This window comes from Microchirus variegatus, assembly GCF_963457635.1.
Source record: "Microchirus variegatus genome assembly, chromosome: 16".
Classification (NCBI taxonomy): Eukaryota; Metazoa; Chordata; class Actinopteri; order Pleuronectiformes; family Soleidae; genus Microchirus; species Microchirus variegatus.
Genome location: NC_139817.1, coordinates 24,057,294 through 24,127,311, shown reverse-complemented (window position 1 = coordinate 24,127,311; position 70,018 = coordinate 24,057,294). Strand labels below are relative to the sequence as shown.

Genomic DNA, 70,018 nt, shown 5'->3' with positions numbered 1-70,018 from the left:
TTTTTTTCAGGGTCAGCGGAGTTGTAGGAAGCAAGGAAACTAAAGTAGAAATAAGTAGAAAAAGCAGTCGTTTTTGAACGCGATCCGACATTTGGTGGACGTGGAAGTTTGTTACAATGTCACTTGCTATGACAAGGTGGTTGGACGCCACCAAACTTGCCACGGGGTTTGTTTCCATAGTGACTCACTAAACCCCCCCCCCCACAGCTGAAGAATGGATCTGTCACAGGAGAGAAAAAGAGGGGAGATAACAATGCACGTCATTTACAATTGCTCCTTGGATCCCAGAAATCAAAACGGCATAAACACCTCGCAAATCTCCTGCTCTGATATTGAACTCCACCACTGTGTCAGACCCTGGTTTTTTTAACCCGAGTTCGTCCTCTCATGGCTGCCAGTTGGATGGTTCCGTGGCGTTGGCTATGTGTGTGTGTGGGGGGGGGGGGGTTAGGAGAGGAGGTCCGTGACAGCCTCTCAAAGTGTGTGTTTGACGTAGAGAGGGCTCAGTGATCAACCACAGGGGTTGGATGGTGAGTAGAGTGGGCCTTTTTAGTCGACTTCCCCTCCTCCCTCCACCCTCCCTCCTCCCTCATGCAGACAGGTTACCCTGTTAGAAAGGGGAGAGAAAAGTTCTCCAGTGGCAACAGAAAGAATGTACCATGCTGTGAGCGACTGAAGCGCTCCAGCCCCGGGGAATTAACGGAGCTTTGCACAGCCCGAGAGGCTAAAGAGCAAATACAGTGCTGCGGAGGAATTTATTGGTGCTTATTGTGTGCGCGAGGACAGATGCAGTCCGGTTCTGACCAGTATAGCGAAGCAGGTTTTTTTTTTTGGCTGTGATTTCTGTAACTGCCCCCCCCCCCCCCCCCCCTCTGGGTGCCCTCCCAGTTTCCTGCTATCTGTAAAAGTTAGTGAGGGCCGATGCAAAACTGCACCTTTGTGGGACAAAGTTTCCATTCAGCTGCGGCTGAAATGTGCAGAGTGGTGAGTGTGTGTCCACTGCTCCTTGCCCGGCAGTGATCAGGCATATTTGTGGTCCTCGTTAACCCTTTCCTCGCTGATCTGGGAGGAAAGATGGGATTGGGCGGGAGGGGGGGAAGGTTAACCCCATGTGTGATTAGTGTGGCTGTCCTAACTAATAGGATTGGCGTCAACAAGTCTGAGAGTTGTTCCAAAAGAGATGGCGAGCTTTTGTCCAATCAGCATTTTACGTGGAGTGTGTGTGCGTGCGTGTGTGTGTGTGTGTGTGCGCGGGCTGTGCCAACTGTTGCCTGACGTGGACGTAGCCGCTCAAAGTGGATTGCCCTGATTTCGTAAAACCTCTCTTGGAATTACGTTCAGCTCCTTCCCCCGTGAGCTTCTCTTCGAACCGACTGTGTGTGAGGGATAACGCGTCGCTTCAAGCATGTTGTAGTAGTTCGTTAGCATTTGTGGAATTAACAACAATTTCTGCTGGATGCAAAATGGCGCTCACTTACTGTAACCAGTGTGTGTGTGTGTTTCCGGCCACGTCACACCTGTGCAAGTTGCATGTTGGGTAGAAATGTAGTCGTGATGTCACAGATCTTTAAAACCTTTCTGCCCCAATAACATTGTTGGCTATAGATGGGGTTGTGTGTGTGTGTGTGCGTGTGTGTGTGTGTGTTCTTGTACTTGCGGCATACTGAGGACCAGTGAGGGTTTTTAACCAACAAAGTGAGGTAATTTTTACGAAGTGGGGACATTTTGGCCGGTCCTCACTTTGTTTTCTTAGGAATCACTTCCTTAGGTTGTAAACAATCTATACTCTACATATAATCTATAATCTATACTAATTTTTTTTACGTTTTTTAACATTGGTCCTCAATTTGGTACAAAAACCCGGTACCACCTGCAGACATTTTTTGGTACTGCACCCAGTAGTTTTTTATAGATGTACAAGAATGTGTGTGTGTGTGTGTGTGTGTGTGTGTGTGTGTGTGTGTGTGTGTGACTTTAATTGAATAACATCGTAACATGATTTTCTTCACTATCATATGCATTAAAGGTTTAATACACTCTATCGATATGATGTTTACACCCTGTTTTGCCTCAGATTTGTCAAAATGTTTCTCTTCTCTGTTCTCTGTCGTTAAAGAAGTTTAAAACGACAAACTTGAACGCGTCACCTGATTTCATCACTGCTTTGTTGAGATTCTTTTCTTTTCCAACAAGCCGACTTTCGTTTAAACAGCAACTATGACCTGTTTAATGTCCACAGTTTCCTCCCCACTGATGTGCTGTGTGCCGCCATGTGTTTGATTTTGTGTGTGTGTGTGTGTGTGTGTTTTTGAATGTGCACAGGAAGTGTTGGACATCAGGAGGGTTGGTGACCGGAGGTGACTATCAGAGTAGTCTAGCCACCATAGACACTAAACAGTAGACATCTGCATCTGCTCCTCCAGTCTTAGCCTCTTAGTCTTCTCACTCTGCTAGACGTCTGTTAGAAGAAAAGAAAACGAGAGACGGAGGCAGAACTTGCGGCGGCATCTGACGCTGAACACCGCAAACACCCCTCCTCTGGTAAACACATGTGGTTTACCGCCGAGGCCGTAGCTCTCTCTACTGTAGTTGAACTCTACCGTCTCACGGTTACGGACTAATCTCAGCGCTGTACTGTCTCACCATCTGTCAGCGTGTCTGCAGTACAGTGTGGAGTAGTCTAGTTGTTCTCTAGCTCTATTAGATCAGTATAGACTAATATAGAGGTCTCAAATTCCAGTTTTACAGCCTGTCTATGATTGCATCCTTCACGGCATGGTGTGGCTCTCTCTCTCCTTACAATCTTAACCTTGGTGACGTCCACTGGGGCGTTATTGTGTTTGTGTGGTTTCTGTCGCTCTTGTCGCGTCAAAGGGACACTGTGTAGTGTTTATGGGTTTATATGACCCAAAATCCACTTTTTTATATAGTTTTTATATAGCGTTCGCACCGTTCCGTCTGTCCGTCATTCCGTCCGTCCGGACTAAAATGAATACCTTCTTGTGCGCGTACGTCCTTCACATTTTGCAGGATTGTTAAGTGGGTGAATATCTCCAGGCGTTTTTTTCGTTTTGTCCAAAAACCTTTTTTTTTATTTTTCGTGAATTTTTACGCGTTTTTTTTGCGGGGGAAATGTGAGAAATGTGTAAACGGCACTTTACGAGCTTGTCAACGCGATAACTCGACAAATATTCAACATATTGATGTCAAACTGGCACTGTCAATGCCTCTTACAAGTATCTCGGACAAGTTCGAAGATGGGTGACCTTGACCTACTTTTCAAGGTCACAGCTGCACTTGTAACTTGGAAAATAGCCAAAAACCGGCACTTTTCAAGCTTGCCAACGCGATAACTTGACAAATATTTATTGTATTGCTGCCAAACTGGCACTGTGGATGCCTCTTACAAGTATCTTGAACAAGTTCGAAGCTGCTCCTCTGCTCACCCCCTCCCTTCCCTGAGCGCTACGGTGTCCTCAGCCAGTCAAATGTCGTCCTCGTCGTCTTTCTCCGTGTCAGCAGATGAGGTTCGTGAGGCGAGGGAGAGGGCGGAGCTACCGCGGCCGTAGCAGACGAAGCGGAGAGAGTGGAGGCGGGACTTCCGCTACAAGTAAAGCGACGCTTGTTTTGTTCTCTCGCGTTTGTCCTAACAGGCTCCCGTAGAAACATGGCGTCGTGGCAATGCAGTAGCGGCCCGCGACCATGTTATTTTACATAAACCACTACGAAAATGGAACAAAAACTATTATACAGCGACTAGACAATGCAGGAGCACATAATATGTATAAAAAAGTGGATTTAGGGTCATATAAACCCATAAATACTACACAGTGTCCCATTAAGCTTGAGCAGCTGCAGGGCAGAGGACCGATCACCTGACGTCATCACATCTTCCCAAACGCTGAGGGAGGCAAACACAGACAAACACACAAAATCGGGTGGATCTGCTGTCAGTGTGGTAGTGATTGACAGCTCCCTCTCCTCCGTCCATCCTTGCTTTATCACTCTCTCTCTCTGTGTTGGACACACACTTGTCCTCTCTCTCTCTCTCTCTCTCTTGCTCTCTCTCTGCACCGAGGTGAGCTGTGTTTGTGATTGTAGTGCCTGTGTGAGATTCCAGGAGATCACATGTCACATGGTAGTGACGAGAGAGAGAGGCAGGGGTTCACTGGACATTCCCGGGCATTCCACCTGAGCTCACACACACACACACACACATTTACTGTACGACAGCTGTAATATAATCATGTGAGCGCGCTTAGTAGTAGAACAATAACAATAAAAATATTGGAATAATATATATATATTTATTGATCCAAATTCAAAATTTTCCCAGAATAATTTTAAATTATCCGGCAGTTATTTACAATTTACTGCCGTGTTAAAATAGTTTTAGTGTTTTGTCATTTGAACTTAATTGTAATTAGCAAACACTGCAGTTGTGCACGGATTGTGCGTGCTACATTTTAACATTTGAATAAGTCTAAAATAGGGCTGGGCGATTTGGGTTCAAGCAGCTCACCCCGATCACGATAAACCAGCGATAAGTTCGAAGTTGCTAAATGAACGTCTTCGCCTAATTTGCATAATTCAAAAACAACTTTTAATTTGTTTTCCTTTTTTTTTGAATTATCGAATGCATCGATAACGGCAAAATGACGTAGATTATCGTAAATTTTCGATACGTCGCCCAGCCCTAGTACAAAACATATTTAACGTAACATTTTGTTTGAGTGAAATTACCGTAATAACCACGCGTCGGCTTTGTCGTGCAGCTTTTTTTCCGACAGCGCACACCACCGCGTGATTTACGGTAACGCAAAGTGCGCTTTTGCGCAAACGCGTCGCCTGAGATGCGCTTAAATACGCGTTAAAGGCGTTAAAAACAATCACCACTGACCGACGTAAACAGGACAAATAAAAGAGCACATCCACGGTGTTTGGAGCGCCAGAAATCTGAAGTGTTTTTTTTTATGTGTTATAGTAATAAACAAACAGTAAATAAATGAGTCAGGATGGAGAAAGAATGACTTGTGAAACCGATAACTCTGTGTGATGTGTCGTCTGAAATTCACCCACAGTAGATTCTGGCACTGATCTTTTAATTCGAAGGTTTATTATTGGTGTAAAATGGAGGTGAAATTATGTTAATTTGGCAGAAAAATAATAATCTGGTGCCGGGTCAGCTCTACAAAATAACAAATGTTATAATAATATCTTAAAAATAAGATCAGGGACTGTATCTGACCTGATCTTAAAGAATTCTTCAGTGAAATACACTGTGACACACAGTCCTACATCACTGATCACACACACACACACACACACACATCCCAGTGTTTTGATTTAGCTTTAAACCGTGTTGTGGTTCATCAGCAGAGGAAAGTGTGTGTTTGATAGACTTTGGTTGAGGTGTGATGATGATGATGATGATGGTGGAAACACGGCGTTTACACCTTTTTACATTACACCTTTTTACCGATGATGATGATGATGATGATGATGAAAAGCTGACAGGTTGCCGATTTCTCTGCGCCGCGACACGACGCTAACCGGTCCTCTGCTCTTCTTCTGTCCTCCTCTCTGTCCTGTAGATCGATCCAAAGGTTGCATTCCCTCGCAGAGCTCAGCCCAAGGTGAGTGGATCTGTCTCCGTGTGTTCATGTGTGTGTGTGTGTGTGTGTGTGTGTGTGTGTGTGTGTGTGTGTGTGTGCTTCAGTGGCTTATGTGGGCTAATGCCTTGTTAATCTGATGAACATGAGCAGCGCTGACATCACTGGACTGTTACGCGATGGACAAAACAACTACAAACGTACAAACACAAAGTGTCGAAAAAACTTTCTCTTCTCCCTGAAAGAGCCGGAGAAGCACCAGTGAATCCCGCTCGTGTCACGATAACTAACAATTACGTCAATATAACAGATCTGTAAACACGGCGGCGTCTGGTTCTCCAGCAGCAGCAGCAGCAGCTCCACTCCAGAAGCTTTGGAGAATTTCAATTTCCTCTATAATGAAATGCTTAAATTCATATTTAAGTTCAAATCTATATTTAACTGCTTGCATTAATTGGTAAAAAAAAAGTAGCCAAATACGTATAAATATTTAAATACTTTGTGAGAGCAGAGCACAGCTTTTAAAGTCACGGTTTTAAAGTCTACTTCACTGTATTAAAGGGACATTTCTAATGTTTCTAATGATGCACTTTAGGACACTTTCCCACAGAGCTGCTGTTTGTGATGTGACACCTCTCTTTAAAAAAAAAAAAATCATAAATAAATCAATTTTCAACTCTTTATTTTCCATTAAACCTCCCGTCCTGACTTTATTCGTGTGCAGTTCTAACATCACAATGACAAAGTTTAAGCCCAAAACTTGTCTAGCTTTAAAGCTTTAAAGAATGAGCTGTTGTTGCTGCTGTTGTTATAATTCTTATTCTTATTATGTTCAGAATCATTTAATCGAGTTATCGTTTGGTCCATAAAATGAAATAAAATGAGTTCTTTGTTATCTGGAGCAAAGAACCAGAAAATATTCACATTTAAGAAGCTGAAACAGTCTTGTTTTAATCATGAAAAAGATTAAAATAGTTATATATCGAATATTTATGAAACTAAATATGAAACTTTGTGATGACACACTAATGTTTGACAAGATAGAGCTCAAACAATGACTCTATTATGAATCGATTTCTAAATTAAAATGGATTGTTTGGGCTTCTTAACTGTGAATATTGTCTTGTTTCTTTTGCTCCACCTCACAAAGAAATCTTTAAAAGTGAATCGTTTTAGTTTGTGGACAAAAAAACAAGACAATTGAGAACATGGTTTCCGAGGTTTTTCTGACATTTTTTGGACCACAGCCGAGCACTGTGCTGTTAAAAGCTGCTTCTCTCTCTCCGTTTTTTTTGTTTTGTTCCTGTTTTGTTTTTTTCTTCAACTTGCCACAAAGAGCTTTGACAGAAAGTGGGAGAAAGTGGAACCAAAAATAATTACAGGTGTCTTTTGCTGCAGCCAGAGCTGGCTTTGTGTCCAGGAAGTAATGTTCAGCAAACTCTTAAAAAAAAAGAACACATGTGGATCATGTGTTTCTATCATAATTATGCTTTTTTTAATGGATTTAACTATAATATAATAACTATAATTTTATTTCACATACATTACTCATTTTTATATGAATCACATCCACGTTTGATAAAGTTTTGGCTTCATTCTGCTCACTGATGATGGTTTAAGTCCTAAACATATATTTATATTTTTTTTCATTATGTTACAACTCAATATTTGGGACTTTTGCTTGATTTTTTACTGTTTAAAAAAAACACTTTAATTGAATTTCAAACACATGACGCATTATACTGTATCTGATGCAAAAAACACATACAAAAACAGTAAAAAACAGTGGATATAAAGTGCAAACAACAATATAAAACAGTGCAAAACAGTGCAAAATACATACAAAAGGGTCCACATTTTAAAGAATTACATTTTTCTGATCCCTATCGAGGCTTTTTCTCCCCCTGAGTTCTGATAAAACTTGTTTATATACTGTATTATTGTTTGTTTTATGACCATCGCACACCGAGTTTTCCATAATTTTGACCCTAAAATGCAGATGACCAACTGCATGTCCTGTCCTTATCTTTCTGGTTTATTTTTTTTAGTAAATTATTGTTGTATGATGTCCATACATGTTTTATTGATAGCAGAAAGTCTGTAAGAAGAGTATAATGGTGAACATGACCACAAATTGCAGTTCTAATTTAAAGAAATGACATAATTCTGTACATTTATTTCAAAAAAAAAAAATCACTTTTGTGCGATAGCAAAAATAACAATACACATTTGTTTATAAGTGTAATCTTAACCTAACATTTCTGGATCAATATATAGAAGAAAAAACGTTGGTATATATTCGCTGGTTACTGAGAGCAGAGTTTGTTAATCTTGTTTTTCTTCACAGTTGGTGACTCGAACCAAGAAGATCTTTGTAGGAGGCCTGTCGGTGAACACAACCATCGAGGATGTCAAGCAGTACTTTGACCAGTTTGGGAAGGTGAGTGTTGTTTAAGAGAGTGTTAAAGACGTCGGCGGTGTCAGACTGTGGCCAACGGTGTTCCTGAAGAGAAGCAGAACGCGGCCCGGCGAAGGGATTACTGTCGCCGCTCTCGTGCGTTCGCGTACGTCGGCGCTGAAACTAATCAGCGGCTTAGAGACGCGTTTTTCCGCCGCGTCTCACCCGCAGAAAACTTCACTCTGAGTCGAGCGGCCGCCTGGAAGTGAAGGAGTTACTGGTGGTGGTGGTGGTGAGGGAGGGAGGGGGGAGGATGGAGAGAAAGGGCTTTTAGAGGAGGGTAGGAAGGGAAAAATAACGAGGCTCTGAGAGGCTCTGAGAGAGAGCAGCAGGCAAAGTTGGGGGGGGGGGTGGGTGGAGAAGGGAGAAAAGTTTTGTGGTGATGGTGAGGAAGGAGGAGGGATTATCAGAATCTGAATTAATCTGATGTAACAGCTGCTCCCACCCACAACCCCCTCCTGGTCCGTTACCGTGGTGACCCGGCTCGCCCATTGTCCCCGAGTATTTCTGTGGGTAAGGGGTTTTGTTCTGAAGGAGGTGGTGTTGGGGGTGTTAGCATGTTAGAGTGTGTGTGTGTGTGTGTGTGTGTGTGTGTGTTGGGTGGGGGTTAACGCAGGAGTTTAGTAATTACCCCCCCCAAAAAAAAGATTTGAATCAAGCTCAAACTACCGTCTCTACTCGGACACACACACACCCCCCCCCCCCCCCCCGTCTAATGAGCTTGTGTTTGGTTTATTTTCGAAACTTGTTTTCACATAAAGTTGAATTTAAAAGAAAGTTTGTTTGAGAGAATAGTCGATGGGCTGTGACAAAGGATCTGACGAGGGCGGGAGGGCCTGATTGAGACCGAGAGGGAAGTGGGGCAAAGATAGGGTGTGTGTGTGTGTGTGTGTGTGTGGTGGCGGGCGGGGGAGTGTGTAAAAGAGCCATTATTCCTCCATACAAAGCAAGACAAATATTCTTTTTAAGTTTGTTCAAAAGTTTTCTGCACGCTGAAAGTTTGCGGATCGCTCACGCTTCTCAAATTCCATGATGTGTGTGTGAACAAACGGCAACACAAACTTTTTTTGTGACGATTAAACTTCAGGCGGACCAGCGCGACAAACTTTTCAGAGTGAGACTCGCGCGCGACGCCACGTTTTTTTTTTCCTGACCGCGCCAAAGGTTCGGCCTCCAGCTTCGCCGCGCGCTCCCTCCTCAATCATAGCGGCGAGATGAAATTTTGCCGAGAGAGATGTCGAGGGGATGGACGGCGAAATGTGGGGCTCCAGCCATCCATGGAAGTTCCTGATTAGACTGCCTCACTGGACCTTTTGTGTCCCGTCCTGGGCGAGGACAAAGGAGCGCGGAGAGGGATGGGTTAGGGGATAACGGGGAAGATGAGAGGTGGGGAGGGAAAAAAGAAAAAAGAGAGAATAAGAGGGAATATTGTCCAGAATCACACCGTTAAAATGTCCCCACTGTTTGAAATGATGTGGAATCGACTCCGTTTAGAGGCTTTAACGGGGAACTGTTGTGAAGTTTCTGTGTATTTGTTAAATCCGTGTCGTATATTTTGTGTAGATCAGAGTCTCTTGACCTCTGCTGCGTTGGTCGTCTACGTGGATAATGCGGAGATGCAACAAACACGTACAAAAACAGTAAAAGACAGTGTATATAAAGTGCAAACAACAATATAAAACAGTGCAAAACAGTGCAAAATACATACAGAGGGTCCACATTTTAAAGAATTACATTTTCTCCTCCTGAGTTCTGATAAAACTTGTTTATATACTGTATTATTGTTTGTTTTATGACCATCGCACACCGAGGTTTTCCATAATTTTGAGCCTACAATGCAGATGATCAACTGCATGTTTTTTATCTATAAGTGAGTAAATTATTGTTTTATAGTTGATGTCCGCGTTAAGACCATTGTTTTTTAAGCTTTTCCCAGACTTCCTTTCTATTAAAAAGTACCGTAGTGTCTCATCATCGCTGCAGTTAAACACATTGTTGGACATTGTTTCGTGTGTTGCTTGCTACGCAGATAAAAGTGTGTGAAAAGTAAAGTAAAGAGCGACGGGGTCGAGCGTGTCGCAGTTGTTAAGGCAAATGTCAGACTGGAAGGAGGCAGCAGTGACTTGAGAGGCATCGGAGTAACAGGTCCGCTTTCACACTGACACTCCGCACTCACCTTTGACCTTTCTGTAGGCAAACTGCCCTGGGGGGGGCGGGCGGGGGGGGGGTTTTCCCACATACACACACACACACACACACACTGAGTGCGACCATGTGTGTGTGACAATTTGACAGTGAGAAACTACTCGATGGACCACGTCCAGCAAACTTATTATAGCGCAGATAATTTTACCGAATGTTTATTTGGACCCGTGTTTGCAGACTGGAGCATAAACATGTGAGCTTGTGGGGATGTGGGGGGGGGCAGGGTGTGGGGGGGGGGGTCAACTTTGACATCAGAGACTCATGAGCGCTCGTGTGTGTGTGTGTGTGTGTGTGTGTGTGTGCGTAGAATAGACACCTGTGTCTTTGCTCTGTAAAGAGAGGCCGGGCTGGAGGGAGAGGTCAAAGGGAGAAGAGGAGGAGGAATTACGGCCGACTGTGCCAACAAACAAAGCCTGGAGGCCTCTTTGTTCTCCCTCTCCCTTTGTCTCTCCTCTTTCTCCTCCCTTTTCCACTTTGACCCAATCCCCTTCTCTTCTCTTTCCCCCCCTTCTTCTTCTTCCTCAACTCTTACAGAACTCTCTGTGCTCTATTTTCACCGTATCTCCACCTGTCGCCGTATCTATCAGCTCTCTCCACTCTCTCTATTCGAGTCTCCACCTGCCCACGGGGTTCACCTCCTCGCTCGCGACCGGGACTGTTTCTCTGTGTGTGTGTTTCTCTATTTGTGGCCGTCTTTGTCTCTCTAACCACTATTCATAAGGCATATTTGATGTCGGCTCGAGCTCCTTTTATAAGGGCTTTTTCGTACAGTTGCCATGGGAATGTCAAACTTTGGAGGGGAGGAAAGGGGGGGCGGATTGTGTGATCTCTGTGAAAAGGATTGTGACCAGGGCAACTTTCCATGCCCCCCCCCCCCATTATGTCCTCATGCCACGTACAGTATTGGTTTATATTTTCCCGTCTTTGCTCCTTCAGTCTCATCTTTGTAACCTGTCGCTTGTCTCCCCTCCCTCTCTTTCCCCTCTCCCCCCTCCTCTCTGTCCATCTGTTGCTGAGCCTCCCTACAGAACTTGAGAAGGGCTGAGGTCAGGCAATATGCTGTGTGAGCAAGAGCGAAGGGAGAGAGAGAGAGCTACGAAAAAAAAATAAACGCCGTTATTTTGTCTCCCTTTCAGGTCGACGATGCCATGCTCATGTTTGACAAGACCACCAACAGACACAGAGGTGAGACCCATTCTTTCCACTCGTGCCCAACGTATCTCCGTCTTCATCGGGTTTGACACTGGTCCTCCTCCACTTCTTTCCTGGATGTCTATCGATTATAGTCACCCCCACACACATCCCCCCCGCCCCCCGCCACAGGCCTCCTTCCTGTGGGCTGAGCTGGAGGAGACGAACAGGGCTAGTCTAATTAGCCAGTCCGTTAATCGGGATCAGGATAAAACCTCCTTAAGCACCTCCTCCCCAACTGAGGACTGATCGATTATGACAGCCCACCAGATTTGTCCGGGCCTTCTGGTCAGGAAGGGAGGGAGGGAGGCAAGGATGTTAAGAGAGAGGGGGGGGGGGGTTGTGTTAAGCGGCTATTCCAGCACTGATTACTGGAGACTATTAGCTGTACTTGTGCACAGAGAGGCCTACTGTGTAAATCCACCATACTGTGTGTCATTGTTTTACAATTCAACTTCTCCCGACCAGGGTTCGGATTTGTGACGTTCGAGAACGAGGACGTGGTGGAGAAAGTCTGCGAGATCCACTTCCACGAGATCAACAACAAAATGGTGAGTGTGACGACGCTCTGATTCTGTCACTTTTCATTTCCCAGAATTAAAAAAAACAAAAAACTGATGTGTCAATTGTCTGGAAACAGGTGGAGTGTAAGAAGGCTCAGCCCAAGGAGGTGATGTCCCCCACAGGCTCAGCCAGGGGGCGCTCTCGGGTGATGCCCTATGGGATGGACGCCTTCATGCTGGGCATTGGTATGCTGGGTAAGTTGGTATTGATCAGACGAGGAAGGTTTAGGCTTTAGGGTTGAGGCCCCTGGTGCTCTGAAGGTCACATGACGCCCTCATGGTTGAGAGAAGAAATGTGGATTGAGGCAACAGCAACGGTTGCGCTAGTAAAGTGAGCAAAAAAAAGGCAGAAAACGTGAATTCTACTCCTAAAAAAACCTGGTCGTTCTTGTCCCCACCCTTCTGTGTGCTGCTGGTGTATACACACAAACCCTACCTCTGTCGGGTCTGATAGTTTTGCTTGACAGAGCCGGTTACATTTACTGTAGCAGTTGTGATAATAATGTTATTATCACATATTTAGAAAAGTGCATCCAAGACATACTTATTAGTAAAACTAATTGGCACTTTCTCCCAGAAAACTGTTGATATTTTCTCTTTTTTACATTACACATAGATTACTACTATTATTAGTTGTGTAACTTTTTCTGAGATTTTTCTTTACTGTATTCACAGTAGTGAGGATGCAAACTAACACCAATGCTACCACCTAGTGTTTAGTGTGAGAATTACACTTTTTTTTTTTTTTAAACCACTTAGTACAGTGGAGCTAAGGACGACTTTACATGAGACTGCATGTAAAGAAATGACAGTGATAGATTAGCTGTGTGGTTAAGGTTAAACATGATTTTGTCTGTGAGGTCAGCTCTCCTGGTGTCAGGGTGTGGACAAAGAAAAAAATCTGTGCTGTCATAGCCGAGAGTGAAACACGAGACAAAGACCGTAATCTGCCCAGTCCTGTCCTAGTGAAGAAATCCAGACCTCAGGTGTAGAATATCATCCACCTGCATGTCACACACCGTGGCAGGCATTACTCACACACACACACACACACACACACACACACACACACACACACACACACACACACCTGTTACTCAGTTTACCTTTTAACACTGCACAGATTCTGCTTCCTTATATCTCTTAAAGAGCCCATATTATACCCTATAACCCCAAGTTAAACTGGTTCCTGGTGCCCTAATGAATATGTCTGTGTCATGCTTTAGTCAAAATATCATAAGGATGAAGCACAATAACAGTTCAATAACTCTGCCAAAACAGCCCTTTTCAGAATGCTCGGTTTTGTGCCTGGTCATTTACATGTGAATGAGACCCAGGTAATCACACACCCACTGCTTCCAGGAGAGTGTCGATCCACAGCCATACTGTCACCACTTATCACCTATTGTCATGCACCGTCGTCACAACCCGCGCTCCATATACCCCATAGTAATGTCCGTTTACCCGTTGTTACTGCGTTTCACCGTAATGCATAGAGTGACCACGATTTTGGCTTCTCGCGATCATAAAAACATTAGAATCGAAGAAAAACGATTAATGCGCCGCACGGCACGGCGTGTATGTAAATTCCTATGCTAGAAAAACACCTTGAATGCACCAGTGTTACTGCAGCTGCAAGTGACGTGTGTGGATCAATAATAATGAGGAGAGAACGTGGAAACACGACAGAAAGGAAGCCTTTGGTTGAGAAGAAATGTAGGACAACATCTACATCTTTCTGCAGTGCTTTCAAACGCGTGCTCTTCATGTTATTGATCCACACGTCACTCGCTAACTGCAGCGGCACGTAGCTGATGCGTTCAAGGTGTTTTTCTAGCATAGGAATTTACATACACGATCAACAACAAAAGGCTTGTGAAGCTTGTGAACATTTTTTTCATAAATAAAATATATCCACTGGACACACAAGTCCTCTGAGGCTGGAAGTTTGTGTAAAACACTGTGCTCCGCTGTGCAGCCACTCTTCCTCCCTCGCCTGCACTCTCGTATTTCACAGAGCTCTGAAGTACTCTGCCTGGCGGGGTGCCAAAATTCACGGTGAAATGCTCGCTATGTCGTCATTCCGCGGGAGGTTTAAACATCGCGTGTTTTATCGCCTATACTTACACTAAGTGGAACCACTTAAACATGACTGAGTCTTGTTTTTTCACATTTTGGGGACTGGTATGGCCCAAATATAAGTACTAAAATGATTAAAAAGTTGATTTTGCACAATATGGGCCCTTAAACTCTAACTTTGTTTGTTTTTGTTTCCACAGGTTATCCTGGCTTCCAGACGGCCACATACACCAGCCGGAGCTACGCCGGCATCACTCCCGGATACACCTACCAGTTCCCAGGTAATCACAGCACATTTTCTGTTTCTGTCTGAGAAAAGATGAAAGTCCAGTATGTAAGACTCTGTCACAGTATCTGATCATGTTGAGACTGCGGATTGGGAACGACAGTGACAGTATTTTGTCTGTACTGTTGTTGTTGGTGAGTTCAGTTTGTTATATGAACATTATTCCTGAGTCTCTGTGACATATTAGGAGGATTTTTATCATTTATTACATAATGCACCTTTAAATGTAGCCTGTTATTAGAAGCTGTCCACCAAAGAAGTGAAATCAGTGTCTGTTTTTAAATTGTTGATTAAAAATAACTGTGTGTTGTTTTTAACACCACTCTTTTGGCTTTAAAACATCCTCCTCCTCCTCCTCCTCCTCCGTCCTTGCGTTCCTTGAACCCCGTGTTTCCTCACCTGAACGCTCGGTGTCGCCCTCCTCGGGCAAAACAGTGGTGGTGTGTATCTCAACAGCGCTCTGATGTTTCTGTTTTAGAGTTCCACTTAGAGAGGACTCCCCTTCTGACTTCACCCCACCCCCCTGAGCTCACAGGTCAGTCAGTTCCTCCTCTGGACTTTACCATCAGCATGTGGTCACTCTGCTAGACCTGCTCATCTTTGTCAGGGCAATGTTTTTGAAATGTTCTCAGACATTAATGCTTTTCTTTTCTTCTTTTAGCCATTCCTCTCACAGCATATGGACCAATGGCAGCTGCGGCGGCGGCAGCAGCAGTAGTCAGAGGTATGAAAATGACTTTTTTTAATTTGCTCTTATATAGTGAGCATGAATCAAACGTAATTATCTTAACATTTTAGGTTCTACCCCATCTCGCTCAGCTGGATTTTTGGGTACGAGCAGCCCGGGCCCGATGGCGGACCTGTACGGAACAGCAGGTCAGGAGTCGGCTGTCAGCAGTTACCTCAGCGCTGCAAGCCCCGCCCCCAGCACTGGATTCAGCCATAGTTTGGGGGTAAGACCTTGTTGTTTTTCCAGTTCTGTATTAGAATAGTGTCTGTCCTTATTCTGTGTACAGTTACTTTATAACTACTATAATAGCTTCAAAATAAGACTTTGGGGCCAATTCCAATTCCTATCTTAACCCTCAAGCTCAACCCTTAATCTGACCTGGCCTCAAAACCAAGTGTTGAGGGTTATTTTGTCACTTAGAAATGGGACACCCCTTAAATGCAGATACGTCTTCAGACTGTAGGGGGCAGAATAAAGCCAAAGCTGCGTCCAGTCTGTCAACTCCAAAAAAGAAGAAGAAGAACACATTTACGTTAGGATTATTTATTTATTATTTAATTTCAGTCAAGTTATTAGGCGCCATCTTTGTTATTTCGAAACACGCACTGCATTCTGGGTAGCCCTTGCTCCCAAGGGTGGTCTCTGAAAATCTCAATATTGAGGGCGATACAGCCCTTAAACTCGCCCCTCAACTTAATTTTTCTGAGAATCAGGACAGCACTTGCACTAGAGGGAGAGCATTTTTGAGATTGAGGGTTAAGCAAGGAATTGGAATTGGAATTCACCCTTTGATTTCTACTTTAAACACGGGCCTTGCTTTACGGAGGAGGCCATCTTGTGCCGCCAGAATGGACAAACCAGACCGAGCATGCTTTTTGTCTTTTAAAACAAGAGGACATACATGCTCTCTGGTGTGTGAAGGCCGCCATAGTTTTGCACACTGCATTCTCTAGCCCCTTAAACTAACCTTAACCATCACAACTAAACCTAACCTTTACCTTAACCTAAACCTAAACCCAATTCTAGCACTAGAAATACTCCCATGTGCATAGATTCAAGGCCAAACTGCACTACGTGGTAACTACTTGTACTTTAATGGCTTTAATTCCACTCCATGGTCCCTCCACGACTCGACCTGCCTGGTACCTGCTACTTTTTTTTTTAGTATCTGCTCTGGCGAGGTTCTTAGCGAGCCGAGCCGATTATACGCGGGACATCAGACATCAGAGTTTCATCGAATGTTTGTGTTGTGACCCTTGACCTTGTGTTCTCGCTCCCACAGGGCCCGTTGATCGCCACAGCCTTCACTAACGGATATCACTGAGAGACATGTAAGTAGCCTTTAAATTAAAATAACCTTAACCTTTCAAAGCCTAAAATCACCCGGATTCATCTGTGACTAATTCACATGGCCTCCGTGTCTGTTACAGAGCTGCTTTGACTCGCTGACCAGGCCTCTGTCTCTGTCCAGCTCCACGGTGTCAGCCTGAACGAAGCCGACCCAGCTGACGCCTCACTAAACTCCGCCCCCCACCCTGAGAAAAGAGGAAGACGGAGCGTTTATCACTGTATCTAATAGCAAAACACGCAGATGCTGAAGCTTAAGTGTTTTTTTCTTCCTGATGTTATGTTTCACCTTTTTCTTTTCCTTGTCTGCGTTTTTCTTGATCTGTTTTTGACTGTATTTTATCGGGGTTATTTTGAACTTGTGTCTCGTTGAGACGAGCGGAGTGAACTCTCCGCGGGTTGAAGCCTGTTTTGAAGGTGAAGAGCTGTTCATTTGTACTGGAGATGAGAAAAAAAAAACAACAACTGTATATTTGTCTAGTTGTCTATACTAGTTCATACTGAATTCTAACAAAAAAAAAAAACGTTTGTGATTAATACTATTTCTCGAGAATGTGTCACAAAGTGTATATCTTGGTAGGTTTTTAACAAAGACTCGTTATACTAATAATGTTCAGACAAAGTTAGTCACAGCTCCATGAAATGCCTACGTGGGCTGTACGATTTTGTAAAATATTGTAAATATGACTGGTTTTGGGGGGGGTTAGCGGGCGGGTAAAGGGGCGGGGTCTGCAGCTAATGTGTGTGTGTTTGGGGGAATGTGACGGAAAAGCGCGACTGTTACGTATCGTAGTTCAAACACGGAGGTCAAGAGCATTTCAGTTTGTGTGTTTCTCTGCAGGCGTTTGTGAATGGATCGTCATTGAAGTGTCTTAACTGCTGCACCAGAGGTTGAACACTGTGAGCGGGGGGGAGGATGGGGGGGTAATCGTGTGTGTGTGTGTGTGTGTGTGTGTGTGTGTGTGTGTGTGTGTGTGGGTACGAAAACCCCTCCACTTTCAGGAGGAGGAGGAGACGGAAAAACACAAAAACACGCTGTTTTCTTACTTTGATCATTTTTGTTTCGTTTTAATCTGCGATATCTTGACGATTTGTCTGTGAAGGAATATGAAGGAGCAGCGGCCGTTGAAACAGCGACTGTCTCTCGCTTTTTTTTGCGGTTTTATACACATTGGTTTTCCAATGTGACATGTGCTGTTTTTTGGGGTGGGGGGGGGGGGGTGTATGGGGGGGAGGGGGTACCTCAGTTCCAAAATGTGAAACTTTAATCTGACTTTTGTATTACTACATTAACATCTGTGTCAAAGGGTGGATGGTTACACCTTTAAAGAAAGGTGGGGTGGGGGGGTGTGTCTTCTTAACTCTTGTTTACCTGTCACCCCCCCCCCCCTTCCCCCCCTTCCCCCTCCCTCACCCCTCACCTGTCACTGCAAATCCACTGGAGGTCACACACGTTGTAACAAGGTGGTACTTTTTTTTTAGACCAAAACAAACCTAGAACGTTGCACTGGCCGATCCTCACATTAATGACGTGTGTGTGTTTTTTTTTTTCCGTGTCATCTTTAAGAACAAAGCACTCTCCGACCGACGAGATATTTTTAATACGCTCATTCACGGCGCTGTCCGGTTACCATGGTAGTTTCATTCTCCGATGCTGTTTTCATTGAATAATAACAATCTTGTCGACACTGTAACTTTTTTTTTCCTGATTTTTTCTTTTCTTTTTACTGTCATGTTTTTTCCTTTGGGGGGAAAAAACTTTTTAAAAATTCCTAATAAATTATTTTAAAACATTCCAACTTTTGCGTCCTGTTTGGGTGTTTGTTTGCACAGTGTTAAATTAAAGGCGCCATATGTAAGAATGTGGCCAAAAACGGTTACTACATTCAAATTCAAAATACCGAGGTCTTTTTCGGTTTCGTTTTCTGACGTAACTGGCAACCCATGGTTGCTCGGCAGCTGAGACTCTACTGACTGCAATGATTGGTAGACGGCGGTAGGTGGCGCCACATGACGCCGAAACATGATTTCAAAACATAAACATGATTTACAGTCTGCAAAATATTTTTTTTTAATGCAAATATTTTGTCTGTACTGTTGTTGTTGGTGAATTCAGTTTGTTATATGAACATTATTCCTATGATTTATTACATAATGCACATTTAAAGGAGTCAAATTGTAGTAAAATTGAAACAAATCTGTGGATATAACGAATCGAAGTTTGTTTTAATTGCCATAGAATAAAACTTTTATATATACTTTATTTCGGCACGGGCCTGACAAAGCATCCAGAGCAGGAATTTACTCAGCAAATAAAGAAAAGGCCACCATAGTTCCCTGATTCGCTTGGGGAAAAGAGGGGTGAGCAGTGTAATTCCTTCATTCATTGTGATATGCACTCTCATCATTACACACTGGACCTTTAAAAGAAACAGTTTAATGATAAACGTGTGTTATAGCAGACATTTTAATCGAATGCACACTATGCGTGTCTGTTCTGGCTTCTGTAGAATCATACAGTACATAACAAGGTTTGTTCTAGGGCTGCAAAGCCAAATTATTTTATATTATAAAGTAACTGTGCACAAAAACCTAAACAAACAGTATATTGACCTCTTCACCCCGACACTCAAAATAAATAGTATATCTCTGCAATTGCAAGCTCTATGTGAATTATCTTGATATCAAAATAAAGATAACACTTAAATGCAAGATGGAACCCAGCATAAAAGAAGGATTTTTTTCCCCGCGCCTAAGGAAATATGCATTTTAAAGTAAATGGACATGATGCTCCTGAAGTGAAGCAGAGTAAAATGATAGAGGTTTTAGTGAAGAGATGGCTCTGTGTTCTCCAGTTTTGCACAGGTTGGCACCAGTTGTGCCATTTGAGATTTCTTAGGTATCAACTTATAAAACCCCAAAAACATTTACCCACACATCAGTATATTACCCTATTCAAATAAAACATAATAACAACAATAACAGACATAATGGTTAAAGTTAGACATGGCTTTATGACGCGTTTGATGTGGCGTGCTACGATGCAGAAGAAGCTAAATGTCTACCATTAAACCCACTTAAATGTTACACACTGGACCTTTAGTGACTAAATATGGCATGTGTAATATTATAAATGTGTAATACATAAGTACAGCTGTGCAGTCTATGAGCAGGGATACATTTGTGGTCTGCTCTCAGTCAGTGTATACCTGCTGGCCTCAGGTCTTCAATCTGCCCAGACTTTGCCACCAGCCGTCCTCTGTGTCCATGTCATGTCCCTCTGCTGATTTCTCTCTTCCATCATCACTGCTCCACTGCCCCCCCCCCCCCCCCCCACGCCCTGCCTCCACTTCCACTCTCCCGGTGTCTCCGGGTGTCACCTCTCTGCTTTTAACCGTCTCCGTGGGGGAATATACGCCGCCGCAGTCACTCATGAACAGAGAGGCTCCAGAAGACAGGGAGGCTCCAGATCCCCAGATCCCCCCTCTGAGGAGATATAGCTCTATATCTCGCTGTATTCCCGGCCCTGAACGGCACCATCGGTCCTGCAGCACTGGCTGTCTCAGCGTCAAATGTTATTATTTAAGAGTGGTTTCATTAGCAGACGACAGAAACAACCTCTTCATTTTAGACTGGTTGCATGTTTTTTTTGCCCACAGCAGCTGTTGCATCCTTGGAGCTCTGAGTAACAGGATGAGACATGTGAGGAGACGCTGGCTTCAAGACACGTGAATTAGAGATGACAAGAAAGAAGGCAGGTGCATCGATAAGTGACGACTCAGTGCCAGGCAATGAATTCTCTTCTTTCTTTCTTTCTTTCAAAATGGGATTCAAGACCGAGGTTCTTGGGTTCGAGCCCCGGTTGGAGTTTGCATGTTCTCCTCGTGTGCGTGGGTTTTCTCCAGGTTCTCCGGGTTCCTCCCACTAGAGCCGCAACTAACGATTATTTTCGCAATCGATTAATCTGCCGATTATTTTCTCGATCAATCGATGAATCGTTTGGTTCATAAAATGTTAAAAAAACGTTGATCAGTGTTTGTCAAAGCTGTAAATGACGATGTTCTCAGAAGTCTTTGTTTTGTTCACAAAGCAAAATGATTCAGTTTTAATGATTTCTTTGTTTATGTGGAGCAAAGAAAGCAAGAAAATATTAGCTGAGATGAGGCACAAGCAGCCCCCGCGACCCTCTGGTGGAGGATAAAGCGGTAGATAATGGATGGATGGAACTCGAGATTCAAGAGATTTGTCACATGCGTTGTTACCCCACAGTGAACTGTGACCCCGAGTCGCTCTGAGAATGTGAACATGCAAGAATTTAAAGTATAAACAAAAATGAAAGTGAGTTAAAGGGACACTGTGTAGTATTTATGGGTTTATATGACCCAAAATCCACTTTTTTATACATATTATGTGCTCCTGCATTGTCTAGTCGCTGTATAATAGTTTTTGTTTCATTTTTTGACACGGAGAAAGACGACGAGGACGACATTTGACCGGCTGAGGACACCGTAGCGCTCAGGGAAGGGAGGGGGTGAGCAGAGGAGCAGTTCTTTGTTGTAAGTTTCAGCCTCTCCTCTAGATGGCACTATAAACTACTTACTTCACCTTTAAATAGACAAGTTGTCAAGTTTTAGCAGCAGTAGGACTCAAAGTGACAACGTGCATTGAGGAAAATAAAAATAATAATAAATAAAATTAAAATATTGTGATTTTAAAAAGAGTATTAGTCAGAGTTAGTGTTATTATTAGAATGGCACCACTATATTTAAAGGCGCCACATGTAAGAATGTGGCCATAAACAGTTACTACATTCAAATTCAAAAATACCGAGGTCTTTTAGGTTTCGTTTTCTGACCTAACTGGCAACCCGTGGTTGCTCGGCAGCTGAGACTCTACTGACTGCAATGATTGGTAGATGTCGGTAGGTGGCGCCACATGACGCCAAAACATGATTTCAAAACATAAACATGATTTTCAGTCTCTGTGACATATTAGGAGGATTTTATGGCCAGTTGCTTTAGATTTATGACATCATGCACCTTTAATCTTATAAATACAAACAAACATTATCTTCAATCTTATTGCCTCATTAGGTATAATAATATAATAACAATTTAGTTCAGATTGTGGTCTAACAAACGTCTGCTGACTCCACAGTCACAGGTTTCAGATCCCATGAAACTGGAGATCTGTGAGAACACCTGACAAATCAGAGGAGATAACGACCAAGGACACTGAGCTGCTGACCTGCTTTACAGGCTTTTCTACTCTGACGATACAATACGTGAATAAAAAGTCACAAATCTTTGATACATTCATTAAAACATTGTGGTCACAGTTTGTACGGTGAACTAAACGTGTCCTCGGCAGCTGAAGACACAAATGTTTCATTTAATAACAACCTTCTCCAATGTTTACAAGAACGGCTTAGATTTGTTTCATCTGATTTGAGATTAGAGCAATTTGGATTGGACTTTTGTTTGTCGGTTACATGAAGAGTTATTGGAGAACTGTTCGTTCAGGGACGTTTAAAAGTTCTTGAGTCAAATCAGTCGACTGATTTTCTTGTTTGGAGGAGTTATTAGAAGAACCTGCAACAAAATAAAAAGAATACAAGGACGTAATGAACAGTTCTTCAATAGCTCTTAATGTAAGCAAAATTATCTGGCAAACTTAGGGTTAAAATTCAACTTACTATGCACTGTGTTCTCTCTCTCTCTCTCTCTCTCTCTCTCTCTCTCTCTCTCTCGCTCTCTCTCTCTCTCACACACACACACACACACACACACCGGACCAGGTAAAAGTGCTGACAAAGTGAAGACCAGCATTTACACTTTATAAATCAACACAATTACAAATATCTACTTCATAAATGACATCTACAAAAATCTACTGGTTGCAGTACCATAAAATGTCTGCAGGTGGAGCCCCAGAGCAAAAAGGGCTGGAAAACTTTTTCGATTTTTTTTTTATTTTTGGTTCAAAATTTGAAAAAAAAAATTGACGCAAATTTTTGGTCCAAAATTTGACAAAAACATCATACTATACTATGTCGTCCAAAATTTGAAAAAATCTTTGACAAACATTTTTGGTCCAAAATTTGCCTAAAAAGGTCATACTATACTGTCGTCCAAAATTTGATTTTTTTTTTTGACAAATTGATTATAGCATGTTATAGCAACCTAAGGAAGTGATTTCAATGAAAACAAAGAGAGGACCGACCAAAATGTCCTCACTCCATAAAAATGACCTCAACTGTAATTCATTGCGGGGGCCGCCAGAAATGTTTCTGCGGCCGCCATTGGCCCCCGGGCAGCACTTTGAGAACCAATGGCCTTAACCAAGTCATTAACCCTAACTGAACCAGTTAATGCCTAACCTTGTACCATTTATATTTTGACATAATTTAACTTGTATGTTATCGTTTTATTCTTTGCGTTGCGTGTAGTATGTTGCTATGTTCGATTTATCGCCAATGCACAGCTGTTGTTGTTGTTTTTAAAAAAAATTGCTTTATAAGTAAAGTTAGATTAACTTAGTGACCAATGAACCACAACCAGTGAATAACTAACATTAACTGGGCCTTAACCCTTAACTAATAACATTAACTGGGCCTGTTTCGCGTCAAACTTTGACTTTTCCAGTTGAAAACGAGGCTCTGTCTCTGCACGTGAGGCCTAAAGACCTTCAGGTCGTGACAGAAGACACGAAAATGTCCTAGAAAACCACGAGTACGCGCGCGCGCACACACCCAAAACCACGCGCGCGCGCGCACTGCAGCTAGTGTACGGCGAGAGCGGCGCGTGCACGGCGGGAGGCGGAACAGGAAGTAGTTAAAGTCGGAGCAGACTTGAGGAGCACAGACGAGTCAGAGTCCAGTGTTGTGAGCGTTTTTCCGCCGCAGCGTCTGTTTAATACAAGAGGGAGAAACTTTCACGTCGACAGCGACAACGAAAGCTTTTATATCAGGAAGCTCGACGGAGATAAATGTTGTTGAGAGCGGAAAAGAAGAAGAAGAAGAGCAGCGTGTGAACACACATTCAGGTGAGCAGCCACTACGACGATGAAGTTAGCCTCCGATTCGACACTTAAGGGGAAATAAACTTGATGCGCAGTGCGACTGTTTGTACACTGTGTTGTCTGTTTTTTTTTGTGACACTTCTTGATGTGAAAACATTTTATAGACATGTTAGGTAAGACGTTAACCTTGCATGACATCCACTGTTGTGTTTGTGAAGCTTTTATTTTATTTGTGAAAATTCAAAACCACTGTACCTAGACTTCTCAAATCTGCACTAGATGAATCTACAGACTCTGAAGATTCATAAAAACACACTCTCTGATTTGTGAAACCTTTATTTCATTGGGTTCTCAAAGTGCGGCCCGGGGGCCAGTGGCGGCCCGCAGAAACATTTCTGGCGGCCCCGCAATGAATTACAGTTGATTGTTTTAATCCAGGAGCGACCAAGCTTGTTAAATGTTTATTGGACATTACTGGATACAGACCAATAAGTGTAAACAAAAATACTGGGTATTTACCTGGTTTCTATATGGTGAATTTTAGTGTATTATTAGGTTATAAGCTGGTAATAAGCAGGTAGCTACAGCCCCCAATTACTAGCTATTTACCCAGTAAATATATGGTAACAGAAATGTGTTACTTGGTATTAACATGTAATTAGAAGGAAAGAACAATGGCCAAAATACTGGGTAATTACCCAGTAAATTATAAAGCGTTATTATATTAACGCTTTAATTACATTATATTAACGCTCATATTACTTAACGTTAACTGTAGAACTGCAATCTGGTCATTACAATTATTACAAATGGGATTTCTTTCTGGGTTTTTTTCTTTGGCGGCCCTCAGTCCAATGTTGGGTTCCTAAATTAGCCTCAGGTATCAACACTTTGAGAACCCCTGCTTTATTCTATTTGTTTGCCATTTCAACATTTTGTCAGCATATAGACCACTTTGGACCAGATCCTGATCCAAAACCACTGTACCTAGACTTCTGAAATCTGGACTTGATTAATCCACAGACCCTGGAGATTCGTAAGATTCATATTTAGAATTTTCACAAATAAAATAAAAGCTTCACAAACACAACAGTGGATGTCATGCAAGGTTTAATGTCTTACCTAACATGTTTAAAATGTGTTCACATCAAGAAGTGTCACAAAAAACAAGACAACACAGTGTGCAATCAGTCGCACTGCGCATCAAGTTGAATTTCCCCTTCACTTTTCCCTTAAGTGCCGAATCGGAGGCTAACTTCAGCGTCGTGAAATGTCCTCACTTTGTGTTTTCGAAACACACTAATAGTTGTGCTTAAAGGCATAGTAAGTGTTGTAGTGTGAGGTATTTTCATGTTATCAGCAGTGCCTGAGTGTTTCCATGAAGCGCGCGCGCGCACACACACACACACACACACACACACACACACACACACACACACACACACACGCACACACACACTTGTACTTGCTGCATACTGAGGATCGGGTTGCTGGCAAAGTGAGGACCAGCATTTCCACTTTATAAATCAACACAATTACAAATATCTACTCCTTGAATGACATCTATAAAAAAAAAAAACTACTGGGTGCAGTACCATAAAATGTCTGCAGGTGGAGCCCTAGAGCAAAAAGTGTGTGAAGGGCTGGAAAATGTTTTTTTTTGTACCAAATTGAGGAGCTCTGTTAAAAGAGTATAGCATGTTTACGACCTAAGCAAATTATTTCAATGAAAACAAAGTAAGGACTAGAGCTGCAACTAACGATTATATTCGTAATTTTCTCGATTAATCGATGAATCGGTTGGTTCATAAAATGTTAAAAAAAACGTTGATCAGTGTTTGTCAAAGCTGGAAATGATCACTGAATTGTTGACACGTACTGGAACTTATGAGGTTTTTTATTTGTGATGTTCTCTGAAGTCAAAGAAACCAAGAAAATATTCACATTTAAGGAGCTAAAACAATCAGCAAATCTTGTTTTAATCATGAAAAAAAGCTTCAAACCGATTAATCGATTATCAAAATAGTTGACGATTAATTTAGTTATCGATTAATCGTTTCAGCTCTAGTGAGGACCGGCCAAAATGTCCTCACTTCGTAAAAATGACCTCACTCTGTTGGTTAAAAACCCTCACTGGTGCTCAGTATGCCGCAAGTACAAGAACACCGACTTGCAGCAGCTAGGAATAACGATTTTCTCTGGTGTGGTGGGGTTATGAAGGGTGAGATGACGCTGACCTATTGTTGTTGTTGTTGTTGTTGTTGTGTGACTCCAGGATGGGCAACAGCAGCAGTGACCGCTCCACTGGGAGTCAGAGCGAGAGGTCGTTCAGAGATGGACAGCAAGGAGGGAAAGACACACGTCCCAACATCCTGATGGACAGCACAGAGGACGCAGACATGTTCCAGAGCTCAAAGGTAGAAAAAGATCCGTCTGAAGCTGGTGTCATACCTCATGTTCTGGACTGAACCATTATTACACTGGGTCAACATGAATGAAACCCTGAGTTGGGAGGCACTTGTTGATTATTGAGTTTTATCTGCGTAATAATAAAAATTCTGAATGAATGAATTAATATAATTTTATTTAAAGGGACACTGTGTAGTATTTATGGGTTTATATGACCCAAAATCCTCTCTTTTATACATATTATGTGCTCCTGCATTGTCTAGTCGCTGTATAATATTTTTTGTTTCATTTTCGTAGTGTTTCAAAAAGTCAACTCCGGACAGAGGAACTAAACATATGTATATATCACAGGTTTTCTCCCTGAAATTATGACTATTATGTGTTATTTATAAGACATTTATTAACAAGGTCATGTCATCAACACTTTGATACCGTGCTGTCCAGGCTCCACAGGAGATCCAGGAGTTTCTGGACTGGCAGCAGGACCTGGAGAGTGAAGGGAAATGTCCAACACACGCCAGACCCACTGTGTTCAGATGGACCGGAGGCGCCAAAGAAGTCTTTGTGTCGGGCTCTTTCAACAACTGGGCCACCAAGATCCCGCTCAACAGAAGGTAAGGTGACTCGAGAGCTTCACGGCGTCTCGCATCTGAGCGGCGTCTCGTAACAAACATCTCTCCTAGGGCTGTAAAGTCAAAGTCGACTAATTGGTCGACACGCTCTGGCTCAACCAAAATTGTGATTGGTGTTTTTTATTATTTTTTTCTTATGGTGAAATTTCATTAGGAGGAAAGTACCACATGCCAATAGGGGTGTTTTACAGCACTCGTGCTTCACAGGTAAACAGCCTGTCTTCAGAGAACACCCCCCTTGTTTTCCACTATTTTGGTTTAGTCCAGCCCAGTGGGTTGTTGACGCTCAGACAGATTAGCGTTGCCATTAATTAGACGTGAATTTTGAGCTTTTCATGTTAGGGTACAGTCTCAGTCCTCCTGTCTCATCCACGTCAAAGACATCATCAGTGTGGCAGCATTTTTCAAAAGTAGATGACGGTAAAAAAAGTGGAACACAAACTTTGCAAGCAACAGTTTGCTTTTCACAGCTCTACTACAAACATGACATATCATTTAAAAACGCTAAGCTAAGGTTGCTCCGTCCGTTTTGAGTGTGAACATATCAGAATTATTAGCATATTTCAATGTTTTAGTCTAATAATCGTTGATTGGTTTTATAACTGCAGGCGCAGCAGCAGCGGCAGCGTCCAGCGGTCTGTTTGTGTCTCAGCCGCGAAGCTGCGCTGTTCAGTGTCGCTCTGTATTCCTCAACATTTATTGTGCTGATATTAATAGTTATTTTCTGATATTACGGGCTATGATATTGTGCAGATGAACGTAATGCAAAACGCTGTCAGAGAGTTAAGAGCCGCAGCCGCACAGGTACTTTGCAGGTGCGGGTCTTTTCAAAATAAAAGAGCCGCAACCGCAAAGTACCCCCCCCCGTCGATTAGTCGATTTTTGGTAGAAATTTCAGGGCTTTTTACAGCCCTAGTCTCTCCCTCTCAAACCCAGTCAGAAGAACTTTGTTGCGATCGTGGACCTGCCCGAGGGAGAACACCAGTACAAGTTTTGTGTCGACGGTCAGTGGACTCTGGATCCGACCGGAGTGAGTGAAACCTACACTTTCTTCTCACGGCTCTCCCAGAATCTTCACGTTCGTGGCACATGACTTTTGTGTTTCGCACTCCTCTCTCAGGCTGTGGTGACGGCCAAAACGGGAACGGTCAATAACGTAATCCAGGTGAAGACGTCTGACTTTGAAGTCTTCGACGCCCTCAGGATCGACTCGCAGGACTCTGCTGCTGACATCTTAGGTAGTCGCGACACCACCCGGACCAGAAGATGACACTGAATCGATGTCCTGTTTTTTTGGAGTATAGGATTAATGTGGATGTGACGATGTGATCCTTATTTCACAGACTTGTCCAGTTCTCCTCCCGGGCCGTACCATCAGGACGGATACGTAGTCAAACCCGAAGACAAACTCAAGCACCCTCCTATCTTGCCTCCCCACCTGCTGCAGGTGCTGCTCAACAAGGACACAAAGGTTTCTGTAAGTTCAGGCCCGATGCTCCCTCTTGTCTTCATGATTAATGTAACTTTGAACAAACACTTTGTTGAAATCCAACCCTGTGCTCTGCAACCTCCATCAGTGCGACCCAACGCTGCTGCCTGAGCCAAACCATGTGATGCTCAATCACCTGTACGCTCTCTCCATCAAGGTAACTTACTCAGCACCTGCACGTTTCCACTGTGACACGTCTATGTAATCTAGGTTTAAAGGTGCCATATGTAAGAATGTGGCCAAAGAACGGTTACTACATTCAAATCCAAAATACAGAAGTCTTTTAGGTTTCGTTTTTCTGACGTAACTGGCAACCCGTGGTTGCTCGGCAGCTGAGACTCTACTGACTGCAATGATTGGTAGACGGCGGTAGGTGGCGCCACATGACGCCAAAACATGATTTCAAAACATAAACGTGATTTGCAGTCTGCAAAATACTTTTTTTAATGCAAATATTTTGTCTGTACTGTTGTTGTTGGTGAGTTCAGTTTGTTATATGAACATTATTCCTGAGTCTCTGTGACATATTAGGAGGATTTCATCATTTATTACATAATGCACCTCATGTATGTCCATATGTGTGTTGTAAAGAGGTTGCTTACACACATTAGTATCAATTATTTTAATTCCTCACCATAATAATCAACAAGCTCTATAGACTCAGTTTGTTGTTAACTGCGTCCTCCTGACACACATGACCACAGTCAGTGGCTGGGTTTCCATCAGCCTGTTTTATGCTTATTTTCAATTTGTGCATAAAAACACCAGAAATTTTTTAAAGTTTTAACTTGAAGATCCAAAGGAGTACAATGGAAGCAAATAAAAGTTTGTGTTTAGGAATCTGCTGACTGATCTAGAAGAATGTGTCGACCGATGAGAAAACCAGGAATAAACAAATATTACTACAGTAATGAATTGAAGCAGCGACAAAACGACACCATACATCAGCAGCTATGGACACGCTTTACTAATACTGCCACCTACTGCTCATCTCAGGGAACTAACTCTCGGTATTTGCTTTACAGCAGTTGATGAAAACTTTTTCTTTTAGTGTCTCTGTAAAGATTTGGTTAAAATTTGTGCAATATTTGAACGTAAACCCGCTCAGTCCACACCAGTGTGGATGCAAAAATATGCATTATCCACTAGAGCTGAAACCATTAATCGACGAATCGATTATTAATCGATTACTAAATTAATCGGCAACTATTTTGATAATCGATAATCGGTTTGGAGCTTTTTTCATGATTAAAACAAGATTTCTGATTGTTTTAGCTCCTTAAATGTGAATATTTTCTTTGTTTCTTTGCTCCACATAAACAAAGAAATCGTTAAAACTGAATCATTTTGGTTTGTGGACAAAACGAGACATTCAAGAACGTCGTCATTTCCATATTTGACAAACACTGATCGGTTTTTAACGTTTTCTGACATTTTAGGAACCAAACGATTCATCGATTAATCGAGAAAATAATCGACAGATTAATCGATTACGAAAATAATCATTAGTTGCAGCTCTATCATCCACACATGATTCTCTGCCTGATTTTACCCACAGTTTGCTCTAGTTGTCGCCACAGAGATCTGTTAGTGTGTGTGCGGTAAAGACTCGAATCGGCAAGTGTATGAAGGTAACGGACCTGATCTGACCTCAGCTGCAGTCAGACAAACATGTTTTGCTACTGCAAACATGGTCAAAACCACAATTGCAATGTTTGTTTACCCTTTTAAACCGTCACTCTCGTAGACGAGAAAAAAAGTTTGATGCGCTTCAGTTGGCTTCTGTTGGTTTGACAGATCGTGTCCAGTGTGTAAATGTGTGTTCCCGAGCCTTTCAGTCGTCATAGAAACCAGTCAGTTGGTGTATACTCCAAGTCTTTTATATAACCACATTTTCAAAGAGTCGCAAAAAGAATTAATTTAATTTAAAGGTCACATAGACCGGAAGTTCCTATTAACGCTGTTTTTTTTGGTGTGTATCTGCGTCATTACCTTGTTTAAAAAGCCCTGAAGGTTCTAAACTGCTGAGAACGCTGTGTATTTTTGTAATCTTGGGTTCAGAGAGATCTCTGAAAAAACCCGTTATAGTTACGTAAACAGCGGTTCAGCAGATCGTCCTGCTCCGGGCACTAGTCCGGGCACATCCGGTCGTGTACATTGAACCACAGAAGAAGAATAACGTCCGTTGTGGAGGTGTTTCACGAGCGACAGTGTCTGACTCTGGGTCTGACTCCGGGTCAAAGGTCGTCAAAGGGACTGAGGCGGGGAGTCGTGAAGAAGCTATTTTTAAACACTGTTAAAACAATGTTTTGATAATGAGGAGCAGTGCATCCACCGTTCCAGAGGGGGGAGCTGTGCTTCTGAAAGCTGGTGTGCTGAATATGTCACTTCAGGGTCTGAAACACCGCGGCTGGCGAACGGCGTCAGAAAAGAGGATTTCTATCGGCTCGTTTTCAGCAACTAGGAGGTTTTTGACCATAAAAACAACTTAAAGGGATAGTTCACCGATTTGAATGTGGCTTTGTATTGCTAGAATAGCAGTAGTATTTTTTAGAAAATGTGCTTCCCTCCCTCAGTTTTTCCCTGACTTGTAAAAAAAATCTGTTTTCCCTTACCCAAAGGTGCCCTACTGTGAGTCAAATGATGTGTTTTGCATCACAGTAGGGCACATTTTGAAAATGGGAAACAGATTTTTTTACAACCCAGTGAAAAACTGAGGGAACTGAGCACATTTTCTAAAAAATACTACTGCTATTCTAGCAAAACAAAGCCACATTCAAATCGGTGAAGTATCCATTTAATGAATGTAAGTAGACCTCCATAACTAACATATATGTGCAACAGAACCACTCTATGTGAGCTTTAATATTTATGTTTACTTGGATCAGCAGTAGGTGGCGCCAAAGTTCACAGAATAATCCTTGACGCAACGTTAGCTACATGGCAGTGATTCATTGTCGGTTCAGTTCATTCATTCAAACCAGTGACGATAGTAAAACAGCACCTGAGCTCATTCACCTGCCAAGTTTGAAGCAAACTGTTGTACAGTTGACAGAGAGATGTTGTGGTTTCATCATCAGTCCACACCTCCCTCCCTCCCTCCCTCCTCTCTCCCTCTGTATCCACCGTTTCATCGTGCTAAATGTGACGTCGCTCCTCTCTGTCGTTGTATTTCAGGACGGGGTGATGGTTCTCAGCGCGACGCACAGATACAAAAAGAAGTACGTGACCACGCTTCTGTACAAACCCATCTGACCCGCGGGGGAACATGACTCCGTTTGCTTTCTATACACAGCTGCTGCCTGGACTGTTTCACTGAAACTACAACTAAATATCTTTCCTCATATCGCTTTAAGACATTTCATCCTGTAATCTCTCACGCCTTTGTCTGTAACTGCAACCTAAAACGGTTAGGATCTGTGTCGAACGGAAGAAGGAGAAGAAAAATGAAGTTTCACTGTAACCTCAGCTTAACCAGATGGTGGTGATGTGTGTGTGCTTAACTTTAACTAAAAGTTCAACTTTTTTTTTTTTTTTTTTTATAAAAAGCAAGAAAAGAAACCACCGTACGTGAGATAACAGATGTAAGGAAACAGAGAAGCAGCACGAGTCTCACTCTTTATTCCCTTGTATTTTTTAAACAAGCCTTTGCACAAAATCCAACTCCTTTATTTAAACAATGACAAAATAGAAATAAACTTTTTGAAAAACGATCACTGTTCTCGTGTGTGTGTGTGTGTGTGTGTGTGTTCTTGTGTTCTTGCGGCATACTGAGGACCAGTGAGGGTTTTTAACCAACAAAGTGAGGTCATTTTTACGGAGTGAGGACATTTTGGTTGGTCCTCACTTTGTTTTCATTGAAATCACTTCCTTAGGTTGCTATAACATGCTCAATTTGTCAAAAAAAAAAAATGTTGGACGACTTAGTATATTATGATGTTTTGTCAAAAACATTTTGTCAAAGATTTTTTCAAATTTTGTACGGCATAGTATTGTATGACGGTTTTGTAAAATTTGGGACCAAAAATTACAATAACAACAAAAAAAATCGAAAACGTTTTTCAGTCCTTTATGCTCTGGGGCTCCACCTGCAGACATTTTATGGTACTGCAGCCAGTAGTTCTTTGTAGATGTCATTCATGAAGTAGATTTGTAATTGTGTTGATTTATAAAGGAAAGTGGAAATGCTGGTCCTCGGTATGCAGCAAGTACAAGAATGTGTGTTGTTGTGTTGTTGTGTAACTCAGTCGACACAGTGGACTTTGGAATCCAGGTTCTTGTTGTCGGGGTTGTACGTGTTCTGAGCGAAGCAGTGAGCCGCCACACGGTCACACTCGCACACAGCGGCCTGGCACTTATTGTTGGTCGCTGCACAGACGGATCATTGAAAAATAACACATCAAACTCTGCCTCTTCATATATATATATGTGTGTATATATATATATATATATATATATGTACACATATGCAGTTTTAAAATTACAAATCATTCAGAAGGAAATAAAAAGAAACTTATAGGTTGAAGTATTTCATCTGACCTACACTTATCCTGGCATTTTTAACTCTAATGTTACTTTTTATAACATATAATCCTGTATATGTGTGAACACAATAGTGTTTTGTGCATTAAAAAAACCTGATATAAATAGTGATATGTAATTAAATACAAACATTTTTAAAAAATGAAATGAAAAACAACACTTGTCCAGCCGCTTCATGTTTTAAAAACCTTACATACATAAAAATATCTGAATATCTGAATTTGTCTTCTTACCTGAGCACGTCACCCGTTGGTCTGAGCAGGTGAAATCGTAAACCAGGACGTAGGGAAGGTCAGCGATGGCTGTGCATCCGGGCTTCTTTCTGCTCGCTTCGTAGCATTTGTCGTGGACCTTGCAGCACCTGTGGACGCAGCAGGAAATGGTGGCCTTCTGTTTTTAGCTCTTTTTAGATCAGGACATCTTTGTAACGACGGCTCCCTACATGTCTACTTCATCCAGAGGCGTTCCGACGCCACCGAATCCACACCAGCAGCCGTAGTTGTTGTAGTCCAGGGGGTTGGTGCCAGGCTGAGCGCATGGGATCATCTTTCCAAACTGCCACAAGGCCTTGGGCAGCAGTGCACCACTGCCGAGGCAAACTGATAGAGAGGCAGCAGACTCAGCAGAGTTAGTGTCCAATACAAATTCACAAACACTTTCTGACTCATTCATCCTTTATAATGTCTTATAATGTCTTACCAGTGAGAAGCAGCAGCAGCAGAGGAGCTGTCAGATTCATGGCTGCAGGCAAAAGACCCCAAAGCTGTGTGACGGCTCTCTCTTATAAAGTCTGGGAAAAGTGGAGATAACACAGTGTGTCACACCTGTGCACTCGCTCTTATTATTACATACAATACCTCCTACTCTACATCCTGCTGTAGTTAATATTAACTTATCGCTGTGCTAGATAAACGCCTCCAATTCAACAAACTATTGCAGCAGAAGCCTTTCTCCATATTAATGCTCAATGATAAGAAGTGTAAATGAACAATTTGCCGTGCTGCTGGATTCACAGTGCTGGGAAAATAGTGCAGGATACTTTTGAGTGAAACATAATGAAGCTTTTAATTCATTAAGTTGTGATTTACGACTGAAAATCATAGATCTCTCAACTCACTGGTCTTTAATAGTGATCAGTAGTGATTTAGTCATATTATACCCCATTTCTCCAAGTTTTTCCCCAAGTTAAGCTAGTTTCCTGGTGTCCTAATGAACATGTACGGTGGCCCAGAGGTGTCGGGCCAAATACAAACGCCACAACACAAATAGAAAAGCCACAACACAAACAAAAAAGCCACAACACAAACACAAATGCCACAACACAAATACAAAATCCACAACACAAATACAAAAGCCACAACACAAACACAAAAGCCACAACACAAACACAAAAGTCACAACAAATACAAAAGCCACAAATACAAAAGCCACAAATACAAAAGCCACAACACAAATATAAAAGCCACAACACAAACACAAAAGCCACAACACAAATATGGGTTAGGGTTAGGGTTATCATGTTTTGGCATGTGGCGCCACCTACCGCCGTCTACCAATCATTGCAGTTAGTAGAGTCTTAGCTGCCCCGCAACCACGGGTTGCCAGTTGCCACGGGTTGCCAGTTACGTCAGAAAACGAAACCTAAAAGACCTCGGTATTTTGAATTTGAATGTAGTAACTGTTTTTGGCCACATTCTTACATATGGCACCTTTAAATAGCGGTTTAATTGTGATTAATAGTCAACACATCCTTTAGCTCTTACAGCTATTATGTCTTTGTAGTAGCGGTTTATTGGTGATTTAATTATGAAGAACTACACATATTATCTTTTAATAATAATAATGTTTTCCCTTTAAATCTCACCAGTAACTGAGGATTTGTTGGCACAGAGCAGGAAATACACCAAAAAATACACCGATCATGACGTCAGTCAGGTACAAGTTTCACATAATGTACATCATAATCTCCCTATCAACAAACTCTTATCCATGTATTCCTGTAACTGTCCCCTGAACTTGGATTTTCCAGCGTTGGATTTCTAAAAAAAGACTCCTGTGAAGTAACTTTCCACTAAACAGCTGTTTAAATACCCAACTCTTCCCATGACTTTCCACTGCAGGCTAAGTCTGCTGGATGTTACATTAACACAGGACACACGTGTTTCACATGTTTAATATGTAATCATTCATAATAATTATTGTGCAGTGAAATATTCTTCTTAAATAACTCAAGTACCACTATTTTGATCAAATTTTAAAATGTACTTGGCATAAAAGTTATTTAGTTACTTTTACTTTTAAGGTCTGGCTTCAAAGGACACACACATCGCAACCTGTCTTTTTACTCAGTAACAGATGTGATTAAAAAGTACAACACTTCCAAAAAAAACCTCATACTTAAGTAAAAGTAAAATTACTTTAAAAAGTACAAGTACACAAAAAAAAAAACTACTCAATTACAGACAGTTATTGTGTCATAAAAACCCAACAAAAGATAGGACACATGAGCAACCATCCCAGAATCAAATATAACAGGGATTGGATGCAGTTGGTGTGTCAGGTAAAAATCCAACAGCCAACAAACTAAAGACACACATGACCATTACATGAATGATTATATAAACCCAATAAAAGACTCAATTAACTTCATAATAAATGTTATATTTAACTTACATAGCCGTATGTACAGCATTGTAAACAAAATCCAATTGAAAACATTTTATTATGACTGAAAATAAAGAAAAAAATAAATATACTTCATATGAGGCCAAAAGGATTATATATGAAATACATATAAAATTTAATTTAAAGATGAAAACCAAGCATATTTTCATCTAGTTTTTTTGTGTTTTTTTATTTTTTTTTTTCATTGACTATAATAACTTTGCTTCCTGACACGTAACATTCAGGTTGATCCAACAGAAACTGAACAGGAAGTTACTATGCATCAAAAGCTATACCTGTCCTAATATCTGTAGACACTTTTCAGTGTTTACATGCGAGTGTCATGTGTTTTTATATGTTTGTTTACATATTGTGTCTGCACATGAGGTGCATGGTGTTGGAGAGACTCTTGGTCATTGGTCAGAAGGAGCCTCTCGTCAAGGTCGTCTGCCAAATATAAGCTTCCCCACCTCACGCTCCACGTCATCCACTGCAACATGAATCCCACTCACTGTCTCCTGGTCGTGCTCCTCAGCCTCCCAGCGAGTAAGTACTGTTCTGCTTTTCGTTTCCACCGCGAACACCACAAGGTTCATATGCGTCGTGACACTTTCTTTGTCTTTGTCCTAGCGCTGGCGTACAAAGGCGCCGTGTGGCAGCTCTGGCAGTTCAGGAACATGATAGTCTGCACTGTACCCGACAGCTGGCCGGTGTGGGAATATATCGACTACGGCTGCTACTGTGGGCTGGGAGGCTCTGGATCACCTGTGGATGAGCTTGACAGGTGAGGACTTGTTTGATGCGTCCAGCCCATGGCCGTGAGGAGAGGAAGGGCTCTCCTGCGCCCGGCCTGTGTTAAAGGGCCCATATTGTGCAAAATCAACTTTTTAATCATTTTAGTACTTAAATTTGGGCCATACCAGTCCCCAAAATGTGAAAAAACAAGACTCAGTCATGTTTTAGTGGTTCCACTTTGTGTAAGTATAGGCGATAAAACACACGATGTTTAAACCTCCCACGGAATTTACGACATATCGACACATTTCACCGTGAATGTTGTCACCCCGCCAGGCAGAGTACTTCACAGCTCTGTGAAATACAAGAGTGCAGGCGAGGGAGGAAGAGTGGCTGCACAGCGGAGCACAGTGTTTTACACAAACTTCCAGCCTCAGAGGATTTATGTGTCCAGTGGATATATTTTATTTATGAAAAAAATGTTCACAAGCTTCACAAGCCCTTTGTTGTTGATCGTGTATGTAAATTCTTATGCTAGAAAAACACCTTGAACGCACCAGTTACGTGCCGCTGCAGTTAGCGAGTGGAGTGTGTGGATCAATAATATGAAGAGCACGTGTTTGAAAGCACTACAGAAAGATGTAGATGTTGTCCTACATTTCTTCTCAACCAAAGGCTTCCTTTCTGTCGTGTTTCCACGTTCTCTCCTCATTATTATTGATCCACACACGTCACTTGCAGCTGCAGTAACACTGGTGCATTCAAGATCTTTTTCTAGCATGGGAATTTACATACACGCCGCGCGGCGCATTCATCGTTTTTCTTCGATTCTAATGTTTTTATGATCGCGAGAAGCCAAAATCGTGGTCACTCTATGCATTACGGTGAAACGCAGTAACAACGGGTAAACGGACATTACTATGGGGTATATGGAGCGCGGGTTGGGGCGACACTGCATGACAATAGGTGATAAGTGGCGACAGTATGGCTGTGGATAGTAAGTTAGATCGACACTCCCCTGGAAGCAGTGGGTGTGTGTTTACCTGGGTCTCATTCACAGTTATTGAACTGCTATTGTGCTTCATCCTTATGATATTTTGACTAAAGCCTGACACAGACATGTTCATTAGGACATCAGGAACTAGTTTAACTTGGGGTAATAGGGTATAATATGGGCTCTTTAAATACAGAGGTCAAAATCACTTTCACTTTCTCCAACATTGCGCTCAATTTTGAGGGGGTTAACGTGCATAAAAACTCTTGAAGTTTGACTTGGAGGTCGGGTAGGCCAAAAATTCGATGGTGGCATAGGTCCCCATCCCCAGTACCTATCCCCAGGGCTCTATAGCGCCCCCAGAAGTCGGGCTATGATCAGACAAAAGTAGTCCGATCTGGACGAAATTTGGTGAGTGTGTTCGGTTTAGTCCAAATTCTCTGGAGGAATTTTTGGGGGAATTTTCGACGCGAGATAAAGTGGTCAAATTTGCATTAAATGCTAAAATTATGATTTTTTTTTCTTTCGTGTATAAGTCGCACATAGTTGTTCAAATTTGAACCAAACTTGGTACATGATTCCAAACAAATTTATTTCGGAAACACTTTCTTTTACAGTCCCCTAATTACCAGATATTAACCTGGTATATTCATGGTGACACAAAAGTGTTACTAAGTTATTACCAAGGGTAATAAGAAAGTAAATACAGTGAAACTGAAAGCACTGCCTTGAATGAATTACAGTTGATAGTTTTAATCCAGGAGCGACTAAGCTTGTTAAATGTTTATTGGACATTACTGGATACAGACCAATAAGTGTAAACAAAAATACTGGGTATTTACCTGGTTTCTATATGGTGAATTTTAGTGTATTATTGTGTTATAAGCTGGTAATAAGCAGGTAGCTACAGCCCCCAATTACTAGCTATTTACCCAGTAAATATATGGTAACAGAAATGTGTTACTTGGTATTAACCTGTAATTAGAAGGTAAGAACAATGGCCAAAATACTGGGTAATTACCCAGTAAAGAGTTATTATATTAATGCTTAAATTACTTTATATTAACGCTTATATTACTTGACGCTAAACTGTAGAACTGCAATCTGATCATTAAAATGATTACAAATGGGATTTATTTCTGTTTTTTTTCCTTTGGCGGCCCTCAGTCCAATGTTGGGTTCCTAAATTGGCCTCAGGTATCAACACTTTGAGAACCCCTGCTCTAAAGCGAGCGTGACATTGAATGCTTGTTCTTTTTGTGTCTCTGTGACCCTGTGATGGACTGAAAAGTCACATTAATTCATGTATTTCTCAGCTTAGCCCCCTGACGATGTAAATGTAAATGTTGTGTTCTTCAGCCTGAGATGTGTACGTGACTCCTGCTGACGTCTTTGTTTCCTGTCTCTGCAGATGCTGTTACGTCCACGACCAGTGCTACAGTGATGCCATGCAGCACGACGAGTGCTGGCCCATCCTGGACAACCCCTACACTGAACTCTACAGCTACAGCTGTGACAAGGCCACCAAGACGGTCACCTGTCTGAGTGAGTCTGTCCTTCTATATCGTGTTATATACACTATACAACCTGTCTGTCTGTCTGTCTCTAACACCTCTGCTGTTCACCTCCTCCTCTCTGTCTTCATCTTTTAGGTGACAACAACATATGCGAGAAGTTCATCTGTGAGTGTGACAGAAAAGCAGCCATTTGCTTTGCCAAAGCAGGTTATGATGAAGCCAACTCCAACCTCCCCAGTCACCAATGCAAGTAGCTGCTGAGTTGATGGAAAGACTGCGCCAGAGAGCGTGTCGTTAGTATTATTATTCATCAATTCATTATTCAGTCATTATTAATAAAAAAGAATCAAAGGAGACCAATTGCGACCGTATTACTTATTTATTCATTGTGGTACATAATCTAATTTATCTGATTTAACATTTCTGATTATAAAGACATATTTTAAACCTCATTTGCATCAGTCTAAATCATTGGTTCTCAAAGTGCGGCCCGAGGGCCAATGGCGGCCCGCAGAAACATTTCTGGCGGCCCCTCAATGAATCACAGTTGATAGTTTTAATCCAGGAGCGACTAAACTTGTTAAATGTTTATTGGACATTACTGGATACAGACCAATAAGTGTAAACAAAAATACTGGGTATTTACCTGGTTTCTATATGGTGAATTTTAGTGTATTATTGTGTTATAAGCTGGTAATAAGCAGGTAGCTACAGCCCCCAATTACTAGCTATTTACCCAGTAAATATATGGTAACAGAAATGTGTTACTTGGTATTAACCTGTAATTAGAAGGTAAGAACAATGGCCAAAATACTGAGTAATTACCCAGTAAATTATAAAGCATTATTATATTAATGCTTAAATTCCATTATATTAATGCTTATATTACTTAACGCTAAACTGTAGAACTGCAATCTGGTCATTTAAACTATTACAAATGGGATTTATTTCTGTTTTCTTTCTGTTTTTCTTTCCTTGGCGGCCCTCAGTCCAATGTTGGGTTCCTAAATTGGCCTCAGGTATCAGAACTTTGAGAACCCCTGCTCTAAATTGTTTGGTGGTGTGGGTTCCTCGTTGCTCGTTCATGTCCTGCTCTCACAGATGTAGTGGTACAACAGGCTACAGTCCGCATCGTTCCACAGCTTGCGTCTGCGGAACAGGGACGAGTGGAGTTGCCCGCAGTCCTCTCCGTTCTCTCTGTAGTCCCAGTTGTCAGGCTGGCCTTTATCCCAGAAACTGCACAGAAATAATGATTATCGTCAATAATCGTCACGATAAATGTCAGACTATTAAATCATGATTTTTGCTCCTGAGTGAAAAATGAAAACACAAATTTATAGCAGTTTTAAATGTCTTCATTGACACACAAAAAAGGTAAAACATTAAATCCTAAACAATATCCAGCAGTATGCAAAAGTTTGGGCTCCCCTGTAAATTTTCATGATTTTCCTTTATTAATCATTGGTTGTTTGGATAATACATTTCAGTTCAATATATCATATAGGAGACAAACAGTGATATTTGAGAAGTGAAATAAAGATTTACAGAAATGATTTAAACAAAATGTGGCATGTGTATAAATTGTATTGATTTCAATACATTTAGCACTAATTATTGGAACTCAAAATTGGTTTAGTAACCTCAGTGACCCTTGACCTCCATACACAGGTGAATCCAATCATGAGAAAGGGTATTTAAGTAAATCAATTGTAAGTGTTTCTTCTCTGAAGAGTGGCAACACGGGAGCCTCGAAACAACCCTCAAATGACCTGAAAACAATAATTGTTCAATATCAACAAAGTGTGATTTAAAGCAGACTGTCCATACTCGGAAACCATCAAACCTGACTGAACTGGAGATGTTTTGTAAAGAAGAATGGTCCAAAATACCTTCCGCCAGAATCCAGACTCTAATTGGAAGCCATAGGAAGTGTTTAGAGGCTGTTATTTCTGCAAAAGGAGGATGCACACAATGTTTCTATTGGTGCCTAAATGTATGCACATACCTAATTTTGTTTAAATAATTCTTTATTCTTTAAAAACTTTATTTCACTTCTTAAATATCACTGTGTTTGTCTCCTATATGATATATTTAACTGAAATTTAATAGCCAAACTTTTGCATACCACTGTAAATGTTTAGAACGCAGAGCATTTCAGCTGCTTTTTTCCCACGACTATATTTAAATGTAGGGTTTACACAGAGGCTATAAGAATGTGCAATAAAGAACGTCCCAAAACCAACCTCTTCGTGGCCCCAGCCAGAGACGCTGAGAAAAACGAGGCAAACTCTTTTCACTGTCCCTCAAAGATTCCTACATAGATTCCTTATTTATCTTAAACTCATGCTGTGGCACCTTTTTGATTCTATGCACATTGAGGTGCACAAAGAGCAGAATGAAGAACATTATTGTGAGTACCTCAGATTCTGTTCACATGCAGCTCTTCGACCCAGCTGAGTTTGTTTGTTGTTTGAGAATTGCAATAGCCCTGCTTTAGAGTGTTTCATTTTTATAACCTCACGTCTCTCTTACACTGGCGTTGACTCGAAATCAGTCCCGTCCACCCAGCTCCAGTGTCCTTCATGTTCTCGCTCCACAAGCCCGATCCAGTAGTTGAATCTGAGTTCAACAATTTTTGAAATGTAGTCCTGAAAATAAAAATGACGTTGTTGTTGCAATGTGTGAGATCTTGTGTGTCCTGTGTTCAATCGACAAACACCTAAACCTCACCAGCTCCTCCTCGTTGTTGAGGACGACCAGATGTCCTCCCTGTCTTCGGCATTGCTCCTCCGCTTTGCTCCAGGTCAGAGTCGCGGTGGACACCAGGTAGCAGCTTTTCTCAAAAGACGCCCACCCGACCTTACATGTTCCTGGTGTGATGATGATGATGATGACGATTCAGGCGAACACAGAACCGTTATGTTCTTGATGTATTTTTGTGAGTCTTTACCTCTCACTGGGGAGAGTTTCTTGAAGATGACGGCCTCCTGAGATTTTCCATCTTCACATTGGAAAGCCACAAAAAACAAACAGGGATGATTCAAACATCAACAAGGAAAAAAAACAAAAAAAACATTTCCTCACCAGCAGAGTTGATTTTCTCCAGGCGTAATCTGACTGCAGTCATTTCCTGGTTTAAGTGGGAGACTTTTGAGATAAGAAAAGGTGTTTTACAACGATTATCACGTGACATCTATAGTATACGAACAAGTCAGGTTTGTTTTACTGTGACGTGTTTTTTTCTCCTCGCACATTTGATCCCAGTGACCATGAGCAGAATCAGCAGCAGCAGCACCAGGACGCCATAGAGGGCAAGAATCCTTTTTCTGTTCAAACCTTACAACGATGACAGACTCATAGATCACAGTTACATCTGAAAATAATGTGGATCTAAATCAGCTGATCATGTCTTACCTCCATGTGTGGGCTGTGCATCGTGCTCTCCGTGGACAGAGCTATTCTCAGGCTTATCAAACTGGTGAAACTGATATTCCATTCCTAAAAGAAGAGAACGTTGTTTATCTTTAACCTTCTGTGACACATACTTCTCGTTAACTCTTAGAGCGTTTGTGATATCTAACTACAAATGGTCATAAGAACGTTAATATACTGTATGTTATAATGTTATATTGTCATTTGCATAAAATAGGTTAGAACTAATAATTGACTTATTTAGTGTCTCAGAGTGCATAAGTTAATATTCAGCTAATTCTCCTTTGTTTGTTTTCAGGCTAAATAAGTTAATCATTAGTAGCTCCATAAATACACTTATACGTTTTTAATAGTATGACATTTAAAAAAACAAACAAATTCAGACAGTCTTCATTTAAATTCTGTTATAAAGGAAATGTTTTCATTAAAACCTACACTAGACTGTGTGTGTAATACATAATAATTCTACGTATAATACGTGTACACACAGTATATAACAGTGACTCGTGCACTTTAGAGCACAATTATGAATTAGAATGATCGAAAAACGAATGATTACATTGTCATTTCAAAAATAAAGGGAACATTTGATCACTCACCTTCATCCACCGACATCACTCGTCTCTGGATGGTGGACCCTGACCACGAGATCACAGGGTTTCAATTGATCAATCCCTATTTACAGTGCCGTGCAAAGGTATTCACCCCCTTTGCACGGCCCCCCCCCCCCCCCCCCCACCTCATTGGCATTTTTCCAGTTTTGCTGCCTCACAACCTGGAATAACATGGATTGTTTGAGGATTCAAAGACCTCCAATGAAGAGAGAGAACAATAGATGGACCACACACTCCCTCACCTGGAAGCGGGTCACCGGGGCACGATGGCAAGCGTCTGGTGGTCGGGCCGGCCATAGCCCGAAGAGGCAACATGGGGTCCCTCTTCCCATGGGCTCACCACCTGTGGGAGGGGCCATGGAGGTTGTCAGGTGCAGTGTGAGTTGGGTGGTGAGGACCCTGGCAGTCTGACCCTCGGCTGCAGAAGCTGGCTCTAGGGACGTGGAACCTCTAGGGCTCACCTCGATGCATGTCTTGGGCTCTGGAACCAATCTCTTTGAGAGGGCCTGGACTTTCTTCCACTCTGGAGTTGCCCCTGGTGAGAGGCGCCGAGCGGGTGTGGGCATACTCGGGACCTGTACATTGGGGTTCCCCCCGGTAGATGAGAGGGTAGCCTCCCTCCGCCTTCGTGTCTTGGACACTCAGGTGAAGAGAGGGGGCAAAGCTGTCAACTGATCACCTGGTGGTGAGTTGGCGATGATGTGCAGGGGAGGACGCCAGTCAGACCTGGCAGACCTAAACGGGTTAGGGTTAGGGTCAGACTGTTTACCTGTCTGACATAATTTGTATCCCCCCCTCAAAATGGACAGATGAAACCTGATTATCAAATGATTTATTTTATGTATACTTCACATACTACTCTTTATTATGAACAACTTTCTTCTATTCTAGCCAAAGATATGGTGGGATACAAATCATGTCAGCCATGTAAACAGTCTGAAATAATGTGTTTCCTGTTGCAAGTACGGCTACTAATGTGCACAGTTTAAAGTAATATTAGTTATATAATATATTGGATGCTTAATGTATGAATTTTGTGACAACATTAACATTAGGGGAACGTCCTAGGAACCTTTAGAGAACTGTGAAAAAGTCACGTTCTGCTTGGATCCAAATGTGCAACCAGAAACTAACGTTAGGAAAACTTTCTCTGTGGTTGTAATTTCAAATTACTAAAAACACGCTACATACGATAAAAGGAGAATACATAAACTAAAATATAAAATAAATAATAAAAGCTGCAGAGATCTAAGCGTCTGTTCTGCGTCACCACCGCTGGGGGGCAGCAGAGGTTGCAGGCGAAGCTATAAACCCGACTTCCGGCTTCTGGTCTCGCAGTAAGGAAAATGGCGGCCCTCGGACGCACCGCTCGACTGTTGCTGAGGTCTTCGTTGACTCAGGCCCGGCGTCAGCTGTCTGCCACGGCTGAAGGTGGACACGGCGGACTAGGTAACCGGCGAACTCTCCTCAAAACCCACTGGTCGTTCTTATTTTGTTGATTTGCGTGTTGTTTTAACGGTGACCTTGCTGGGCTAGTGTTAGCATTAGCAATAGCAATAGCGTTTCGTTCTTGGCAGCACACACACACACACACCATATTTTAACACATTCACTTTAGCTTGTATCACAGACCACACGCACGTCTATATACAGTAATTTATAAACTATTAATGCAACGGTTTGAGTTTATTAGCTTATGTCACGAACAGCGCGTCCTCCTGTAAACGGTCGCTTCAGTGTCACTTAAGGTCAATGGACCCAGTTGTATCCGGCTATAAAACAGTCATTTTCAGCTCTAATCGACTTTATTTGCAACATTGGTTGTATCTCGATGCACTTTTACATCGTAAGACGGAGACTTGTCATACAATATTATAGATAAAGGAGAACAGAAGCACTGTAGTTCACACAATGAATGGTGACTTGTGGGAAGAGATAAAAGTCCTTTTATAGAGGAAGAGGAAGATAAATTGTCAAAAATGAAAGTGAATTCAGTGATTGTTTACATTAATATGGAAGCTTGTATAAAACCTAACTAAATTGTTCTACAGGTACTGACTGTAATAACTTTTAAAACATGGTACAAAGTGATACACGTTTTTATTCCATCTTGTTATTATTGATAATATAAGCCTTTTTGTCAGATAATATTGACCATGTGTAAGTGGTGTAATAGAACATAGTATGGGTAAGAACACGCTGTGAGTAGTAAGATCCTCCTTTGCCAAATACACATTTGAATCATGCATATTTATGTCATTTTATTATGCCCCATGGTTGCATCTAATTACACTTTGTGCCAATGTATTAGTACATAGATGTATTACTGAGCCGTGTGGTCGTTTGTTTTGTTTGCAAAATAATGCTCAGACGAATGAAGTCGCTATAAAATCAGAAATGGCTTCAGATAGTTTGCAGCATGTACGTTTAGAGATGTGATGAGCTGCGTCGTTCCCTTGTCGCCATACAGTATTCATGTTATAACGGTGAGAATATAACATGTTTTAAATGTTTGATTTGTTCATTTGTATTGTCCTTCCAATGCTTTCTTTATTAAACTAACCGCTGTTTTCGTTCTCTTGCAGCCGCGAAATGGAGGATGCTGAGTTTCCTCGTTGCTTTACCCGGTGTTGGAGTGTGCATGTTGAACATGTACCTGAAACAGCAGAATCATGTCCATGAGCGGCCAGAGTTCATCCCATACGCTCACCTCCGCATTCGTACCAAGGTCTCGCTTTGTCAAATAGCTCACGTTACAAATTATCGGCCTTGTGTTTCCACTGCAGAGCTTTGATTAAACGATGTGTTCTGTTTTTGTTTCCGACAGCCATTTCCATGGGGAGATGGCAAAAAATCCCTTTTCCACAACCCACACGTGAATGCTCTCCCTGACGGATACGAGGACCATGAGTAAAACCTCCCTCAAGATGTCGTCATCACAGGGACCAGACCCTCAGCGTTTGTTACCGGACCACACTCACGTTCACAGTTTACGCCTTTTTTTTCCATTTTACCTCTGTGCTTTCTCAACACAGGGCACCAGAACTCGACCATTTACTTTTCTCTGGACCATAAAAAAGAGCAAAATGTCCACTTAAACTGAATGACGTAAATTAATAAAGTAACTATTAAATACCTCTATTCATGTTTTGTCTTTGTTTATGTTATAATGTTTATTGTTTGTTCTTTTAAGAAGTCATTTTAACATAGGAATAGTTTGCATTTCATGGCTTCCTGATTGGGTTTGTGTCTGTGAAAGGTCTCTGGATGCTTTTTTATTTGTCCTTAAAACCTGAAGTCTGCTCATTTCAACCACACAGGTGATTTCACATATGTAAGAATCCTCTGATACATTACTATGACTCTCACTGCAACTAGTTTTGTGTTTACTGTACAAAAACAATGGGAAAATGCACTTGACGCCAAACAAACATTTGGATATTTTGATATTCTGACGTGTGTGTCTGTGTCAACTCGGACTCACAAACCTCCCATTGATGTAACGACAATTAAAATATATTCCACTTTTTTTTTTTTTTCTTCCCCTGGTATAAGGAGTATAATTTATGTCAAATACTGGATAAATGGAAATCCCTGTGTAGAGGCCACTGTGGCCATTTCTTGGATGTATTGTTTGTTTGCATTGTTGGTAACTTATTAGTTACGATGCTTATCGTTCTACATTATAAAGTAGCAGGAGATTGATTGATTGATTCTCATCTGTCTCAAATGATTTTTTTTTGCAGAGAGAGCTGCTTATTGTACAGTTTCTCTTTTCCAGGCTTCTCTGAACCAGAGAGACTGCTGTGTGTGAAAACCCCATCAAATCAACCTTTATTCATCTCCATTCTGATGCTCCTGTTTTATATATGTATAATAATATGTCAGTTGTACCTGATGAGAGTAAATTTATCTTCAAATGTCCTCAAAAAGCTGCACAAACCGTTCTTTTTTCTTTTCTTTTTCCCCCTGAAACAAACAAAAACAACATCTTGGGGTCGGATGTGTTGTTAATCTCCACTCCCACGTGACCCGCTTTATCCTGTAGACTCCGCCTCTTTCGCGTGAACGCGCCGTAAACCGAATTAGAAAATCCTGGGTTAACAAAGCTCGCCGATTTGCACATAACCCGCCTCATGACACCGGTTCTGCTTCCCCGGTTCCCCCCGCTCAGACGTCAGTTGGTCGCCCGACGCGCGTCGCAACGAACCGCGGCGTCGGTTGAGCTCGAGTTGGCCTCGTTTGGCGACCGTAGGTTACGTTTTGATTAGTAAATCTAGCATTGAAACATCTCGGATAACTGTGCGCGCCGCCCGACAGGGGGATACTAATCGAACGCCGAGACCCGGATCACAGTCATGAGCGCTGAAAGAGGTGAGGAGACGTTGTTTAAACTCCACTGACATTTGTACATAGTTTATTTTTATTATTTTTGTGCAACATTTACAAAGACAACACATTTATGTTTACGTCTCGTCACATGTTTGAAAAGGAGAAGGCAGAAGTATGAACTAGAGCTGAAAAAATTAATCCATGAATCGATTATTTATCGATTACTAAATTAATCAACTATTTGATCATCGGTTTGAAGCTTTTTTCATGATTAAAACAAGATTTCTGAATGTTTTAGCTTCTTAAATGTGAATATTTTCTTGGTTTCTTTGCTCCACACAAACAAAGAATTAATTAAAAGTGAATCATTTTTGGTTTGTGGACAAAACATCATTTCCAGCTCGAAGTTTTTTAACATTTTATGAACCAAACGATTCATCGAAATAATCAACAGATTAATCGATTACGAAAATAACTGTTAGTTGCAGCTCCAGTATGAACTTAAATGTTCCTATCACACACAACTTATACTTTATCCCATCATCGAATGTTTACATATTTACAGTATTTCATACAATATTCCCAATTAGAGCTGAAACAATTACTGGATTACTAACTATTTTTATAATGATTAAAACAAGATATCTGATAGTTTCAGCTTCTTAAATGTGACTATTATCTGTTGTTTTTTTGCTCCACATAACAAAGAAATCATTAAAAACAAAGAGAATGATTGTGGTTTGTGGACAAAACAAAGACATTTGAGAACATCGTCATCTCCAGGTTTGACAAACACCGATCGGCATTTTTAACGTTTCCTGACATTTTTGGCTCCAAACGATTACTCGATTAATCGTGAAAATAATCGTTAGTTGCATCTATATTCCAAATGTTCTCATTACAACACGAGAATACATCCGACTTATGAGGCACAGAATGTTTTTTAGCTAAATGTGGCAAAAAGTTGCTGTTTACAATCGTACATACTGACTTTGAATCACTGTCCTGGATTAAACTGCTGTTCTTCGTCCTTTATATTTATTTAAAATAAAGTAACATTTAGAACATTAGTGACACTCATTCATTTATTTTTTCTCTGTTTCATAGATTATCAGATGATTAGAAAACTGGAGAGGGCGCACTTCTTCAGCACCAGAGAGCAGGAGATGATACTGAGGCTGTACGAGGAGGAGCGGGAGATTCTGACGGCCAAGTCCAACACGACCAGCGCCTCCAAACTCAGAGAGGAAGCCTGGCAGAGGATCGCCGACAAAATCAATTTGTAGGGGACAACAATTGTGGACAATTTCATCCTGTAAATCAAACAAAATCCGACGCATAATCGTGTTCTTGTGTGTTCTAATTCACAGGGTGTCCGACAGTGGTTACAGGAGGACATGGCAACAAGTTAAAATCAAGCACAAAAACATTGTCCAAACAGGTATTACTGGTATAATCATTATCGCACCTTTGTCACTATGTACGTTATTATACTCAAGAAAAATATAAACGCACAAAGTAGTTATTGTTATGGGACAAAACAGAGTAACTATCCAAAAATAACGGTACATCTTTATCAATAAAGTGGCTTTAATTTGCGAGCATTAGGATCAATTTCAAAACAAAAGTCCTGGAGTAACGGCAGGAAGAACACAACGGGGGTCGATGATCCAAGTTCACAAACTTCAATAACGTGCTAGTCCAGCATTAGCCTCATTACCCGCTACACCGGCTACGCATGGACGTCACCAGGTTGTCAATCGTGTCAAAAGTGTCTGTGTACTGGTCACGCATATTGACCACCACTCTGCCATGCTCCATGACTCTCAGGAGTTGAAATACTCACAATCTGGGCAAATGACATTCTGTTTTTGTTCACCATTTCACTGTTTGTGCGTTTATATTTTTGTTTAGCATACATACATTTATGTCCAAGGATGTTTTGACCGAGGTAAATTCACATTTTTCTCAACCGATGCAGACTCTGGAAAAGAGGAAGCACTTCCTGGATTGTTGAAATGAATACCTAAGAATCTAAATAAATAAAAAAGAGCAAAGATTGAAATAAATGTTAACATAATAGTTATAATCCATAAAATGATAAAAAACACAACAAACCAATCATCCACCTTCACGCTCAATCAAAACATCCTACATTTATCCTGCAGTCTTTTGTGTTATGTGTACAATGTGTATATTGTGTATATGAATCAACATTTGAATTCTGCCGCCGCGCAGCAAAGAGAAGACGCGTGGAGGCGATGAGGAGTCAGGGCGGCTCGGCGACGCCGTCGCTGCACTCGGCTGAGGAGGACGTGCTGCTCCACAAAGACAACAGGCTCAGAGTGGAGGTCCTCGCTGGAGGAGCCTCTCTAGACCCACTGATGGGCTCTGACAGTTCATTTATCAGCGGTAAGTGTTCGCTCCCTAAAGCCCAATTTATACTCCTGCGTAAAGTGCTCTGCGTAGGTTACCTCATTGAGACCCTGGTTTGTGTCACTTGGGTAAATATAGACAAAGGATTACAAACTTATGAAGGCAGCAGTGGATCAACAAAAATCCCTTTAAACTTTGTGTCTACAGTGTCCGGACATCCCATGCTCCTCCTGCCTGTGACTAAGACGGAACCAGAGAGCTTGAGCGGCGATGAGACGGATATGAGTGATGCACATTTTGAGGGGGTGAGTGCTTTCTGAACGTCATTTAAAGGTGCATTATGTAGTAAATCTAAATCAACTGGCCATAAAATCCTCCTAATATGTCACAGAGACTCAGGAATAATGTTCATATAACAAACTGAACTCACCAACAACAACAGTGCAGACAAAATACTAGCATTTAAAATAATATTTTGCAGACTGCAAATCATGTTTTTGCGTCATGTGGCGCCACCTGGCATCAAGTGGCGCCACCTACCGCCGTCTACCAATCATTGCAGTCAGTAGAGTCTCAGCTGCCGAGCAAACCACGGGTTGCCAGCAGTGTTATTTTTGACAACAATCTTAGATTTAGTCTTAGTCTTAGTCTTTTGGACGAAAATGCTTATCAGTTTTAGTCACATTTTAGTCACTTCTATATGTAATAGTTTTAGTCCAGTTTTAGTCGACGAAAACTCAAAAAGGATTTAGTCTAGTTTGAAACGCATGACATTTCGTTTTATCGGCCAATCATCAATTTGCAGATTGGCTATTATTACCCACAAAGAGATGACCACACTGTCACTGAACGTAAACACACACATAATGAATTGACGTTAGCGCAACAAAAGCTAACTTTAGCCACTACTACTAACTACTGTGTCTGGTTATTGTCATGTCCTGCTTTCTTTCTGCCGCTAAATAATCCATCTGTTTGTTGTTTGCTAACACGTTAGCATAAAGATCGCAAGCTTAAAATGCTAGCACCGTCACACTGTCACTGAATGTAAACATGGCTAAACATGCTGCTAAAGAAACGCACACATAATGAATTGACGTTAGCGCAACAAAAGCTAACTTTAGCCACTACTACTAACTACTGTGTCCGGTTATTGTCATGTCCTGCTTTTCTGTTTGTTGTTTGCTAACACGTTAGCATAAAGATCGCTAGCTTGTACTTGTATACTTGTATCAGCTGACTCGTGGACATTATTTGTTTTTCTGTAGGACTTAAACTCGAGCAGCTTTCAGGAAATGTCCAACTCAGCAGCAGGTGGCAGAGGTGCAGAGGTGAGGTCCACGCGTCCTCGTCTTGGAAAACTTTGGAAATGACTAAAACTAAAAATAATCGTGAATTGTTAAACGTCTTTCGCAGACACAAACGGACGACATCAGGGCCCTTTACTGCTGCTACCTCAGGAAAGAGATGGAGAACCGTGACCAGCTGATGGAGTACAGAGCTCTTAAAATGAGGAAGTTGGAAAAAGAAATCTTAATACTTGATAAGCAGCTTGAGTGACTGTAAAAAATAATTAGGTTATAAATAATAATATAATAGACGGTTAAATTTAATTTGCTTCAGTTCTGTCAACAACATTGTCCAACTCCACACATGCAGCTGTTCACGTCTGTATTCAAAACATCCAGAAAGTGGCCTGGAGACACAGTGACCGAGGATTCTGTTCTTAGGGCATGTTTTTAGTCACAGATACGCAGTTAAAGGCACTTAAAGGCCCAGGGTGTAAGAAATAGTGACATCTAATGGAGGATCCTCTGCTCACAAGTGCATCATTAAACTACAGTGGCCTTCACGTAGAGAGAGAGGATTTAGGGGCCGTCCACACGAAAACAGCGTTTTGGCTGCTAATACTCGATGACGTTATATTCCCAGCTCTCTCTTATGCTGTCATTCACTCTCTTGTGTTTGGAGCTCGTTTTACTGTCATTTACTCAAGTTACTGTATTGAATACTTTTTTTTGGTGTATTTTGTATTTTTTAAGTACAATTTAAAATGTATTTTACTTGAGTACGTATTGACTCAAGTATTGTACTTAGTTACTTTATAAATCCTATCCGTTACTGAGTAAAAATACACATTCAGCACAATGAAGACCTACAGGGGGAAAACATACACCAGAACCAGAGTGATGATGTGATTATCACCAGCACTGTCGCGTGAACATAGAGGGCGTGGCCAAAAGTGACGTCATATCCTGTATCGCCCGGTTATCCATAACCGGGCATGTGAGCTCCAAAATAGTTTTGGATTTCTGAGCCCTTGTCATATTTCTACTACGCTCACACCCCACGCAAAGTAACTAAGTAACTTTTACTTAAAGTACATTTCAAATCAACTACTTTTTACTTCTACTTGAGTAATATTTCATCAGCGTATTGGTACTTTTACTCGAGTACTATATTTTAGTACTTCCGAAAAATGATTGTTTACGTTTGAATCCGTTTCTGTGTGGGCGTGGCCTTAGTTTGAGTTGTTAAAACACTGCAGACACTGGTCCTTTAACAGCACACACACACACACACACACACACACACACACACACCAGATTAGTGATTTTCATTATTCCTCAATTTAGCGACAAGTTAGCCAAAAGAAAGCCGTTTATATGTAGATCCTTTGCGGTCATTGACAGCGTCTGTTGTTCATTTCAGAGTTTAGTTTTTTTTGTCTTTGGTAAATGTAGCTGACAGTTAAATTAGAACTTAGCAGGCGAGTGACTGAACATTTTTGTGATATAAAATATAGAATGTGCTTGTGTGAAGTCTAGAATACACTAATTTGTCCTTAGCATTAGTAACGGCATTACTGCTCTAAGGGTAAGGCACACTACATTTACACTATAGATGCTCTGTTTGTTCATTATTCTCATTCATAAAGCACAACACTGACCATCTCTGAGGGGAAAGAGTCAATGTTTTCATTTATTTTGTCCATGCATTTATCCTGACACTATTTTTTATTATAATTTAACCATCAACACGTTATCCTTTAGTCTCTCATTTTTTATGTTGTATGTGTACATATATATATTTATGGGTTAGTGCAGTTGTAAACTATTCTGTTATTATTGTTTGAATTTCCTGTGTTTGTATGTATTTATTATTCTTTTTGTTGTTTGTGAGACATTAAACAAGAGAGATGATGATGTGTCCACTGTCTTACATGAGAGGTCTCGAACTCAAATTAATAGCAGATTTTTACATGAATATACAGTAAACCTTATGTTTTTAATATGTTTTATTACATTTTAATATAATTAGTGATTATACGAAAAGTTTTATTTTACAGTCACAGACCGGAACACGAAGCTGAATGAGCTGGTTCCTGTGTGTTCGTGCGGTTCTCGGTGATATTTTGAATTAGTTTGTTGTGTCACTTGTGTGTTATTATCATTATTGCAGGCTGAATGGAACGGTAAAAGTGCGCCCTCTGGTGGCAGCGCAGCGGCTCTGCAGCGCACTGTGTTCATACGACACGGAGATTTGTATCGATTCAAAAATGATGTTTGCATAAAAACATGTTTTCTTCAGCCTGTGTGTGTAGTGCGAGAGAGACTGTGTTTTATCTGTGCACACAGACCGTGTGTGTGTGTGTGTGTGTGTGTGTGTGTGTGTGTGTCTGCTGAGGGGATTAAACGTGCAGCCATTGAGCCGTGCGCGTTCACGCTGATCCACTCACTGTAGGCATTTTCAATCGAGCACCGAGAGATGGATTGATCCGGATGGGCAGCAGTCACAAAGAAGAAGAAGAAGAAAACAATTAAGTTAAATAATCTGATCCCACGATTACTGACATATAAACATTCTTACTGTGATTCACTCACCCTTTTATTCTTTTTCTTATAACAATAATAATAATAATAATAATATTAATAATAATAATAATGATAGTAGTGTTGTTCTAAAGTACTCCTTGAAGCAAACTTTAAATAAACAATGTTATTTGTCTACAGCCTGTGTATTTATAGTAATAATAATACTACATTTTAGTGAAGAATTGACAAAAGCTGATCATCATCATCTTCTTTATATATTTTCTTATATATTTCTTTAAATAATCTGATCCCACGATTACTGACATATAAACATTCTTATTGTGATTGACTCACCCTTTTATTATTATTATTATTATTATTATTGTTGTTGTTATTATTATAATAGTTTTGTTATAAAGTTCTTCTTGAAGCAAACTTATAATAAATAATTTTATTTGTCTGCAGCCTGTGTATTTATAGTAATAATACTACTACTTAAGTTTAAAATTAGTTTATCTTATTAATTATTCTTGTTGCCTTTTATCTATAGTTTACCCAAAAAAAATTTTATGTGCGAAAATAAAATAAAAAACACTACTGATAACAATAATTTGCTATTTATACAATGTAACAATGTTATTTGTCTACAGCCTGTGTATTTATAGTAATAATAATACTACATTTTAGGGAAGAATTGACAGCAGCTGATCATCATCATCTTCTTGATATATTTTCTTATTTTCTGCCTTTTATCTATAGCTTACCAACAATTTTTTTTTATGTGCGAAAATAAAATAAAAAACACTACTAATAACAATAATTAGCTATTAACACAATGTATACACTTACAAACAGAGAATTAGGGTCTGTGAAACAAAATAGATACCTTTTCGACAACTTTTGGTATTTTAATTTAAAGGTGAAGTAAGTGGTTTATAGTGCCATCTAGAGGAGAGGCTGAAATTTACAACAAAGAACTGCTCCTCTGCTCACCCCCTCCCTTCCCTGAGCGCTACGGTGTCCTCAGCCGGTCAAATGTCGTCCTCGTCGTCTTTCTCCGTGTCAGCAGATGAGGTTCGTGAGGCGAGGGAGAGGGCGGAGCTACCGCGGCCGTAGCAGACGAAGCGGAGAGAGTGGAGGCGGGACTTCAGCTACAAGTAAAGAGACGCTTGATTTGTTCTCTCGCGTTTGTCCTTACAGGCTCCAGTAGAAACATGGCGTCTCTCTGCTAACAGTGGCTATGCAACCGCGGCCTGCGACCCTGTTATTTTACATGACTTTTTGAAACACTACGAAAAAATGAAACAAAACCTATTATACAGCGACTAGACAATGCAGGAGCACATAATATGTATAAAAAAGTGGATTTTGGGTTATATAAACCCATAAATACTACAGAGTGTCCCTTTAAAAACTGTTCAGGGCTCGTTTTTACGATTCTCCTCAGTTGTGTTGTGTGTGTCACTTAAGTATGTCCCAGTAGACTCGCCGTACTCTCACATGACTTCTACTCCGTGTGACTGAGCTGCAACATTCCTCAGGTGCTACACACACACACACACACACACACACACACACACACACACACACACACACACACACACACACACTGGTGCAGCCTGTGTCTGTCTCCGTGCTTGTGTGTGTGTGTGTTTGTGTGTCGGTTCATATGTGGACAGACATGTGGACAAACGTGTGTCCTTCTGTCGCTGACACACGGAGAAAAACCGCTGATGCCTGAAGTGTCTCAGCTGTGACTCGGTGATGGCTGACATCAGAAGAGGGTGAGAACTACTATCACTAACTAACTAACTAACTAGTAACTGACTACCTAACTAGCTAACTATTTAGCTAGTAGCTAGCTAGCTAGCTAACTAACTAACTAGCTAACTAAAAGGCTTCTACCTGAAACATAGACCTCTGTTAACATGCTGTCTGTCTGCCATTTATCCTGGTGTATAATTTTTTTAAATTATTTAATTTTTTAAACATTTTTTTATTAATGTTTCAGTCAGACAAATACAAAATAAGGTACTGGTACACTATTACAGTTACATGAATTCAAATATATATACATATATATGTATATATATATATAAAAAAATCAAAAATAAATAGTCTTTTATCAGTATCCGCCCAGTCTGTTTTTCTTACTTTTTTTTTCTTCGCAAACATAAACTAAAAAAAATAAGAAAAACTGCAGTCAGGCAACAAAATACACATCAAGCCAAGACCAACATCACAAAACAAAAACACACAGAAAATAAAAACAAAATCACACAACAGCCTAGGAAGTCAAGTAGCACACACATTCTGTCTGTCTGTCTGTTTTAAAATTCTTTTCTGCACTTACTAAAGTAAGTTTTAACCAAAACAATGCCACAAAAGACAGTCGGATAATAAATCAATGTGATTCTGTTTAAAACTAATAATAAAAAATAATATTCAGAGCAAGACATAATTTACTTCCAAATAAAATAAAGACATTTTTTTCAGATTTAAAAAACAAACAGTTTAAAATAACTTACAAAATACGTTTAAAAGAATATAAGGATGAAGAACAGCAGTTTAATCCAGGACAGTGATGGATATGGTTGAATTTAAAGCCAGACATCTATCTATCTATCTATCTATCTATCTATCTATCTATCTATCTATCTATCTATCTATCTATCTATCTATCTATCTATCTATCTATCTATCTATCTATCTATCTATCTATCTATCTAATACATAATAAACCAGTTCACATTAATGAATGAGGCCCTTAGTCTTGTTTTGAGCTTCAGTGTGTACAGTATGTGTGTGTGTGCCAGTGCCATTGTGGTCACATGTGTGTGTGACTGGCACCTGATTGATGGCACATGAGATTCTGGAGCCAGTGGCCATCCCACATCTCCAGAATCTGGGAAACGATAAATAAAAACTGAGTTCCCTGACCGTGTCAAATGAACGAAGTGTTTCCTCTGTGGCACTGAGTGCAATCCTCGAATCCACCAAGCGACCGAAAACAAGAGTGAACACTAACAGGAGAATATTGAAGGGATTTTGGCTCGACCCACACTTTTAGCTGTCTCGCTAATTCCACAGAAGTTCATAAATTCAGTAATTATAAAAGGGACTTTCCAATGATATATAATATAATATAACACCAGTTGGCGGAAATGAGTCTGCAGGGTTTTCTTCCTGCACCTGGCACATGAAGTGTACATCAACTTTATTATGTATGTATTTTTTTTTTTAAATAGTATTGCATAGTCACTTTTTATTTTTCATGTTGTGATCATGCATATTGTCATGCACCAAACAGAAGTACAGAGGTTAAACACCAAAGACTTAAGGGAACTAAGAGAAATAACGACTACATTCATCAGCCACAGAAAGTCTTCTTTACACAGAAAAGCCTATTCTTCTTCTTATTATTATTATTTAGTATTTAATTATACAACGAATAGAAAGTAATCAACATAAGAAAGATATACAATATAAAACAATATAAATTAGAGGGGAAAAACCCAAAGTAAATAAAAATGCAGAGAGGTCAAACCTCGGCCAAGTCGACTACATTTTCCATAGTATCAATAATCTGTTGGATTTGGCTCGAGATCACCGCCAAAAACCTTTAAACGGCATATATATATATATATATATATATATATTAGTGCTGTATATTCTCTGCCATCTGCTGCATTTGCGTCATTAATTTGAGCTTTTATTTTGTAGGTGCACTTATTTCTTTCTCTATGACGGATCCAAGGTGAAAGGAGAGGGCGACCCCACACGAGATGGAATCTGCTTCTTCCACCCTGCAGAGGTTTGACCCTCATAAACCGCCAGTGTTGTGTGCGTGTGTGTGTGTGTGTGTGTGTTTGATGTAAAGACGGTGGCTTCTCCTCGCAGACGCCCGTGGATAAGCAGGAGCTGCTGTGCGGACAGCTGGCCGGCGTGTGCCGCTGCGTCTCCGAGCTGTCGTCCTCTCCCGTGCGCGTGCTGAGGCTGCACCGCAACAAGTACGCCGTGCGCATGAAGGACGACTTCCTGTGGGTGAGTGTTCTCGCGGTGGTCCGGCTGCGACTCGTCAGGATGGTTTTGTTTTGACGAGGCATCTGGTTTTTTCGTTCCTCCTCCTCCTCCTCCAGGCTCTCGGCTGCTCAGTGGAAGTGCCCACCATCAGTGTCTGTGAGCTTCTGGATCAGCTCATACATCTCTTTTGTTTCTACAATGGCTGTGTGCGACAGAGCTACCAGGTACGCTCCCCTGTCCTTTTGTTTAAAAGCCTCATTTGTCTTTTTAGGCACAAGAGACGAGGACCAGCGTTAAAGAGCAGTGTACATTAAGGATGGTCGTCAAGTTTCTGTTTAGGTTAAGTGTGTGTTAAATGTTTTTTTACTCCATAGTATGTTATATATACACACACTCACTTGCCCACTTCATTAGGTACTCAGGAAGTATAATAAAGTGGCAGCTACTGTGTGGTACTTTTTGAAAAAATTATTTTGTTGGTGTAGTGGTTAGCACTCGCTAGTACACGTGTAACAGACCAAAGGTTTTAGTCGAAAATAAAACAAGTTCTTAAAATTAGATTTTTAACCTCTTCTTCCCTGACCCCCTTTTTGGAGTCCCTGCTCGAATGACATGCCCAAACTAAATAGAGTAAATCTCTGCAGTTACAAGCTCTATGTGGATTATCTTGGTATCAAAATTAAGATAACGCTTGTGAGATTCCTCCACAGGTGTAAGTTTCACTGTAGATGCCACTGTGTCAGAGTAAATGTACATGGAACACAGCATAAATGAAGGATTTTTTTCTCTCGCCTAAAAAAAGATTGCATTTTAAAGCAAATATCACCTTTAAAATATGCAGTAGGCGCTTAAAAACACACGGAGGTCATGTAACAACATGTGGACATGAGCTGTGCAAAGTCTGATGCTGCTGAAGTGAAGCAGAGTGAAATTACAGAGGTTTTAGTAAAAAGATGTCTGGGCGTTCTCACTTTTGGCACAGTTTGGCACCATCTGTGCCATTTGAGATTTCTTAGGTACAAAATTATTAAAAACCCATTTAATTTTATTTATATGTCACTAAAGATCGAAAAATAACTTTTTTTGAAAAAAAAAAAGTAAGAACACTCCAAATGGATGCTCCCTGTGCGGTGCGTAATAACAACTCTGTGACTCTGCAGCGTCTTCAGTTACGCAGCACCATAGCTCTAGCTTACCTCGGTCAATTCGGGTGATTGACAGCTTGTTTTAAACCTCTAAACCGGTAGAATCGGACCCCGGTCTCCAAATGCGTGTGAATCACTTCATTAGCGAGTCAAAAGGACATAAATGCATGTTACGCATTTGTGCAGACATTCGCCTTTCTCCAATCAGAACGATCTAATGTCGCTCTGTAATCATCAGTCAGACTGGGATTTGTTCCCAAAGCATGCTGGGAAGTGTAGTTCTTCATTAGGAGTGGTTTTGTTCCGGTGGAAATAACTTGTTTTGATAAACAGCAAAGGTACAAGGTCGACACAGCTGAGACCCCAATAAAATATTCAACAATAACATCATTCTTGTGTAAATACAATCAAAACCTCTTTACACAAGCGCAGTATAGTCTGGCCTAGGCCATAATATGACCTGGGTATAGTCTAGCACAGGCCACTTTTACCCCAGGTCAATTCTGGACTGGGGGTAAACGATTGCCTGTTACACCGGGTTTGCAACCCAGTTGGAACAAGGGCATCTCTGCATGTTCTCCCCATGTGTGCATGGTTTTTCTCCAGGTTCCCCGGTTTTCCTTCGACAGGATTTCCTCCGAAAACATGCAATATAATTAGGAATTAGGTAAATAGGACACTAAATTGTCTCTATATGTGTCCCCTTTCGAAGTCAACTAGCCCAGGACAAGATTATTTTTGTTCTTTTCTGTGTGATGTTGTATATTATATCCGTGATAGTTGTGTGCATGTTCCCCCATACTTCCACACAGTAAGTTATGTGGAAGTAGGAAAGAACAGCACAAGGTAAAGAGGGAAGTCTACCTGCCTTTATGCGTTTAGACTGATCAGATATTTTTATTACCCAATAAGTGTTAACCTCTAATGAGAGAAAGCCACGCATGTGTCATGAGGACTTGTTTTGTGCTTCAGCTCCACAGTCGGGAGACTCTGGCCGCTCGATGGGCTCAGTACCTCTCATACCTGCAGCCGGGATCCTCCGAACTTCACCACGTCTTCAGCTGTTTACGGACCATTGACTCGACTAATGTACGTACATAAGAGTGGACACGGAGGCTTCTTCGGTACTGCTGCTGCACACACACACACATGTTTTCACACAGGATATGACTATGCTGTGCTGTTGTGTAAGTCTTAGCCAAACTTCTGCATATTTATCAAACTGTCTCTGAGTCTAAATCCCAGCTGTTGGCACAGTAACATTGTGAGACTAATCGGTCACATGGCAGATGAAATGTCACCACTTAAATCGTTATATTCTTATTTTGGAAGCACATGTGTTATGTTAGAACTCTTCCGTCGATTTGCTCTGAGCTGGTGACAAATGCTATATTCTGTGTCTTCAGGTTGACCCACTTCTGCTGCTCAAAGCTGCCCTCATTCTTCAGGGCTGTCAGCGCTGCCCTCTAGTGTTGGCAGGCTGTATTCTTTTCAGAGGAAGGTAGGCTGACAGTTTTCTCCACCGCTGTCTCACTGGCATGTTTTAATGATTTATTTGAAAAGGTTCCCCCCCCCCGCCTTCTTTGTCTGCAGAGTTGTGAGCACACAGATGTCACCGGAGCTCACGGTGAAGGTCTTGTTTCATGAGAGCGAGACGTACACAAGAGTAAGTCTTTTCTTTGACTCGGTTAGAGCAGCGTCCCTGGAATGTCGTCCGTCTGTTGCACACCTCGCTGACTCGGTCGCTGCAGCCACACGACTCGGTGTTTTCCTGCTGCAGATACCTGTGGATCCTCTTTGAACTTTGACCTTTGGAAACAGTGTTTGGTTCTCATGCTCGAGCCACATCTCCACAAATACAAGAGCCTTTCAGTTTCACCTGGTCATCACAGGTCTCATAACGCACGTCCTTGTTCTTGACTATTAAATCACTTCCTGATCACACTGACATGTGCATGTCATGTGATGTTTTTAGCTTTGTTTGCATGGATGCAGATTGCATTTGTTACAAAGTTAAAATGCTGTTTTCAAAGGAAATTGCAGAGGTATATTTCATTAACCCTAAGACACCTAAGCCTCAAATTGTCCGTTTGGACTTTCTTTCTTGTTTTAACTATAAAAAGGGCCAGAAAGTGTCACTATCTGACAGTGTATTAACAATTTGAAATGAGTCTTTGTCTCAGTGCCAAAAAAATGGAAATGGAATGTTTTTCCAGCTCTCTCCTCTCTGGTGACAAAGACTCTTGATTTGTCGGCTTCCTGTGAGTGAAATTACCGTAATAACCCTATGCTGGGGCAACTTCTTAGCTTTCAGAAACCGTTTTCTTTTTTTTTAAGTTTTTCTGATTGCAAAAACAGTTGTGCAATTACGGTAATGCAGAGTGCGCTTGCACAAACGCGTCTGTTGCTTGGCAACCAGGCTTTTTGTTGTTGGTAAGATTATTATTATTTAAACATCAGTAGGTTAGCTGTAGGCAACTGGACTTGATGTAGTTATGTCGATGACTGAGAACCTTCACAGGCTTTAAATCGTGCCAGTGTAACAGAATAAACCTGGGGCTAAAGTGGCCTATTCTAGACGGGTATATTATGGCCTAGGCCGCTTTAACCTTTACTTTATTGTTTCAGCTGTGTCATGTACGTTAACTGACTACAATCTTGAAATAAGAACAACAATCCTCAGGACTAGACTAGACATAGACTTTTATTACGTCAACCACGAAAGCCGCAATCAGTCAAAATAAAAGACTCCACAAAGATCGAAGATTATATTAAGAGAAAATGTGAAATGTCAAAAGTTTGTCAGTAATTCGAGACTTGTTTTGGATAAATGTATGAAACTTACTTAAGTGGTTGATGATTTTTGTATCCTACATTTTATCAGGTCGCTGATTGGGGAAAAAAAAAGAAGCTAATTTCAAGCACATTTATTTGCAGATAAAATATAGATTATTCTGGGTTTATACCTGGGTTTGTTCTGGGCAGGGGTTAATTTGGTTTGTTACACCTGTACCCAAAAACAAACATACAGGTACAATCACTCAACCGTAGTGTAACGACACAGAATAGTATTGACATCCTGATCTAACTCTCTGTATCAGAAATATCACAACACAGAAAACACATCAAAAACGCCTTCTTTTCTACTTTGATGAAGCCCCAGAGTTCCAGCAGAGCCAGCACCTCCAGCTCGTCCAGTGTAGCCGTCGGCTCCACTCCGGTGTTCCTGACCGCGTCTGAGCTGCATTACCTGCAGTCTGCTCCTGTCAACAAGGACACCAGGTAACATCTGTCCAATCTGAGGAAATATGTGTCTTTAACAAGCAGCTTTAAATAAAAATAAATGAAAATTATGCTGTTTTAAATCTTCAGGTCCCACTCGACTCCACAAAGAGACGCTCCCCCGGCAAAGACTCGTCTGTCCAGAACTCTGTCTGAAATTGCCTCCACTGAGTCTGATTCACCCGATCCAGGTCCGTCTCAGTCTCCCGACAAAGTGTCCCTCAGCTGCTCCACGTCAGAGTCTGATAACTCTGCGTTTAGCCCGTCTCAGAGCACAGAAAACCCCCTTATCCCGCCGCCACAGACCCCCGAGCCGCCGTCCTTCTCAAATGGACAACACTGTCCTGAAGCTGAGGAGGAGACATTTGAGGAGTCGTACTATCAGAGCTTCCAGAGCAACGGAGACGGAGACATGCTGGGACATGACCGGGACAACTCTCTCCTCGGTGCAGGGCGACAGGGAGCTTGTGGGCCGGAGTTTGACTTCCAGGGCGATGAGTCAGACTCGTGTGGTGATGAGGTGCTGGAGGAGAGAGGAGTCGGCTGTGGGAGTGCGGCGCGAGGTCACACGGCAGAGCTGCGGAATCCTCCTCCTCCTCCAGAGGAGAGTCCACTGATCCCCATGACACTGTACCTGCACCGGGTCAAAGGCTTGGTGCTCGCCCTGCTGGTGGATCCTCACTTCTTAAACGACAAAGCCTCTATGGAGGAAGTGGTGAGAAACAAAAAAAAAAAGTCACTGTGATCTCTCTCTCTCTGTCTCTCTCATCTTTGTCACATTTTCATACTGAATCTCTGAGAGCACAAAAACTTCAGCTTAGTTCTTTTGATGAATGGAACAAAAGAGGCTTCATGTAGTCGCTCCATTACAATGTCACCACAATCCACCAGCTGTGACTCTGTGAATTTCAATTCAGAGTGCAAGAGTGCACTAATTTGCCTTTCTCATGCTAATGCATCGGTGCTGCCTTTATGGTTTGTATCCAGTATCACGGCAGCCTGGCTTCACTCAATGGACTGGAGGCCCATCTCAGGACCATCTCTCCAGGGGCCCCGTGTGCTCCAGGACCCTACATCTTTGCCCACTTTGACTGCATTCAGAGCACACTGACAAGTAAGGAACATTTCCCTTTTAGTCACACTTAACGTTTCTCCACCTAGTGCCCGGGGGGAGGGGGGGGGGGTTAGAATCGGGTAATATTTGTCTTTGCATGAGTGAGAACTGCTGTGATCTGCATTTTCTTTGTGCAGCAGCCAGGCCTGTCCAGGTTAATGTGCTGCTGTTGTTGTGTGTCTCTGCAGCCAACCTGTCTGGTCGACCAGGGGGAGCCCCGGAGCATCCTTTTGTCAGGGCCACATCGCTTCTTCACTCGCATTTCTGTAACACTAAAACTCTGCAGGAGGCTATTATAAGGTCAGTGTGGCAGTGATGTGGTTGTGTGTGTGTGTGAGAGAGAGTGAGTGTGTGTGTGTGTGTAGAGGTGGGAGTGGTTTTCATGCCTTTCTGGGCTCCTCTCAACTCGGAAAGTCGGGGGTGGAGGTTCTTCAGTTTAACTGTGTGCATCGTCACATCCCACCAATCGCCTCCACGTTCTTCCTTTAGTTACCGACCACACGTCACACTGCACACAACTCACTTTTGGTGACCCGCGTGTCTCTCCACGTCGCGTCGTCCTCTTGTGCCGTCATTCTCTGAGATGTAAATGTGCATGTGACGTTTAAATCGCAGGAGTGCCGGCGCTGCCGTGTATGGAACCCGCAGCGTGGCCCAGGAGACTTACTTCCAGCAGCACGGAGGATCGCTGAGGAACTCTGGCATCCCCAACCACCAGGACAGCGCTTTCTCGCTGCCCAGCAAGGCCCGACACAGACTGCTGAAACATGGGGTAAACCTGCTGTGACACCACAGCTCTGTGAGCTCTGCTCAGTGTTTTTTTTTTTTTTTTTTTTTTTTAAATGAAGAGCTGAACATGAGGGGTGACATGATGGTTATGTCCACCTGTCTTTGGAACTGCTGTTTTTAATCTTGTTAACGCAAGCGTTTGTGTTAGGAAAACTTTAGATTCATAACATTTAACGTTATTTAACGTCATTATTATTAAAGCTGCGGCGTGTTTTGTTTGTCGATATTGTTCTGCCTGTGTTCTGTCCAGCAATATTATATGACCTGATAGAGGGAGCGTTAGTGTGTATACGGCGACAGCGCCGGGGCGGGCGGGGGACAATAAGCATTTGTGTTATTTGACTTTGAGCAGAATTCACTTTCACATCTTTGTGTTTTTAGTCGTCTCTCTGTACTCTGTACACAAATGAATCACTTCCTGTGTGCAGCGCAGGAATGCTTTGTGTCTGAGAAACTGTGTGTGTGTGTGTGAACTTTTGTGACAGTGGTTTGAATGTAACAGGTGTTTGTTTATATTTAAAAGTCGCTTCGTCTTCATTTATGCGTTTGCTCCAAAGTGTAAAATTAGTTCTTTCGTGTTATTTTCCAGGCTTTTTTTTTTGAGTTCAGATCATCCGCTTTTTTAAAAAAACAATCTGTTCTACTAAAATGTGTTATGAAGAAAATCAGACTTAAATCTTTATCCTGTTAATGCATTCACATGCTCCCCCCCCCCTCCCCTCCCCTCCCCCCGCAAAGCTGAATTTGTTTATCACAAAAAAAAAATCTTAAATGAACACAAATATTTCATTAAAAAAATGACTATTGTTGTGTTGTTAAACTCATAGTTAGTGGAAATTAAATGATTAAAGGGTCTTGTCAGTGCTGACTATTATGGGAGCTGCTTTAGTGAGTGCTTGTTTAAAACCATGGGGGATACATGGTGTTATTAGGGCCATCCATCAGCAGCCTGCATGTGACCCTGCCCACTGACCTCTGACCCTTTGCTCACAGCTGAGGTCAGGATGACGCGCTGCTCCAAACGTCTCCACCTGAAAAAAATCCAAAACACCTTCACGTGAAATGCTCCTGTTCTGTGTCCCGAGCTTCGTTGCAGTTGCAAACGAGCTCGTCCTCGATGATCCAAATATTGCAGTAATTAGAGTCATTAGCTAAGCAGTTGAATGTGAATGGACGGAGTCGGCGCTCTTTGGGGCGCCTCATTATGCAGGCGCATTAAAAGAAGGCGATGGGGGGCAAATGGGTGGTTAAAGGAAGGGACAAAAAGAGGGGCAGGGACAGCGAGGAGGGCCGGGATTCAAATTCTAAGTGCTAAGTTGTTCCCTTTGTCAGTGGCGTATATAACATGCAGAGCACGAGGAGCCGGGACTTCAGTGAAGCTGCCTGGAGTTCATCAGTGAACATTCAACGAACTCTCACCATGTCCTCGCACCGCTTTTGGATTTCTATATTCCTCCTCTCGGCGATGACAGGTGACACTGGAGTACGTGGTCGCGCGGTACGGACGCGTGGATTCGTGTCGCAGCCTCGAAGAGCCGCGTTCGAACCCGCGGCGTCAGCATTACGCGCGGGATCAACATTACGCACGGAATGGACGAGGCGGCGCAGGCACGCGGCGGAGGAGGCGCACCGGGAGCGCTGCGCGGAGCTGGCGGCGCCGTGGATTGAAAACGCGCAACAAGCTCCCGAGGATAACGCGACCGTGTTGCAGCTGCACGGTCGGCCTTTCTCCCCGGGATCGTCCCGGGGTTTGGTGTTCCCGGGAAAATCTCTGTTCAACTTAGTCCGCAGGGTTTACCAGTGCTGTCAGGAGGGGCTGACCTGCAGGCGCGTGAAGGGGATTCAAGGTCGCATGAACGGAGGTGAGGCTTGTTCTAATAAACCATGTTGTGATACTGAGAGGTTGTTTAGTGTTGACCCAGAAACAAGTAAAGTGTGTTTGAGATGGTGCGTCATCATCATCTTTATCACGTGACGTGATGTTTGGGTTTGTATCAGAGAACTTTCCTTTATGTCTCACTGAATTCTTCTTTTAGTTGATAAAAATGTGGCGAGGTCATGTTGAAATGTATGGTTTCAGTCAGTTAAAGGATGGGCTGCACTTTCACTTAACCAAACACTGGACTAAACACTAGTTTTGCAAGAGTCCCACTAATCTGTATAGACCTGTAGTCGGTGTGAAAGCAGTTTGGGGGACATGAGTACAGCATGATTAATAACACAGCAGTGTAAAGGTCTGAATAATCTGCATGTAAATGAGCCTCTGCTGGCTTTATGTCCCTCCTGCTGACAGATTAACAAGGTCTTACCTCAGTGGCAGAGATTGTTTTCTGATCCCACACATTTAACAGGTCCTGACACCAGTGTTTGTGCTGCTCTGTGACATGAAATGAGTTGAACTGAACTGTGACACTGACACACTCCTCTTCCTCCTCTTCCTCCTCCTCCTCTTCCTCCTCAGACAGAGATGTGGAGTTCCTCCTGACGAAGGAGATTTTGTCGCTGAAAGTCATGAGAGCTGAGCTCCACCTTCAGCTTTCTAACCCCCATCACCTGGACGTCCACCCCGTGCTTCCGTCCATGGCAAAGCGCAGCCTTCCCACCAGGTAAAAGCACTTCTCAACACAGTTTCCCTAACATCACTGCATCAAAGGTCTCCAGTGTAAGAATTAGTGACCCTGCAGAGTGTGACAAGCATGACTGCTTCTGCTTTAGTCATTTTTTTTCATGGTTGGTTTTTCGGGGGTAATTTTTTCAGATTTTAGAGAGCGTTTATACATGCATTCATTCCTTTATTGAGAAGTTCGACTTAATGGTAAAAATAAATACCCAGAAAAAAACAGATAAAATTACAACGAAAAACAGAAAATAATACTCAGAAAATTACCACGAAAAACAGAAAATAATTATCACAAAAAACAGAAAAAATACTCTAAAAACCAGAAAATATACTCCAAAAAAACTGAAAAAGTATCCCAAAAACAGAAAAAAAAAACAGAGAAAAAATACTCTAAAAACATTAAAGAATTACCACAAAAAACAGAAAAAATTACCACAAAAAACAGAAAAAAACACCACAACAAAACAGAAAAGAATTACCACAAAAACCAGAAAAAGTACTCTAAAAAACAGAAAATATACTCCAAAAAACTGAAAAAGTATCCAAAAAACTGAAAAAAATCCAGAGAAAAAATACTCTAAAAACAGAAAAAGAATTACCACAAAAAAACAGAAAAGTTTACAACAAATCAGAAAAGAATTACCACAAAAACCAGAAAAAATACTCCAAAAAACTGAAAAAGTACCCCAAAAACAGAAAAAAAAACACAGAGAAAAATTACTCTGTAAAATGACAACCCCCTAATCCCCCCAGAAAGAATGACTAGAAAAAAAGAACAAATGACTCTAAAAAACATTTAAAAATTGTCCAAAAAACCCAGAAAAAAGTACTCTGGAAACAGAAGAAAATAACTACGAAAAGCAGATAAAAATTACTCAGAAAACAGAAAAAAAAATGTGTCAAAAAAGGTTTTCATATCTTATTTTAAGGCTGTTCACAGGCCTTCACTGCTGAATATACAGACTTTGTTGCTCTGTTGTAGAAACAAGATGGTGGCCTTCATAAGTTCAAGTTCCCTTGCATTAAATACACATAAAAGTCTTATTCTTAGGTTTACTTACTTAGGAAAATAGTGAATATACACTCGTGCAAAGTGAAGACGACTGATCTATGTTTGTCTTTCTTTCCTTCAGATACAGTTTGTGGTCACAGGGCAGCAGAGTGGAGCTCAGAGTGGACTTGCTGTTCCTCCTCCAGAGTCTGCAGGAGGTGGCAGGTGGTGCCAGAGGGGGTCCCAGCTTGGTGAACATGCGGGGAATGGCGTTATCTTCCAGGGGGGGGAACCCTGCTCCTCACGCTCTGCAGGACGCTGACGGCCAAGAGTGGGGGGATGGTGACGGTGACGTTGACGGTGATGGTGTGGCCAGCGAGCTGCCTGCCCTGGATCTAGGCCTAGTCCTGGGTTGCAGCCAGGGTGGAGCAGCAGTGTCGTGTGGAAGTGGCGACGTTCACCTCTCACACACGCCTTTCATGGCTCTGTACTACAGATGAAGTCTGCTGAGGAACTGAAAAAGACTTAACGGGAATGATGCACTTCAAACGTCAAATCTATTAATTTATAAATGTCATGTTTTGTAATATATAATAATTATATTTTGTAAATAGTTAAAAAAAAACAACAACGATTTACTGTGAGTTTATGGAGTTTCTTTCTTCCGTCATTAAAACTCTGTCTAACTTTGGCTCTTGACAAAAGTGTGTGGTCACCTCGCCTCGTTCACTTTGTTCAGCTGTGTTTGTCTTTGAAATATTCTCAGATTATGTCGGTCTATTTTAAGACGTTTTTACAGTTGGTGGAAAAAGGAAAACACCTGCACAAACAAAAAGGGGTCTGTACTTGTTGTTGTGACCACGCCCGACCTGTTCAAAGTTTACATCTTTTTCACAAAGTTCTACAGCTCCAACAGACTTCCAACTTGATACTGTGAATTCGCAGGAACAGTATTTAATTTATACTGGCGTTAAAATTTGAAACGACCTCGCAAAGACCGCGGTGAAGTTAGTTTCAGGTTGGATATTCAAAGGACATTCGCTCCAGAGCTAGCAGCACATTCTTCCGTCTCCACCCAGGGATAGGTGCATGATCACGGCTTGTACCAAAGTCAGACCCATCGCTCTTGACGACTGCGGTCTCATTTAGGGACCATCAACAAATTACTGTTTAAATGCCAAAATGGACAGATTAACCTCTCTTTACTGTGACTTTTTTTGTCACATTTTGGACGACATACTAAAGTATGACATTTTTGACACATTTTGGACGACATACTATACAATGACATTTTTGTCACATTTTGGACGACATACTAAAGTATGACATTTTTGTCACATTTTGGACGACATACTAAAGTATGACATTTTTGGCACATTTTGGACGACATAGTATAGTATGTCGTTTTTGTCAAATTTGGAGCAAATTTTTTTTCTCCAAAAATGGTCACATTTTGGAGACATAGTATAGTATGTCGTTTTTGTCAAGTTTTGGACCAAAAAAAGTGTTTCAAGAAAATTGTCAGATTTTGGACGACATACTATAGTATGTCGTTTTTGTCAAATTTTGCCTTAGGCAGCTCCATTCAAGGGAATGAGATCAAATAAGACGAGATAAGATTTTATTGATCCCCCACAGCAGCACAAAGGGAAGCAGTATAACGTTTTTTATATAACGTATAAAAAATAGAAATAAGACCAGGAACAAAGTGAAATCAAAATACAGGATAAATAAATGAGGCAACAATGTACAATGCTAGAAAAAGTGACAGCATATGTAGTAACAGACAGCACAGCAAGTGATTAATTGCTCTTAAAAACCTGTGTTAAAATAGGTCTATGCTGCTTTAAGGCGTGCGTTGACCATAAACTACATTTCCCACAATGCACGGCGATTGCGTTACCCGCAAAGTGACGGCATCCCTTTTGACATGTTCATTGTACTTTGTAATAAAATGCGTTGCCTTTATTTCGACATGTTCCGCTACTACACGGTGTTTCCGGTTTAGTTTGATCTCATTTTCTTAGCTTTACTCGCTGTCAGATGTTCTTCTAGTCTGTGATTGGTCACTTTCTACCTGGGGCGGTTTTTTTTGTTTATAAATACCCCCTGTTTACGCCCGCCTCCAGTCTTCTGGAGGTCTGCTAGCTGTCTCCACGTTGGCATCGACATATGAGCAGCTGTTAGCAGCGAATGTCATCTCTGCCAGCGACTTTAAAACGAATTTGCAGACCGTCGTCATCGTGTGGCTCCGGACTTCAGCAGCAGCAGCAGAGCAGCAGCATGAACAGCGGAGGAACTAAGGTTAAATCGCTTTCTGTCCTTAGCACGAGGCTCCAGGTGGCTAGTTAGCATGCTATTAGCTTATTAGCTTCACGTCGCTCCCATATACGCGGTGAAAAAACACCAGATAAACCGATGTAATTGAACGAATCATTAAAAATAACAGTGTGGCCGCGGGTCCTTAAAAAGTCGTCAATCAATGTTCCTAAAAATAAGGCCTTAAATATGTGTGTGTCTTGGCTAAAGCGTCTACAGGTGGCGGGCAGCATTGATTAACCACTCGACAACATGGAAAAGTGCAAGTTTAATCACAAATGGCTTAAAAATAATGAGTATTGTTGGTTGAGGTCGGTGCCTTGCAGCGCGTATGAAGCTAGCTGCATCATATGTCGTAAAAATGTTCCCCTTTTGATATGTATTTCCATTGTAAGTTTGGTCTTTCGTTTAGAGGTGGTATTAAAAAGGCTTAAATTTAACTTGTTTATACCTGTAGACACCGGATTTTAAATGACTGAAATGTCACTTTTTAAAATTTGTCAAAACAGAAACATTTATAATCAATTTTACTATGTTTTTGTATATATACTTTTGCAACAAAACACAAAATATCCAAATTAAAGTGTAAAAATGGGCCGTTTAATGTAAAATCTAAATAATGTGATTCATTATTTTCAATGTGAGCCTCTAAACTATGACACAGTAGATGTAGACAAACTGATCTTTTGTACT

At 41.5% G+C, this 70,018-nt stretch overlaps 7 protein-coding genes across 9 annotated transcripts in view; 5 read left to right on the top strand and 2 right to left on the bottom strand.

The window, feature by feature from the left end:
• The window catches only part of msi1b (musashi RNA binding protein 1b), a 21,070-nt gene extending 3,469 nt beyond the window's left edge, over window positions 1-17,601 (top strand). Inside the window, exons 5-16 of one of the 3 annotated variants that reach the window (XM_083902285.1) lie at window positions 5,595-5,636; window positions 7,960-8,052; window positions 11,304-11,321; window positions 11,412-11,460; window positions 11,935-12,017; window positions 12,107-12,224; window positions 14,309-14,389; window positions 14,873-14,929; window positions 15,056-15,118; window positions 15,214-15,347; window positions 16,407-16,455; window positions 16,555-17,601. In XM_083902285.1, coding sequence (XP_083758411.1) covers window positions 5,595-5,636; window positions 7,960-8,052; window positions 11,304-11,321; window positions 11,412-11,460; window positions 11,935-12,017; window positions 12,107-12,224; window positions 14,309-14,389; window positions 14,873-14,929; window positions 15,056-15,118; window positions 15,214-15,347; window positions 16,407-16,448 — 780 coding nt within the window. In that variant the 3' untranslated portion in view covers window positions 16,449-16,455; window positions 16,555-17,601. Of the gene's footprint in view, window positions 1-5,594; window positions 5,637-7,959; window positions 8,053-11,303; window positions 11,322-11,411; window positions 11,461-11,934; window positions 12,018-12,106; window positions 12,225-14,308; window positions 14,390-14,872; window positions 14,930-15,055; window positions 15,119-15,192; window positions 15,348-16,406; window positions 16,456-16,554 lie in introns of all 3 variants that reach the window. The other 2 variants (XM_083902283.1, XM_083902284.1) reach the window with 2 other exon arrangements.
• Window positions 17,602-23,389: 5,788 nt separating this feature from the next.
• On the top strand, window positions 23,390-31,667 carry prkab1b (protein kinase, AMP-activated, beta 1 non-catalytic subunit, b). The gene is made up of 8 exons (XM_083902717.1): window positions 23,390-23,515; window positions 25,767-25,908; window positions 26,345-26,514; window positions 27,469-27,562; window positions 27,653-27,770; window positions 27,876-28,009; window positions 28,110-28,178; window positions 31,199-31,667. Exons 2-8 carry the CDS (start codon window positions 25,768-25,770, stop codon window positions 31,274-31,276), a joined length of 804 nt encoding a protein of 267 aa, XP_083758843.1. The 5' UTR covers window positions 23,390-23,515; window position 25,767; the 3' UTR covers window positions 31,277-31,667.
• A 597-nt stretch (window positions 31,668-32,264) lies between these two features.
• On the bottom strand, window positions 32,265-33,305 carry LOC310938007 (phospholipase A2, minor isoenzyme-like; the record flags this gene model as incomplete). The annotated part of the gene is made up of 4 exons (XM_083902398.1): window positions 33,263-33,305; window positions 33,006-33,162; window positions 32,797-32,924; window positions 32,265-32,389 (listed from the first exon to the last, which is right to left on the bottom strand). The coding sequence occupies exons 1-4, from the start codon at window positions 33,300-33,302 to the stop codon at window positions 32,265-32,267; spliced, it is 450 nt and encodes a 149-aa protein (XP_083758524.1). The 5' UTR covers window positions 33,303-33,305.
• A 2,346-nt stretch (window positions 33,306-35,651) lies between these two features.
• pla2g1b (phospholipase A2, group IB (pancreas)) lies at window positions 35,652-38,727 on the top strand (the record flags this gene model as incomplete). The annotated part of the gene is made up of 4 exons (XM_083903023.1): window positions 35,652-35,773; window positions 35,858-36,011; window positions 38,368-38,501; window positions 38,609-38,727. The coding sequence occupies exons 1-4, from the start codon at window positions 35,725-35,727 to the stop codon at window positions 38,725-38,727; spliced, it is 456 nt and encodes a 151-aa protein (XP_083759149.1). The 5' UTR covers window positions 35,652-35,724.
• A 188-nt stretch (window positions 38,728-38,915) lies between these two features.
• On the bottom strand, window positions 38,916-43,085 carry LOC310938006 (uncharacterized protein; the record flags this gene model as incomplete). Its single annotated transcript, XM_083902397.1, has 9 exons — window positions 38,916-39,709; window positions 41,006-41,121; window positions 41,204-41,343; window positions 41,424-41,474; window positions 41,558-41,620; window positions 41,726-41,809; window positions 41,888-41,971; window positions 42,505-42,543; window positions 42,860-43,085. The coding sequence occupies 9 exons, from the start codon at window positions 43,083-43,085 to the stop codon at window positions 39,556-39,558; spliced, it is 957 nt and encodes a 318-aa protein (XP_083758523.1). The 3' UTR covers window positions 38,916-39,555.
• A 771-nt stretch (window positions 43,086-43,856) lies between these two features.
• Window positions 43,857-45,632, top strand: cox6a1 (cytochrome c oxidase subunit 6A1). The gene is made up of 3 exons (XM_083903289.1): window positions 43,857-43,968; window positions 45,105-45,247; window positions 45,347-45,632. The coding sequence occupies exons 1-3, from the start codon at window positions 43,866-43,868 to the stop codon at window positions 45,431-45,433; spliced, it is 333 nt and encodes a 110-aa protein (XP_083759415.1). The 5' UTR covers window positions 43,857-43,865; the 3' UTR covers window positions 45,434-45,632.
• Window positions 45,633-54,634: 9,002 nt separating this feature from the next.
• hps4 (HPS4 biogenesis of lysosomal organelles complex 3 subunit 2) lies at window positions 54,635-64,005 on the top strand. Its single transcript, XM_083902185.1, has 12 exons — window positions 54,635-54,826; window positions 56,766-56,856; window positions 56,943-57,086; window positions 57,182-57,289; window positions 59,183-59,299; window positions 59,617-59,711; window positions 59,804-59,876; window positions 61,368-61,492; window positions 61,583-62,207; window positions 62,480-62,606; window positions 62,795-62,906; window positions 63,222-64,005. The coding sequence occupies exons 1-12, from the start codon at window positions 54,807-54,809 to the stop codon at window positions 63,391-63,393; spliced, it is 1,809 nt and encodes a 602-aa protein (XP_083758311.1). The 5' UTR covers window positions 54,635-54,806; the 3' UTR covers window positions 63,394-64,005.
• The last annotated feature ends 6,013 nt before the right edge of the window (window positions 64,006-70,018 follow it).

What these genes read in the sequence shown, in the direction of transcription:
- prkab1b (XM_083902717.1), top strand. Translation starts at nt 25,768, where the DNA reads ATGGGCAACAGCAGCAGTGACCGCTCCACTGGGAGTCAGAGCGAGAGG. An exon ending in GGACTCTGGATCCGACCGGA is followed by an intron (nt 27,563 to 27,652) that starts GTGAGTGAAACC and finishes CTCCTCTCTCAG; the next exon opens with GCTGTGGTGACGGCCAAAAC. An exon ending in CTCTGCTGCTGACATCTTAG is followed by an intron (nt 27,771 to 27,875) that starts GTAGTCGCGACA and finishes CTTATTTCACAG; the next exon opens with ACTTGTCCAGTTCTCCTCCC.
- cox6a1 (XM_083903289.1), top strand. Translation starts at nt 43,866, where the DNA reads ATGGCGGCCCTCGGACGCACCGCTCGACTGTTGCTGAGGTCTTCGTTG. An exon ending in AGGTGGACACGGCGGACTAG is followed by an intron (nt 43,969 to 45,104) that starts GTAACCGGCGAA and finishes GTTCTCTTGCAG; the next exon opens with CCGCGAAATGGAGGATGCTG. An exon ending in ACCTCCGCATTCGTACCAAG is followed by an intron (nt 45,248 to 45,346) that starts GTCTCGCTTTGT and finishes TGTTTCCGACAG; the next exon opens with CCATTTCCATGGGGAGATGG.
- hps4 (XM_083902185.1), top strand. Translation starts at nt 54,807, where the DNA reads ATGGCTGACATCAGAAGAGG. An exon ending in GTGTGCGACAGAGCTACCAG is followed by an intron (nt 57,290 to 59,182) that starts GTACGCTCCCCT and finishes TTTGTGCTTCAG; the next exon opens with CTCCACAGTCGGGAGACTCT. An exon ending in AGAGCGAGACGTACACAAGA is followed by an intron (nt 59,877 to 61,367) that starts GTAAGTCTTTTC and finishes ACTTTGATGAAG; the next exon opens with CCCCAGAGTTCCAGCAGAGC.